This window comes from Lycium barbarum, chromosome 7 (genome assembly GCF_019175385.1).
Source record: "Lycium barbarum isolate Lr01 chromosome 7, ASM1917538v2, whole genome shotgun sequence".
NCBI lineage: Eukaryota > Viridiplantae > Streptophyta > Magnoliopsida > Solanales > Solanaceae > Lycium > Lycium barbarum.
The window spans coordinates 125,047,092-125,119,180 of record NC_083343.1 but is presented as its reverse complement, the minus strand read 5'-3'; the positions used below and the strand labels follow the sequence as shown (position 1 = coordinate 125,119,180).

At 35.5% G+C, this 72,089-nt stretch overlaps 4 protein-coding genes across 4 annotated transcripts; 2 read left to right on the top strand and 2 right to left on the bottom strand.

Moving 5' to 3' along the window:
• The first annotated feature begins 19,570 nt into the window (after positions 1-19,570).
• Positions 19,571-23,570, top strand: LOC132601894 (probable serine/threonine-protein kinase CST). Its single transcript, XM_060314946.1, has 5 exons — positions 19,571-19,643; positions 20,709-21,007; positions 22,903-23,038; positions 23,161-23,300; positions 23,385-23,570. Exons 1-5 carry the CDS (start codon positions 19,571-19,573, stop codon positions 23,568-23,570), a joined length of 834 nt encoding a protein of 277 aa, XP_060170929.1.
• Positions 23,571-25,064: 1,494 nt separating this feature from the next.
• LOC132604188 (catalase-like) lies at positions 25,065-31,054 on the bottom strand. Its single transcript, XM_060317566.1, has 8 exons — positions 30,963-31,054; positions 28,277-28,373; positions 27,294-27,571; positions 26,246-27,022; positions 25,770-25,859; positions 25,598-25,665; positions 25,417-25,510; positions 25,065-25,331 (listed from the first exon to the last, which is right to left on the bottom strand). Exons 1-8 carry the CDS (start codon positions 30,975-30,977, stop codon positions 25,272-25,274), a joined length of 1,479 nt encoding a protein of 492 aa, XP_060173549.1. The 5' UTR covers positions 30,978-31,054; the 3' UTR covers positions 25,065-25,271.
• An 8,400-nt stretch (positions 31,055-39,454) lies between these two features.
• On the bottom strand, positions 39,455-44,994 carry LOC132604187 (catalase). The gene is made up of 8 exons (XM_060317565.1): positions 44,836-44,994; positions 42,604-42,700; positions 41,695-41,972; positions 40,645-41,421; positions 40,182-40,271; positions 40,010-40,077; positions 39,829-39,922; positions 39,455-39,734 (listed from the first exon to the last, which is right to left on the bottom strand). Exons 1-8 carry the CDS (start codon positions 44,848-44,850, stop codon positions 39,675-39,677), a joined length of 1,479 nt encoding a protein of 492 aa, XP_060173548.1. The 5' UTR covers positions 44,851-44,994; the 3' UTR covers positions 39,455-39,674.
• A 1,596-nt stretch (positions 44,995-46,590) lies between these two features.
• Positions 46,591-48,000, top strand: LOC132601893 (uncharacterized). Its single transcript, XM_060314945.1, has one exon. The coding sequence runs from the start codon at positions 46,591-46,593 to the stop codon at positions 47,998-48,000; it is 1,410 nt and encodes a 469-aa protein (XP_060170928.1).
• The last annotated feature ends 24,089 nt before the right edge of the window (positions 48,001-72,089 follow it).

The window sequence follows — 72,089 nt, the reverse complement described above, 5'->3', positions numbered from 1 at the left end:
AATGTGGGAATTGGAATTTTCCTGTTCAGTTGTGAGATAGTGGTTTACGCCCATGAACAGTGGACGTATTTCAATTTACGGGCCGTAAACCAAGTCGTAAACTGAAACCAAGGATTTCTGAACATTCTGGAATTTGGCATTTTGATGTCACATAGTTAAATACGGACTGTATTTTAGTTTACGGCCCGTATTTCAAAACGTATTTGGAATTTGGGAAAACTTCTTTGATGAAAGTTGTAGAGCTTTGAAATACCTTTCCAACGGTATATTATGGGGTCAAACGGACATCTGTGCAAAGAGTTATGGCCATTTTACTGAAGAGATGCAGTGCAGTCCGTATTGCAAAATACGGCCCGTATTGACGTTTAAGACCTGTAAACTAAAAATACGGCCAGCACAGTGCTGGACGTAAACTGCATTTTCCCAGGACAGTATATATTCGTCCATACCAGTTCAAATCATTATTTTTCATTCCTTCAAGCCCTAGAACGACTTCCTACCCTCTCCCATCATCAAGAACACCAAGGTAAGCCTACTCTAATTATTCCAACTCGATTCTAATACCTATCCTTGTAATCTAAACAAGAAATTATCATTCCAAAACTAGGGTTTTCAAGAAAACCTATCTCAAGGTTCAAGAATTCAAGATTTTGGAAATCTTCTTCAAAGCTCAAGTCTTTAATTCAAGTTTTGGAGCAATTAAGATATGTAGAACTTCCATCCACATGTGGGAATCTCTACGTTCTTCCCCATGCTCCGTTTCTTGATATCCATGAAGTTCAAACCCTAGGGCATTAAACCCAACATATTGATAGCCCGTATTTATGTATTTATGTATATGAATTTTGTATCTATATTCGTTATTGTATTCCTAATCTTCCATTACGGTTATTAGGAACCCTAGCTTAATCCATGAATCATGAATTCTTCCTCATGTATTCTCATTATGTTTATATGAAACTTTATGATTTTATGTAGCAACTTACAAGCATGTTTTCAAGTTAATTATATATATATATATATATATATATATAATTATGAACTATTGTTATTACTCATGAATCAAGAACATGTTTGCAAGACTATGACAAATTATCTCATGAAACCATATTACAAGATATTTCATGAAACCAAGTTACAAGTTATTTCGTGAAATCATGATTACAAGTTATTTACAAGTTATTTCACGAAAATCATGGGCTTCTTAGCCAACCTTATTATGTTCATGTTTTGGGAATTGCTTAGTTAACCGTGAAGGCTCAGATAGCCTGAAACTACGTAGCCACCGTAGGATAAGGGTTGTCAGCAAGGAGGCAACACCTTCATTATGCAGTTTGGATCCTTACATGCTTATTATTACTTAAATCTCATAACCTTGGCAAGGTTGTGAGTGTTCTGCTGGTAGGACGCAAGTACCAGACCATGTTGTCGGTTATACTATAGCATTCCCCATGTTACAAGTAGTTTTACATACAAGTATTTCTATTGATTACTGTTTTAAGACTTCACTCACGTTTCATGTTCATGTTCAAGTTACATTCAGTTTCCGTTCATATCCTATATCTATGTTATGCCATGTTCTTCATTTCAGTTTTACATACTAGTACTATTCACTATGTACTAACGTCCCTTTTGCCCGGGGCCTGCACTTCACGGTGCAGATACCGATTTTCAAGAGCATACATCTGCGCAGTAGGATCACTTCAGATATCAGCTTATTAGTGAGCCCCACTTCTCTCGGGGTTCAACATGGAGTCTGCATTAGTATTCAGTTTATGGTAGTCTAGGGCCATGTCCTGGTAGTTAGTATTCAGACATGTTTTAGAGGTTTCATAGACAGGTGTTAGTTCACAGAGTCAGTTATGCTTTTATGTTAGCAAACTATTGTGTTTTTATGATATTTCATGCTATGAGATAATTTTAAGACTTTATTCCGCAAATTACATTTTCATGATTTATTTAAATTGCATCATATAGATTATATTGTTTTGATGCCCATGTTGACAAGCAAGCCATGAGGTTCGCTCGGACACATGCAAGCAAGGCCCGAGTGTCGTGTTACGCCTAGGCCATGGTTCAGGGCGTGACAACTTGTGATTTTGATCTTGTCATGACCCAACCGGAGGGCCATGACGGGCACCTGGAGCTAACCCACCCGGGCACCTCTCATCATACTTTCCCAACCATAACTAGGTGAGCCACATGGCTAACTCGCAATTCCTGTGCATCAATAATAATATCTGATCGGGCAAAAACACTTTTATATCAGCATCAACAATCATGCCTACATACATGTTCATAAGCCAACGAGGCTGACAAAATGATAAACAAAACACGAGCCAATAAGGCTAAGAGACATCTAGCTATACACAACTGTCTACGAGCCTCTAAGAAGAGCATGTAACATCATATAGACGGGTCAGGGCCCTGCCATGCCCATATGTATATACATAAAAGAATAGTAGCAACAACTGCAGCTTCGGATCAAATGGAGCGCCTTTAAGCAGTCTCTGGATAGGCAACCTAAGGATCAAATCTATCTCCCTGTCCACCTGCGAGCATGACGCAGCGCCCACAAACAAAAGAACGTCAGTACAAACAATGTACTAAGTATGTAAGGCATAACCAATAACATAATAGAAGCATGAAGGATAACATAAGATAGACGAGTCATGGGATAGTAGAGCCATTTATACCTCTAGCGACGTTCATCATATTTACTAACCCTTTTTCTAATGGGAACCTTCCATTACATACCCGTACATATATAGTAGTACCATACCCGACCATGTGAGTTTGTTGTCTTACATACCCGACCATAACAAGGCTCGGTGTTATGCATACTCGGCCTTACCAAGGCTCAGTATTATCCGTACCCAACTACAGTGGTGTGTGCGCAATAGATATCATACCCGGGCACATAAGCTCGGTGTTACATACTGGCCATACATATATACATACACATACACCTAAGAGTACCCACATAGCGTTAACATCATCATCGTCAATATATTTTTCTTTAGAGGGTCAACTATCGTAGAATGAGGCGAATGGTATCATGAGGATATCAAGAACTATGAGCTTTTGTGATTCTAGCAATGAAATCATCATGGAAGACATTATGGATTTCACATGAAGGTATACCACAAATGGGATCATGCCTTAAGAAGAAAGGTTAACCTTACATACCTTTATGTCTTCTTAACTACTTAACGTTCACCTCTAAAGCTTGAGAAATCTACATTTAAAAGGATTCATACCAAAGTTAATGTCACGCCCCGAACCATGGCTTGGGCGAAACACGGCACTCGGTGCCTTACTACATGTAACCGAAAGAACCATATGGCTTGTTGAATCATTATGAGACGTATCATAAGCGGAATAAGACATGAATGCATAGTGAGCCTTTGTAAAACATAGTAAGTCATAATATTAAATAGAAATACCTGTTTAAATTATGAATGCGGATAATATCATAAATGAGCCAAAACGGCTAACCGACTCTGAAAGTCTGACATAACATAACTGACTTGTCTAGTCTATGAAACCTCTAACATGAGTCTGGACTACTAATCATAACTGCCGGGAGCCTTGTCCTAGCATACCTTAAATACATAACTGACATAAAAGTAAATAATGACTAAACCCCGAAGGAGATGGGGCTCACCAAAAGCTGATACGTGGATGATCCTATAGAGCAGATGGGCCGTCCTGTAAATCCATACCTGCATCGTGAAATGCAGGCTCCTGGGCAATAGAAAGGGGACGTCAGCACATTGAATGTACTGGTATGTAAAGCAACTGAATGAAATAAACATGGTACATGAAATAACATGATAAGGGCTGAAACTGAAACTGAAACTGAAACCTGGTCATGAACATGAGTATCTGATATGGACATAATACATATACATATATAATATTGGTATAGGACATGAACTGAAACTGAATATAACCTGAACATGAGCATGAAACGTGAGTAAAGTCTGAAAACAGTAAATTAATGGAAATACACGTATATATAACTGCTTGTAACGTGGGGAGTGCTATAATATTACTGACAACATGATCTGGTACTTGCGTCCTACCAGCATAACACTCACACCTTTCCAGGGATATGAGATTTAAATAATAATAATAATAATAATAATAATAATAATAATAATAATAATAATAATAATAATAATAATAATAATAATAATAATAATAATAATAATAAGCATGTAAAGATCCAAACTGCATAATGAAGGTGTTGCCTCCTTGCTGACAACCCTTATCCTACGGTGGCTACGTAGTTTCAGGCTTTACTGAGCCTTCTCGGTTAACTAAGCAACTCCCAAAAACATGAACATGATATAGTTGGCTAAGAAGCCCATGATTTTCGTGAAATAACTTGTAATCATGATTTCATGAAATTAACTTGTAACATGGTTTCATGTAATAACTTGGAACATGATGTCATGAAATAACTTGTAAGCATGTTCTGAAGTGATATAACATAAACACGGTTTCATATCAAATATCTTGTAAAACATGGTTTTGAACAATATAGTTACACAATGTACTTGCATGAAAACGTGTAAATCATGTAGAGTGTTTTCTTGAAAATAACATAATGATTCATAACTTGCATGTAGGAACCCATGGAATGCAAAGTATGGGTTTCCATGGATTTTGGATAGATTCTCAATAATCATAATGAAATATCAAGAACTCAATGAAGAATTAATAATAATACAATACATAATATAATCATGGGACATGGACCTAGAGTTATCATGAACATGGTTAAAAACCCTAGTTTTTGTAAAGATTCATACTTTTATGGAAGAAGAGGCGTGGGGAAGAACAATGATGTTCCCACACGTAGATAGAAACCCTACATACCTTAATTGCTCCAAAAACTTGATGAAAATCTGAATCTTTGAAGAAAAATCCCAAAATCTTGAATCTTGAACCTTTATGTGGGTTTCTTGAAAACCCTAGCTTATGAACAATGATTTCCTAATTAGATTTAATGAATACATGTTCGAGTTAACTTGGAATGCGTAGAGTAGGCTTACCTTGATGTCTTAGAAGGATGAGAGAAGAAAACCTTCATTCTAGGGTTTGGAATTGTGAATAATGAAATAAAAGAACTGAAGGCTTGAATTTATACTAAAGTGAGGCGGAAAATTATATGGACACTTATACGGTCCGAATAAAGTTATACAGTCCATATAACATGACCATATTTTTATCATGGCGCAAAACAGAATGTCGAGTTGAAATTTCATGAAATATGGTCGAATTATACGGTCCGTATAAAATTATATGGACCGTATAACTCGTTCGTATAACATGACCAGTGAGCAGACTGCTCTGCAATCCTTCAGTAAAATGGCCATAACTTTTTGTAAAGTTATCCCCTTGACCTCCATAATATACCGTTGGAAAGGTATTTCAAAGGGCTACAACTTTCATTAAGGAATTTTTTCCAAATCCCTAATTAATAAAGGGGTTATGGTCGCTGGACCTTCTACAAACTCACTTGCAAACATGCCCCATAGAGTGGCTTCCAACTTTGTTTTACCCAAAGACTTGATTAGTTTTAAAAACACTTTCTATAACTCCCATCTGGGTTCCATTATATTATCATCTTATGAGTCAAACCTTAGCCCGAAGGTACGAGGTGTTACAGTTAAGTCGTAATGGCACTCTTAAGTTCAAAGTAGAATAATTCATGAGATATCGAAAATTGAGCAGCATTTCCCCTATTTCATCTACTCCTACCAATTTTCAAAACAACTCCTAAACAACAATGACATTATCAACAATACCATAATCAAGAGGCTTCATTCAAGTTAGGCATCACCCAATCCTCAGAACTCCCCTTCAAAGTTATTCATAACAATAGCTATATTGAGACTTGGCACACTTGGGTTTAGATGCTTCAACCTAGGTGATGATGCGTACTTGGTTCTGACTTGTTTGACTTATACTTGTTGATTTATCTGCTTATCTTACTTTATTGTCCGGATTATGTTAGTTATACTTAGTCGGCCTATGATACCTACCAGTATTGTGATTTTGTACAGACCTGCACTTGTTGCATTCTTTTATGAATGCAAAATTCTAGGTTGGATCTACTTCTGTTCCTCATGGCTGATAGTCGCTATCAGAGTTGCATAGAGTCTACAGGGTGAGCACGAGATGTCCGCTGCCTTGAAGATTCTTCCTTACTTATGTCTTATCTCCTATTCTGAGACATATTCAGACTTGATGTATTATTGATTTTCCAGACTTGCATATTTCTAGTTAGATGCTCTTGTATGGATTAGACCAGACACTGGGGTGTATTTCCTTATTTTCGCACTTTTTCTATATTATTATCGTCAGACTTAAGTGATTTAGTCTCTTTCGCTTATTTAATTATATATTTACGTTTCTACTTTCGTTGGGTTGAGGATTCGCTTACTGATGTGGGAAGGTAAGTGCCGGCACGACTTAGCTAAATTGGGTCATGACATCAAAGCATATACTTTTAGCTTTATCACCATTCTTCTATTCTATCACTATGAAAGTGAGCTAGCTAGCTCCCATAAGGCCAAAACAGACCAGAAAAGTACGTCGAGTAAGTTGAAGAAAAGCTGAAAAAGATCTGTAAAAAACAAAGAGCAACCAAAGTCTTCCTTTACATTCATGATCTTCATCTGTGATCAAATTTGACGATAAAGTCAAGTCAAGATTCTAATCGAGCAACGTCAAATCTTCCGTTTGATAACCAAAACTCAAATCCTGATTCCTGACCATCAACAAACTGTTCGTGACGCACAACAAATTCAATATCAAGTTCTTGAATCATACAAATTTCCTCAAGTGCAAAATCAAACTCTCGAGTCTTTATATCGACGTTAGTGTTTACCCGTAAAACGATTCAATTGAATTTATAGACATGGTCAGGGACACGTGGATCAAAGTGACCAATAAGATTATGATGTTCGTATTGAGATAACGTAAATATGCGTAAGTAAAATAAATAGTAAGGAAAAGCCTGAGCGGCAGGTGACAATTCCAAACTTAGACTCCTCTATTCCGGTCAGGCCGTGGCATTGGAGCTTGATAAAAAAGACAATAAGAATAAATTTTATGCAAATAATAAGTGTAAGAACTGAGTATATTAGCTTGTATCTCGTGTCCTTTACAATGGGAATGATCATCTCTATTTATACTAAGAGCTAGGGGCACATATTCCATGTATTACGCCCCTGTCCATAATGAGCTTTAAATATATGGCAATAATGAGTAATGAAGAGGGCCATTAAGTATAATCACACTGTATCCATAACGTCTGAGTTGACCCATAACGGAAGACCGTTGTGCTCATGTCCGGGGCTGGTCTAATGCCCCACCGGGCCTGGCGCTTTCTCCGCTACCACGACTCTACCACCGGTGGTAATAGTGCTGACTCACCTTATGACTTGTCCTCTGTGCCACGTGTCCTAGCCGCATTGATACAGTTGTATCATTCGTATTTTGCCCAATACAGTTAGTGAGGAGAAGAATTAAAGACTACATCTCTTTAGCTTTGAGATATTCTAGAGAATGCACCTTCAGCATTCTTAAAATCAAACATTATATTTGTTGCACGTATAATTTGTTGTCTTTATTATTATTAGCTCGGCACAAAAATTTGTGTTTACACCACCTTCTCCTTATATTTTCTCATATTCTTGCTCGTAGTTTTCCAGATTAGCAAAACTTCTTTATGTTTGTGTCCTACGTTTGCTAGAAAATCAACACATTTGTTTGGCCTCTCTCCAAATATGCTTAACGGTGTCCTTGCTTGTTAAATGTGGATTATAACTAGGTGGACTTCTTTTTTGGAAATTACCGACATGTCATGTACAAGGAGACAATGATGACACGTGGTTGTCGGAAATTTAATTTTTCGATGATTTATATTTTTTGAGCAACTAACACAGTCTTAGTATTTAATGTTACAAAAAAATAATTTGATAACTTTTCTGTGATCATACGTTATATTCTGAACCCTTAATGCCAAAAGTCTAGTAACTTTAATACTAAAAATTTTGTAGTGTTATAAAATAAGGGCTATAAAGTAAATACAACAGAGACAAATATATAAAAAGAGACTGATATATTATTCAATCTTTAACTTAAGAGATATTTCATTGTCTATAACTTGCTGGCCAAGTAATTACTTTGGTGGCCAAGTAATCTTGGTGACCAAGTTAATTAACTTGCTCTCCAAGTTAATTAATGGACAAACATATTATAATAAATATTTACAACATGCAGAAAATAATTTAATTAGCAAAAAGGAGGAGGGTGGTGTCTCTTCATTTTTCTGCGTGTTACATCGGTCGTTGACTTCTCGCACGTTTTAGTTTCATAAGCATATTTAATCCTCTAATTAACAGCTATTAGCAGGTTGCTTCCTTTCACATTGATCACCTTAATTAATACAAGATTCTTGCATCCACACCAAAATGTGAATATTATACTATTCCTTTTGAGCACCTGCACAATTAACCAATTCACTGACGTTTCTTAATCAGTAAGTTCTTGTGGAAAATAGTGGGTGTTAATTAATTTAAAAAAAGAGCTCTTCTGGAAAGGCTTCAAATTTATATTGTGTTACGATTAACAATTTCTATATAGGTCAATCTCGACATGCCATATAGTTGAACGCGTCACAATGTACATTCTCTAGGATGAGATGCATGTGTATGTCCTGATCAATCGTTAGTGGTGGGCAGTGGCATACGAGGATTTTGTATAAATGGTGTTGACATTTGAAGGAAAAAACGAATAAACAAATTACAGTAGCAGAATCATAACCCGTTGATATACAATGGTTCCGACAGGTTTTCTATACCTGGAGGAGTTCGAAAAATTCCTGGAGGTTTGAACTATCACAATTCAATATTCAGGAATTTTTATGGAGTATAAACCTTTTGTTGAAAAAAATGTTAGATACCAAGAGTGATACGATCCCACAAGTAAAAGAAAGTTAAAGGCATGATTTTAACCATGGCAATACCTCCTCATATAAAGAGTAAAATAGGTACTATGAGTGAATTTGAACTCCAAGACACTTTTCGGAGTTTTAACTTAATTCTACAAGTACAAACAAGGCATGCTACAAAACAATGTTCTTATAAAAGTGAAACATGGAACAGCTCGAGTGTATATATATATATATATATATATGACTCACTCCAGCGTAGTGTGCTGGAATTTAATTTCTGTTGTGGAAGTTCAGAATCCAGCACACTGTGGTGGAGTTTGACATACATGAGTATTGAACTCCTGCACGTCTAGGGGTGTACATGGACTGAGTTGGTTCGAATTTTTTAAACACCAAATCAAATCAATTGCTTCAGGTTTTTAAATTTATACACCAAACCAAACCAATAAAATTCGAGTTTTTCAACCTCGGGTTTTCGCTGGTTTTTCGGGTTTTTTTTTCGGGAATAGTCTTGATACAAAACATATAACTTATATTTCAAATATTTCTTTAGTTCTAGTAAGATACAACTATTTAATTAAGGTGTTTCTTAAGAAAACACACAAAATGTGAGAAGAGTGATGACATTGTATAAAATATTCAACAAAAGCTAATAAAATCGATTAAAATAAATATTGTTAATTAACAAGCCATAAAGAAAATGACCATAATCTAAAAATACTAAGTCATGCTAAAATAAGTACGGCTAATAAGTATTAATTACATGACAGAGAAAAAAACTTAAGTTATGTATTTTCACTCTCTAAATCAATTATGCAAAACTAAAGAATAGATATCCAACATTATTGTCATTCCTAGTGGTAAATTGAATTTCTTTTGTTAGCGTTAGTGTTGAGTTGGTTTTGGTTTGGACTTTATTTGAGTTACTAACATCCATAGGATATAAAACTTATTGACATCCAAAATCTAAGTTCAAGCTTGAATAATATGATAATAGATTAAAAAAAACTACGAAAAAATTAAGAAATATTTATAAATTACATTACAAATAAATATTTTTAAAATATTATAAAAATTGAATACATGTAATGTCGGGTTGGTTTGGTTCGGTTTGACTTTTTTTAGTTAAAACCAAACCAAACCAATTATAGTCAGTTTTTTTTTTTTTCAACAGCAAACCAAATCAAACCAACCCACTAATCGGATTTTTTTTTAGTTTGACTCGATTTATCGGTTTGGTGCGGTTTGTCGGTTTACTTTGTACACCCCTACTGCACGATGTGCTGGAATTTCACATTTGAAACTTTTAATTCCTACACAGTAGACAATGTTCATTCAGAAAAAGTGGAGACGATATGAAAAACCTACTCCTATATTTATGCCTCTTCAAATGAAAAAATAAGGATGAAAATGTCTTTGTAGCTGAAAATGAACTGTTTTTTAATTGCATTTCAAACGGTGGTTAATTATTAAAGAGCGGACCAAAAAGTGACTAGCCCGCTCAAGCAATTGATTATTAATTGCATTTTTAAATTGCATTCCTATTTACTTACTGATTTTTGTAGAAAGACAAAAAATAGAATTGAAGTTAACATATAAAACTTAGATGTGAATAAAGAATTAAAGTATTAAGAAAGAAGTACTTAATTACAAGTGGTTGGTCAATAATGTTTCATTACTGTGAGTGAATGAGGCCAAAATAAGATAAGAACAAGTACTCCTAATGGATAGGAATCAGAATAAACTAATTGTTACTTAATTTAAAATTCACCACTCAATTTAGTAGTTAAGGACCTGTTAGGAAAGTCACCCAGGTAATTGGAATTGGGTGTAATTACACAGTTTGGCCTCTTTGTTTGATCAAGTAATTACAAAGTTAGGTGGGAATTGGATGTAATTGAGAGGGTGTAATTACACTCTCCAATTCTCAAGGAGGGGCTGAGAATTGGGTGTAATTATACCCTGTAATTACCGGGTTACTTTGTAGTTTATTTCTTTTTAATTTTATTTTAATTTCTTTTCTTTTTTGATTTCTTTTTTATTTTTATTATTTAATTTCTTTTTAATTTTATTTTAATTTCTTTTATTTTCTAATTTATTTTTTATTTTAAATTTTTAATTATTTGTATTTTTTAAAATATATTTTTCTTTTTATAGAATTTATATTTCATTTCCTTTCTTCTCATTCTCAACCTTTACTTCCTGTGGTTCCATATAATTGCTCGTATTTTTTTTTAGTTTTTTATTTTATTCATTTAGCATAACCGTGTTAATATTCTAATTTTTGAAACTACATCTCTTAATATTAGAAAAAATGAGTCATTAGCAAACTTGGCATATAAAAAATGACGTTATTAAAGTAGAATTTCGTTGTGAATGAGGTTATAGACTTATATTTTCCCTTTCTTTTGAATTATAGGAGTACTTACTTATGTTACGTTGAAACTTACTTATGTAACGTTAGAATTTAACATAAGAGTATTATGTTAAAAAAATTCATTCGGATTTTGAATTTAGATTATATTTTCGATTTTAAAAATCTTTGCTTTAGTACTGTTGATTTGTTATTTCACATTGCATGTTGTTTACTTTTCACTTACAGTTGATAGAATTATTGTCAAACATTTGAATAGTGTTATGACATTATATTTATAAATATTCTTTTTTTGTCAAACATCCAATCCCATGATGTTCTCACAAAAAAGGGTATGCTTTTAATTTTTATAATCAATTAAAATTAAAATATCATTAATTTGAAATTACATATCAATTATTTTTTACAATATTAGTTACAAATATATGATTATTAATTAACATATTTTCAAGAAAAAATGTATTAAATAACTAATTTAATATCATTTATAAAGGCACATATTTTTTAAATATTAATTTTAAATTTTTTATAATTAAATTTTATTTTTAAATTAAACTAACTGTGTAATTACACTTGTGCAACCAAACAGCATGCTTGTAATTACACTGTAATTATATTATGACAAACAAACAGGTCGTTGTAATTACAATACTGTATAATTACTAGGTTGTGTAATTACTAGGGTAGTAATTACACCAATTCCAATTACTAGGTGGCTTTCCAAACAGGCTCTAAGTGATGTTTCATATAGAAAGTACACCGGCTGTGGACCCATTTGACCTTTAATATAGAGTCCGTATGTAACACCTCGTAACTTCGGACGAAAAGTTTGACTCATAAGATGATAATATAATGGAACCAATATGAGGGTTATAGGAAGTGTTTTGAAAACCAATTAAGTCATAAGAAATGTCTTTGAGCAAAGAAAAGTTGGAAGCCACTCTACGGGGTATGTTTGCAAGTGAGTTTCTGGGAGGTCTTACTTCCAACGACCATAACCCCTCTATTAATTTGGATTTTGGGCAAACGTCCTTGATGAAAGTTGTAGCCCCTTGAAATAGCTTTCCAACGGTATATTATGGGCCTCAAACGGACATCCGTGCAAAGAGTTATGCCCATTATACGACAGACTGTCCGAGCAGAGAATTTTGACGGACCATTTGACGGTCCGTATAACATTTTGACGGTCCGTAAAACATTTATACGGTCCGTCAAATGGTCACAGAGAATGATATTTTGAGGGTCAGTTTTACGGTTCAATTTTACGGTCCGTAAAACAATTATACGGTCCGTAAAATTGACTCAAGCCAGCGTAAAATGGTCACAGAAAACCATATTTTGCTGGGCAATTTTACGGTTCAATTATACGGTCCGTAAAACAATTATACGGTCCGTAAAATTGACTCAGACCACCGTAAAATGAGCACAGAATGTCCAAATCACTGGAATGGTTTTACGGTAAGTTATACGGACCGTAAAACCATTATACGGGACGTAAAACCCACCGTAAAATGAGCACAGAATGTCCAAATCACTGGAATGGTTTTACGGTAAGTTATACGGACCGTAAAACCATTATACGGAACGTAAAAATGGGCGTAGAATTGCCCGATGGGTCAGATTTTAAGATATTAATAAGAGACTCAAACCCATTTTTTTTCATTCCCATTTCTCCTACACGACTCAAGGGTTCTCTAGAGCCATCCAAACACTTCATATGCAAGAATCCAAGTGAAACAAAAGATCCACTTCATCAATCCATAAAACTAAGTGTGAAAAACACATCAAATCCATTCAAGTCAAGAAATTCCATAGAAGGTGGAACTAGGGTTTTGTTCAAGTGAAGCATTTCAACTCAAGGCTTATTACTACAATAACCAAGGTAAGTTTTATGATGTTTCATGATGATTAAAGTGTTGATAAGTTCTTGGGAGAATAGTAAATGGGTTTGATAAAGAGAATTATATGAACTATGCTAGGGTTTTTGGATTGTTGACTTGGGATTGTTGTATTCATATGGGTGATGAAGAATGATGTCAATTACATTTAATTGAGATTGTAGAATCAGCTAGAAGTAATAGAATGGGGATTGGGGGAAGAAAACACCATTAATGAAGGTTGTGGAGCTTCATGCCCACCAAGTGTTTGATAAAATGCTTAGATGAACAAAACATGGATATTGTTGCTAATATAGAGTCCCTATGACCTGTATTGCTATAGATTAAAGTTGAAGGGATTGAAGGACATTGTGATACACTCAAAAGCAGGAAGTCAAGGTATGTAGAACTTCCATCCACATGTGGGAATCTCTACGTTCTTCCCCATGATCCGTTTTCGTAAAATCTATGAAGTTCAAATCCTAGGGCATTAAACCCAACATATTGGTAGCCCGTAATTATGTATGTATGTACATGAATTTTGTATCTATGTTCGTCATTGTATTCCTAATCTTCCATTACGGATATTAGGAATCCTAGCTAAATCCATGAATCATTAATTCTTCCTCATGTGTTCTCATTATGTTTATATGAAACTTTATGATTTCATCCAGCAAGTTACAAGCATGTTTTCAAGACAAGTATATATATATGATTTCGAACTATTGTTATTACTCATGAACCAAAAACATGTTTTGCAAGACTATGACAAGTTATCTTATGAAACTATACAAACAAGTTATGATTCATGAAAACCATGTACAAGCAAGTTATGATTCATGAACACTATGTACAAGCAAGTTATGATTCATGAACACTATGTACAAGCAAGTTATGATTCATGATATACCATGGGCAGAAAGTGCCACTATTTTACATGTTCATGTTTTGGGAGTTGCATTAATTACCGAGGAGGGCTTCAGATAGCCTGAAACTACGTAGCCACCGTAGGATGAGGATCGCTCCACCCATGTCCCGGACGATCTCTCATAATGACTGGATCCTTTCATATTTTAGCAAATCTCATGTTCCCTGGCAAGGACTGAGTGTTCTGCTGGCGGGACGCAAGCACCAGACCATGGATCGGTTATAAGTTATTGCTCTCCCTACTTATCATGTTTTTACTAATGTTATATATATACATATGTACTCATGCTCATGTTCATGTCCAAGTTTTTCAGTTTCAGCTCTTATCATGTTATTCCATGTCCCATGTTGTTTCTTTCGGTTGCTTTACATACCAGTACATTCAATGTGCTGACGTCCCATTTTATTGCTCGGGGGCCTGCATTTCACGATGCAGGTACTGATATACAGGACGACACATCTGCTCAGTAGGACAACATTCGTATCAGCTTATTGGTGAGCCCCATCTCATTCGGGGTTTAGTCAATTTTTGTTTTATGATTAATTATGCATCTAAAGGTATGCTGGGGGCCTTGTCCCAGTAAGTATGTTTTTCAGTCAGACTCATGATAGAGGTTTCATAGACTAGACAAGTCAGTTATGTCATGTCAGACATTTGGAGTCGTATAGCCATTTTGGCTCACTCATGCTTAAACAAGTATTTTATTAAGTATTATGACTTACCATGTTTTATAAAGGCTCATTATGCATTCACGTTATATTCCGCATATGTTATGTATCATGATGATTCAGCAAGCCATGTGGTTCGCTCGGTCACATGCAGTCAGGCACCGAGTGCCGTGTTACGTCCAGGCCATGGTTCGGGGCGTGACACCGTAACCCAAATGACCCAAAAAAAGATGGAATGAATCAAAATACCCCAAGAAAAAAATGTGGTTTCCAAAATACCCTTAACGCAATAATTTACAGCGTTATATAAAAGTGACTTGACGTCCCATGTTAAAATCCGTCACCCGAGTTTTGAGCTTTTTTTTTGTTTTTTAAAACAAATTACATAGCGCAACTTTTTCATGCGCTATGCAAACTCACCCCAACTCCCACGTTTCCCACCCCTTCCTTGCCCCACTCCTTATACTCCTACTGTCCCCACTCCTTGTACTATCTTATCTTTATTTTTAAGAATGTGACTATTTCTATGAAACATACTATATGTCAAATACAATGTAATATTTTTACAATTATTATTTTGTTCACAGTGATAGATTATATTAACAGTATCACGATAATACTTTAAAAAAATTTTAAAAGACAAACTCTCCAATAAAAAGGTAGGAGGGTATTTAAGTTATGGTAATAACTTAATTAAAGTGGAGCAAAAATTAGAGACTTCTACATAAGAATAGAGGAAAAAGAGGAATTAATTGAGATCTAGAAGGCATTGATGGACTATAAAGGTTTAAAAAAAACAATAAAAATGTTAATTTTTATGCCTTCGCCCGAGCAAGAAAATGACTTCATTTTAAACAAAGATCGGAGAGCAACATTAAGAAGATAAAGTGACAAAACAATTAGAGGACATAAAATTAAACTATGATTTTTTTTAAAATGAATTATTAACATATTAAAAATATAAAACAAAAATTAGATTGTTTAACCCTCATATTATGCTGCTACAACTTAGTGTTGGATCTTAGTACATTTTATTATATACCCCATTTTCCTCGAGCATTATATTCATTCTAATATTAACTCATTAATAATAACATAAATTATTTCAAAAAAGAAAGTAAAAAATATATAAAATAACAGTCCAAATAATACCCTTTTTTTTCTTCTTAAGCATGAAATTTAAAAGTGATGTTGACAAACTGTAGGGTTTCTCTATTATATTTTTATAAATAAAAGTTACATGCTTATGTAATTTGTAACCTTTGCAAATTTTATACATTACACAAAAAATCAAGTTATTGGATTTAGTCATGATCTTTATACATTACTCAAAAATTAAAATATACAATAACTTATTCAATTGTTCTCTAAATTTTAATTGTATAAGAATTGTATAAGTTATTAAAATATACGTTATAAAAAATACATGCTTGCTTTTTTTTCCTTTTTGAAATAGTTTATGTTATTATAATGAGTTAAGATTAGAATGAATATAACGCTCGAGGAAAATGGGGTATATAATAAAATGTACTAAGATCCAACATTAAGTTGTAGCAGCATAATATGAGGGTTAAACAATCTAATTTTTGTTTTATATTTTTAATATGATAATAATTCATTTTTAAAAAAATCATAGTTTAATTTTATGTCCTCTAATTGTTTTGTCACTTTATCTTCTTAATGTTGCTCTCCGATCTTTGTTTAAAATGAAGTCATTTTCTTGCTCGGGCTAAGGCATAAAAATTAACATTTTTATTGTTTTTTTTAAACCTTTATAGTCCATCAGTGCCTTCTAGATCTCAATTAATTCCTCCTTTTCCTCTATTCTTATGTAGAAGTCTCTAATTTTTGCTCCACTTTAATTAAGTTATTAGCATAACTTAAATACCCTTCTACCTTTTTATTAGAGAGTTTGTCTTTTAAAAAATTTAAAGTATTATCGTGATACTATTAATATAATCTATCGTTGTGAACAAAATAATAATTGCAAAAATATTACATTGAATTTGGCATATAGTATGTTTTTATAGAAAGTCACATTGTTAAAAATAAAGATAAGATAATACAAGGAGTGGGGACAGTAGGAGTATAAGGAGTGGGGCAAGGAAGGGGTGGGAAACGTGGAAGTTGGGGCTAGGTTACATAGCGTATGAAAAAGTTGCGCTATGTAATTTGTTTTTTTAAAAAAAAAAAAAACAAAAAACTCAAAACTCGGGTGACGGATTTTAACGTGGGACGTTATGTCACTTTTATATAACGCAATAAATTACTGCGTTAAGAATATTTTGATATTACATTTTTATCTTGGGGTAGTTTGGTTCATTCCATCTTTTTTTTGGGTCATTTAGGTTCCGGACTCTTTAATATATATGTACATACAGCTTTAATGATATTGTTTATTTACTAGTGATATCAGGAATGTTATGACAAGTACAGAACTTTTTCATCTTGATTAGCTGGACAAAATTAATAATTTATACTGTAATTCATTAATCATTAGTATTAATTATATGAGGGATTTGTCATTTCTCTTTTTTACTTTGTCGTATCTATGCTAAGATAATCCAATAGATCCAAGCTATGTCATCCAGAGACAGGCTGGCAAAGAGGCATGCATATATGTCGATCTACTAGTTTCTGATATAACAATTGGTCTCTGATCTTTCTATTTGGGAAGTGTGAACTGCGACGTGTCTCATACGTGTACTTTTAATTATTTTTTTTACATTATTCAAAGAATATATAAAGTTAAAAAATTTCGACGTATAATTTGGTCAGGTTGAGAATTAGGAGGCCGCGCCCTATCCCATCGGCTTAAGCCTCGCTATGAAAATTGACGCTACTCCACTCCTACTTCAGCTAAAGCTCGGCTCTGCTCCTTCCCCTCTAAAGCCTCTTGTTCCACCTATTTTTTTAACTTTTAATCGGACCTGGCAACAGTTGGAACTACATAGATAATGTTCGAGAAAAGGACCAAAATCATACATTATGTTTGGGTTTGGATCAAAATCATACATATTCTTTCACATGGAGCACTAACAGTACATTATGTTTGCATAAGTGGTGCACTTTTAGTCAAACTCCCAAATATTTTTTTAGAAATTTAACGGAAAAGAATAAAAATGCCCCTGAACTTTTAGAAAAGGTATAAAAATACCCTTTATTCATCTATTTTGCTAAAACTACCCCTCAATTCAACTTTTTGGCTCATTTATTCCCCTTGACTAACGGACAACACTAATTGTTTTTAAAAATAAAAAAATAAATTGCACATGACATTTTATTACTGAAAAATTAATTTATTCTTTTAAAAAGAAATCTGAAAAATCGTTATTTGTAGAATAAGGAAAAATAATTTTTCAACACCCGTTTCTTTAAAAAACAAATGTAGTAAGCCTTTTATATATATAAAAAAAAACAGAATTGGATTTTCATTAAAACATGTGGAATTTTTTTAAATTTGGAAAACTTTTTTTTAACGAGTAAAACCTTGACTAACGAACAACACTAATTTTTTTTTCTTTTCAAAATGTGAAAAACTAGATTTTTATAAAAATCTGAAAAAATTAAATTTTTTATGGAAAAACTGTGTTTAAAAAAAACCAGAAAACTATCTTTTTTTAAATCTAGAAGAAAATTATGGAGTATTAGTTTTGCACATTTTACTTAAAAAAACAATCAGTTTTTCAGATTTAAAAATTGAATTTTCTAAAAAAATGGGGTTTCCACCCGGTAAAAAAACGTTTTCCAAATTTAAAAAAATTCCACATGTTTTAATGAAAATCCATTTTTTTTTATATATATAAAAGGCTTACTACATTTGTGTTTTAAAGAAACGGATGTTGAAAAATTATTTTTCCTTATTCTACAAATAACGATTTTCATATTTCTTTTTAAAAGAATAAATTAATTTTTCAGTAATAAAATGTCATGTGCAATTTATATTTAAAAAAAAAAATTAGTGTTGTCTGTTAGTCAAGGGGAATAAATGAGCCAAAAAGTTGAATTGAGGGGTAGTTTTAGTAAAATAGATGAATAAAGGGTATTTTTATACCTTTTCTAAAAGTTTAGGGGCATTTTTGTTCTTTTCCGTTAAATTTCTAAAAAAATATTTGGGAGTTTGACTAAAAGTGCACCACTTATGCAAACATAATATACTATTAGTGATCCATGTGAAAGAATATGTATGATTTTGATCCAAACCCAAACATAATGTATGATTTTGATCCTTTTCTCGATAATGTTCATTAGATCTACTAGTCAAAGATTGGTTAGCTACTAACTGCTAAATAGGTAAATGTGACATAACGGTGTATACATAACTTATTTGTCATACTGAAAACAATATCATTTTTACTAATTGTTCCAATATCTTTTAAACTATCAAGTCACCCAAAGAATATATGTCTACATATAAGTCTCCTTAAATTTTATAATTTTAAAAATAAGAAAGATTATCCGTCATAACAAATAAAGATCACTTAATAATATAGAAATTACTTACACTTACATATAATCTTCCAAAAAATAAGGGATACGCGCTTTCTTCGGATCCTTCTTCTCTTCTTCCCAGAAAATTGGAACCTCAAATATGATGGAATATTATACTATATATAAGCTGTTACCACAAGCTAGCTAACATTCTTATTACTACTGTAGTACCCAGTGACACAGTACTACTATAATTCACTCAAAATAGCATACTCATATCATCTATAGTCATTTTGCAGAAAAGGGAAAAGAGGAGAAATGGGAAACTGCTGTGTAAAGCCTGTGGATAATCTTTCTACCACTATTAAGCTGTCTAACGTCGCTCCAGCAGGTATGTATTGTACTATTAATTTGCTAGTAGTAATTAATTTGGTTGGTCATTTTAACCCTTAATTTGTGTTCGGAATGGAGGAAAATATTTTTCTGAAAGTGAAATAAGTTCCTTAAAAATCAAGATAAAAAATGACTTATGTGGTGAAAGTATGATGTATGAATAGGAAAACAAGTTTTATGAAATGGAATATCATGCTGATCGATTGTCTTCCCTAACCCCCAACACTCCGTCTACTCTCTTGAACCAATATTTTCAGTTTAGTTACTAAATACTACCAAATAATAAGTACCCAAAATCACTTATTTTGCGGAAAACATTTTTCCTACGTACCAAACACACCCTTAATGTCTATATATGCATTTAATGCGGCCTCTGTCCATTTTTTACTTGTCATGTATTGGCTTGTCACGTCTATAAAGGAGCCAGAAATAGAATGACAATTTTAGTATATCACTCATAATTATTGCTAAGTAACCTAATGATTGAAACCAATTAAAGCTTACTAGAAAAATTGTGCAACCAACTAATTGAATATCGTGAAACTCACGTATTCCCCATAAAAAAATAGTAATAAAGGAATTGGAAAATCTTACTTATTAATACTAAGGGTAAATTATCTCTTGGGTTTCAAAACTGGACAAGTAAAAATGGACAAATACTTTTAGTATACAAGACAAGTAAAAAATTGACAGAGGGAGTAAGTAGAAGGCCGTTAGTTTGCCTTTATTATTTTTCAGCTCATATATAAATTATTATTACCTACTAGTGTAACACTGATTATAGAGTTTAAGTTATAAGTATATCGTGAATGTAATTTTTTTTTTATACTATACCATCAGGTCATCTTTACTTTTTTATAACGTGTCTTATTTTCAAGATTACAGATCCACAATTTAATTAAGGAGACTTACCTGTAAATGTCGTTTAGATGATTTGATAGTGTAAATAGTAGTAATTTTATGACGATGTATATAACTAAAACTCTAGTTATGTAGTACATGGATATATAGCTTATATTTAATAGTTCTTGATTTTGTTATATTTTTTATATAATGGTGGCAGCATCCAAAGTGGTTCATGCACAGCCTTGTAGTGGTGGAGGAAAAGAGGAAGTGGCGGCTACAGCAAGTAGTACTGGGAAAATAGTAAGACCAAATTTGAAATTGTACAGTTTAGTGGAATTGAAAAGAGCAACGAGAAATTTTAGACCAGATACATTATTAGGGGAAGGAGGTTTTGGTAGTGTTTATAAAGGCTGGGTTGATGAGCATACCTTAGCTCCTTCTAAAGCTGGCTTTGGAATGGCCGTCGCTGTAAAAAAATCTAACGCAGATAGCCAGCAAGGTCTCAACGAATGGCAGGTAAATTAAATTGGGAAAAGGGTAAAAAATGCCCCTCTATTTTGGAAAAAGGGCCAAAAATATCCTTCATTACAATTTTGGGTCAAAAATACCCTCCGGTCATTAAAGTTTTCAAATATAACCCTGTCTTAACGGAAATCCCCAACATAACTCAATTTCATTTTTAAACCCAGCTCAACTAACTTCTATGTCAAGTAGCTCCAGATGTTGGTCGGGAACAAGTTGATCGCATATGTGTTTTTTATGTAGTTGAGTCGGATTTAAATGGAGCGGGTTTAAAAATGAAATCGGGTTATGTTGGGGATTTCCGTTAAGACAGGGATATATTTGAAAACTTTAATGACGGGAGGGGTATTTTTGACCCAAATTTATAATGGAAGATATTTTTAGCTCTTTTTCAAAAGTAGAGGGGCATTTTTGACCCTTTTCCCAATTAAATATGAGTTTAAGTTAGCATTCCCTTGATTCGGTAAAAACATCGCATCGGATGTTTACACCAAACTATACTAATTTACCATGCACTACAAGAAAGTACATAAATGGCACAACTCTTTGGCAACAAATATAATATTGTTGGCAAAATTCAATATTTGACTACAACTTAGTTATATTGGTGGCATATATGATGAAACTTTTAAAAATGAACTTTTTTTGTTGCCAAACAATTCAATTTTGTTGTCATATATTGACTATTGTTGCAAAAAGTATTTTTGGCAACAACAAAAAATTTGTTGCCCGTCGTTGCAATAACAACCGATGGGAAAAGTTTATGCAACAACAAAAAAAATGTTGTTGCCAAAAGTGTTTTTTGCAACAATAGTTAATACTATGACAATGAAATTTTTTATTGGCAAATGTATCCTTTCTTGTACTGATGGTTAAGTGATTTAATAAGGAGTAATAATTTCTATTAGTTGATAAGTTATTAAATATTAATAAAGTGTATGTGCAAACATATGACATGCATCTATTGTAAACACATGGTTCACTTTTACTTATCTAGTTTGCATTTTGCATTCGATTTAAGAAAAGATTAATTAGTTACTTTTTTCTTTAAATTATCCTTATTATTAATGGTACTAGATGATTAATTAAGTGTTTATTTATGACATGATCCTTATTAATGGTACTTTAGAGATCTAATTTGACAATTTAGCTTGACAATTAATGGCTACTTAATGACGAGGGTAAAATTGAAAGAAAATAATTAATGTTGTCTTAATTTACTAAAGTGGAGTAGATAAACAAAAGAGAACGAAGGGAATAGTATTGTAAAAATATTTTCTACACTGTCAGCTTAGTTTATAAATTTAATTTGGCTATCACTTACTACAACAACAACAACAACAACATACCCAGTGAAATCCCACAATGTGAGGTCTGGGGAGGGTAAAGTGTACGCAGACCATACCCCTATCTCGGAAGACAGGGAGGCTGTTTCCGAAAGACCCTCGGCTCAAGAGAAATCACAACGAGAAAGGTTAGGTAAGCACAAGCAGTTCAAAGCAGAATACAAATGAAACTAAAGAAAGCGAATAAGTCAGAATAAAGCAGTCTGAAAAAAAGGAAACAGTAGCTACCACAGATAAATAAGATAATCGAAGTACAAGAAACCACATATAGTAGCAAGAAACAAAGGGCAATAGACTATAGATCGAAACAACGACTACCTACTAGCCTTCTACCCTAATCTGAGTCCTCCAAAACCTCCTATCTAGGGTCGTGTCCTCCGTAAGCTGAACCTGCGCCATGTCCTGTCTCTTACTCATAATCTTATTTTATCATAGAATTTAATTATATATTTTTTACTTGATCAATACATAAAATGTTTTGCAAATCGAACATATACACGTTTCTATATGAATTCTTACAAAAATATATAATTGTGTGGGCAGGCAGAAGTAGAGTTTCTGGGAAAATTTAGTCATCCAAATCTAGTCAAATTAATCGGATATTGCTGGGAGCAGAAGCAATTCCTGCTTGTATATGAATACATGCAGAAAGGGAGTTTAGATAATCACCTTTTCAGAAGTAAGAGCCTCATTATTTTTTTTTTCCTGTTCAAATTAATTGCTTTTTAGTTATGAGTCCAAGTATACACTATCAAGAAAAAAAATTGACACTATTATTATTGTTGGAAAATTAATTACTAGAAGAGGGTGCAGACACACTTTCCTGGGACAAACGAATTAAGATATTAATAGGAGCAGCTCGAGGTCTTGTTTTTTTGCACACAACAAAGAAGCAAGTCATTTACCGTGATTTTAAAGCTGCCAACATTTTACTGGATGGGGTAATTGCTCTAATATAACTTAATGAATTTTTTGTTTTATTATCAACTAATTATTAACAAGGAGATTATTTGTTCCAAATTTAGGACGACAATGCCAAGCTTTCTGATTTTGGACTTGCTAAGCTAGGTCCTGCAAATGGCGAATCACATGTGACAACCGGAGTTATGGGTACTTATGGCTATGCAGCTCCAGAGTACATGGCCTCTGGTAATTTTTACCTTCCTATTTTCTTCTATATATCCTCTTTGCTAAATAATTACTGGACATAAATGACAAGAGGGGTTGCTCAAGTGATAAGTATCCTCCACCTCTAACTCTAAGGTTGTGGGTTCGAGTCATACAGGGAGCAAAAAGGATGAGAGTCCTAGGAAGGGGTAAAACTACTAGGCATAAATTATTATTTTTCATCAATATGATTAATTTCTAAAATGTCTCTTGACAGTTATAAATTATTATTAATTTCATCAATATGATTAATTTCAAAACTTAAACGACATTTAAATTGGAGGATGGGGTGAAAAACCTACCCAACTTGTTTCAAATTGCCAAGTATTTGGAACAATTACTAATTTACCATAAGTACTTCAAATTGTGTCTCATGTGTATATGTCTAGTGATACATTGGGCATACAAATAACATAAACCCAAGGACATACATCCGACAAACAATTATTCCACCGCCAGATTAGCCATCATACCCCTCACCAAAAATCACCGTAACCATAATTTCTTTCACCATAACAATGCAAAAAGCATTTATCTACCAAAAAAAAAAAAAAAGAGGAAATTCCATTGAAGAAATTGGAGTAAAATGTTAATACGTGATTCAAAGAAATTTACAAGAAGGAAATATGGAGCTGCTTGTTTCCTTGTTTTGTGAGGTGGAGATTTTGGATTAAAATATAAAATTGAAATCCAAGTTGGGGAGAGAAGCGTGAGAGAGAGAAAATACGGAAGATTGGAGTCCATAATCCGTTAAGTTGCTATGTTTTGTAAATCTTATTATATTAAATAATTAAGTACAAATGGGTTAGAAGTGGTAAACAAGAATGATTCAATTGGAATTATTGGGCCAAGTAAAATGTTATAGAGTTTGAAAGAATGGGTTATGCGAAATATTACGAAGTGTCTATATGCCCTCATCCCCTTTCTGTGAGTTTTGCTTCTCATCCCGTTCTTCTATCTGTCTTCTTCCTTCTGTGTTCGTTCTTAGCAATTTCCCTTTCAGTTCATGAATTCCTTTGTAATTCCAGTCACAAGTTAGTGAAATTCGTCGGGAAATTTGCAGAATTGGCCCTCGCTGGGGTGGTCTTTAATTTTTAATTTTTGCCATACGTGGTTTCGGGTTAGAACTCCACTCAAAAAAACATTTGTCTTGCGAAAATTCCTTCTTTTTGAATCCGGAACCTCAGAGTATTAGATGAAGGATAACAATTAAAGATCACCAGAAGGGAAAAAATTAAAGACCACCCCAAATGAAGGGAAATCCGCGCGAAAAAAAGAAGAAGAAGAAGAAATTCATCGCTTATTTGAGCTTGAATTGTGTTGGTCTGAATATTGACTTTCTTACATAGGTTCACTGGTAACTATAGTTTGAACAACATTCATTCAATATATATTAGTCTAAATTGTTCAATATAATCTAGCTGACATACTAAATGGAAGTTGTATTATTGAACTCAAGAGTACTGTACTTGAAGCACCAAGGTGAGAAAGTGGCCGCCTGGACTTAAAAAAGTGAAACAAGGTAGAAAGAAAGAAGATGATCATAATACTTGAACATATATACAACTGCAAAACTTATTCAGGGTTCCAACATCATCATAGTAAAACACAAGACATCAAAGCTCGGTACAATACAACATTATCGTACAAAAAAAAAAAGAAAGTACAATTTATAGCACAACACGAGTTTTCTTGTACTAGTCCTTAGGCATTGCAACTTGAAACGTTTCCAACTGTTTTCATCTTCACATTGCAGCCTTCATAGAGAGACGAGAAGCTACCTTCTGACCACAAGACTTGTCAGCCTGCAATGTATCCACGCGAAAATATTGGTTTTATTTACCGCTCTCAATTAGGATAAAGAATCATGCGAAAGAAGAAAACTCAAACCTGAGACAAGTAGGATATCCATATACTGCGTATCTCATGAGTGACACGGGGATCAGATAAAGATTGCACCCATTTGGCGATATATCTGTCTTGCCTGAAATAACAAGGATACTAACTTATCCCCATGTGTTTACCAGGGCGGAAAATTGGCGATATTAATATGATAGAAGAACCAAATTACCTGTCGGGTGCCCAGGATCTGTATCTCTCTCCTGGCTGCTTGAAGTTGTTCTCTTTCGGAATAACGCACTAAAAAACCAATAATATATGTAAGTGAAAATTAAACTCATTCATAGATTAATAAAACACAATTTATTTATTCAGACGAACAAGAAGAAAAAGTTTGGCCTCACCATTTCACGCCTTCCTTGCAAGACACAAGAAGGAATTGGATACTGCTCGGCAGGACGAACAGAATCAAACCTTGAGGGCCAATAATCCACCTGGCACATTTAATTATACATCAGGAAAAGTACTAATAGGAACTTGCAACAGTTAATTATTTTCAAAAACTCCTGGGGATCCTTACACAAAATAGCGGGGCAGATTCACAGTTTATTTTTCCTAACTAGTATACATAGATTATACATAGTTATCCACATATTATACATGGATTATATATCTTATAGATCCACAACTATTTTAAGCGGTTGGGTAGGAGGCTATTTAGGTTAATTCTTCAAACTGTCGTAACCACATATTTCACCAAAGCAAGTAATATTGCAAATTATTAGCTAAAATGCACCCTTATGGTTGTGAGGAGAACGAAAATATATGTTTGAACAGAGGCAACACAAGGAAAAACAAGATAGTACGAATTGACGGGTACCTCTTCATCACGATGCATGAAGTTCATCGCACCATCACGGTGATTACTGTGATGAGCACACTTGGGAGCATTAACTGGAAGCAGCATATAGTTTGGTCCGATGCGGTGTCTCTGAGTATCAGCATACGCGAATATCCGAGTCTGGAGAAGCTTATCCTCTGAATAGTAAATACCAGGGACAATATGGCCAGGGTTAAACGCGAGCTGCTCGTTCTCAGCAAAGAAGTTATCGATGTTCCTATTCAATACCAATCGACCAACTGGCATCAATGGCAAGATATCCTCGGGCCAGGTCTTGGTAACATCAAGAGGGTCAAAATCGAATTTGTCTACATCCTCAGGATCCATAATTTGGATAAAAAGTTTCCACTCGGGATAGTTTCCAGCAGCAATCGAATCGTAGAGATCCTTGGTGGCGTGGCTATGATTGGTACCTCCAACCCTAATAGCTTCTTCCTCTGTCATATACTTCACACCACAAGTTGGCTTCCAGTGAAACTTCACATAATGTGCTTTCCCATCTTTGTTGATCAATTGATAGGCGTGAACACCGAAACCTTCCATGTGTCTGTAATCTATCGGGAGACAAGCATCATCGTAGAAGAAGGCGAACGTATGCAAACTCTCCGGAAGGAAAGAGAAGAAATCAAGGATCCTCCAGTTTTCCTGAATGTGTGACTTTGGATTCGGTTTCAGTGCACGAATAGTGTCTGGGAAGGACTTTGCATCACGATTAAAGAAGACGGGGACGCTGTTTCCAACCAGATCAAAGTTACCCTGATTTATTAAAACAAGTAAGATACAGAACTAAGTTAAGAGGCATTAATTCAAGACAATACAATTGAACAAACACAATCCAAGAAAGCAGTAAGTATAAATATACATATTGTAGAGATATAATATACATTAAATATACATAAATATACATATAAAATAGTGTATAGGTTCGGTATATTTTGGCTAGCGGTTGTAATTAATTCTGTCCTATGGGCCAAAAATGAAAAAAGCCCTTCATTTTTCAGGTAACACAGTTTGATGAGCTAAATACCTCTCTGGTGTAAAATTTGACAGCAAAACCGCGAATGTCCCTGATGGACTCGGGGCTTCCACGCTCATGGACGACAGTAGAGAAGCGGCAAATAACAGATGTTTGAACACCAGGAGCTCGGAGAAAATCAGCACAGGTAAGATGAGAAATATCATGAGTGACTTCAAAGAAACCTTTGGCACTAGCACCTCTAGCATGAACAACACGCTCAGGAATCCGCTCACGATCAAAAGTCGCAAGCTTCTCTATTAAGTGATAATCCTCAAGGAGGACAGGCCCTGCCAAAAATATAATAGTTGAGATATTGATCACTTGACTAAGATTGGATAATGTTCAAAATCTTATGTTAGAAAGTCTTTAGAACATCTAGATAGCGAAACCTATTTTGTTTTTAGCTCATAAATTCATTAAAACAGAGGATTCCTCCTGAATGGGAAATATGAAGATTTAATTCAAGGTTCATTACAACTGAACTAAACAAGATTATTTAAGAAGACAGAATATGAAAATTAGAAGTGATTTATTACTTTCCGTCAAGAATAATTGCCATCTATCATCTACCAAACATATATTCCTATAATTCTAAAACTTTATATGCTGACCATTGTTATTGAGGAACATGTAGGAACATGTATAAACTATGATTATACTCCAATTCATATCAGGTAAAATAACTGTCAGAAAGATAGAAAGAAGGAAGCAAAAGTCTGATTAATGAACAAAACACCTAACACGTCAATCCCTAACCAATAATGGAACTATAATGAAAAATTTTACAAGATTATAATTTTAAAGAAACTGTTGATGACATAAGATTAATCAATTTGTACAAAAAAAAAAAAAAAAACCTTTAGAAGCAGAACTATTAAATAAAGTGATTACAACAAAATGGTTGTGTATGTGGGATCTCTAAAAAACTGCATATCACATAATTAACTAGAGAATAAATAGTTTACAAATGACAGTGATTTAAAAAAAAATACCTCTAGGTCCAACAGTTAAGGAAGATACGTCGTTGTAAACAGGACCACCAGCATTTGTTGTCAAGAAAGGGGAATCATATGCACTTGATGGGCGATACTGCATCACAACATTAATTAATTAATTAATTAACTCCCAAATCAAATCCAACAAAATCCACTATACTTCTCAGAGTTCAAACCATTAATATACTAATAAATCTATAATTTAAATCTATAAACAATTTCAAATTAATATCTATGTTGCTCGGACCCTTTAAAAATATTGTTGCATCCGTGCCATATTCTTCAAACATGCCTAACTTTTGGAGGATCCAGCACACATAATTTTTAAAGAGTCCGAGCAACATAGATTAATAAACAATTGTAATAACTAAGTTAAAAAATAAAATATGTATAGATATTTAATAAATTTTCAATACAAATACATAATTCAAGCAAAAACTAATAGGATCACGTGAATCCATAGCTTTAAGGCTAGATCCGCCTCTATATTAACAACACAATATGCAAGAGAGTACTTTAATTTAGCTTTGTCAATTTCCAAAACCTTCAAATAACAAAATCAATAGTACAAACAAACAATTCCTTCTATGTGTATCCTAAATTGATGCATCTAACAGCCTTCTTATATATCCCAAACAATTACTTATAAGCAAAGGTAAACAAGAACTTTATCTTCCACGTGAGGAAAAGCTAAAAATTAACCATTATCGTTCCCTTTTATATACATAGAGCCCGTTTGGATTGGCTTATAAGTTGCTTATAAGCTGTTTTCAGCTTTTTTGAGTGTTTGACTGACTAGCTTAAAGTCATTTTGTGCTTAAAATAAGCTCAAAAAAATAATTGGGCCCATTTGACTTAGCTTATCTAAAGCAGCTTATAAGTTGAAAACAACTTATAAGCCAAAAAAAAAAAAATTAGACTACCCCAACTTTTTTTTTTTAGCTTATAAGCTGCAAACAGCTTATAGGCATAAGCTCATCCAAACAAGCTCATAGTGTGTATATGTATATATTATGGAACATTTATAGGCCGAATTTGTTGTTATTTTGACAGAAATATAATTTACTTGTATGGAAATGGAGACTTCAGCACAGTACAGACAGTTTGTTTAGTACGTTGTTTTGAGAAAAATATATTTTCTCTTTTTAATGAGGCGTAAGAGCACGTGACAAAATTTTCCTTTGAGAAATTAATTTTTCACATGTGTCGGTGATGTTTGTTTAATTTATGTATAAGGGTTTTTAAAATTTTCTGAAAATTTTAAAGGAATTTGAGTATTTTGCCATTTAAAATCTATTTTTGCACTCATGATATATACATAATTTTCTTTTAAAAATTACAAATTTCCATATAATAATTTTTAAAACTATTTGTTTCTCAAAGTATTATTTGAGTGTTTGACTGACTAGCTTAAAGTCATTTTGTGCTTAAAATAAGCTCAAAAAAATAATTGGGCCCATTTGACTTAGCTTATCTAAAGCAGCTTATAAGTTGAAAACAACTTATAAGCCAAAAAAAAAAAAAAAATTAGACTACCCCAACTTTTTTTTTTTAGCTTATAAGCTGCAAACAGCTTATAGGCATAAGCTCATCCAAACAAGCTCATAGTGTGTATATGTATATATTATGGAACATTTATAGGCCGAATTTGTTGTTATTTTGACAGAAATATAATTTACTTGTATGGAAATGGAGACTTCAGCACAGTACAGACAGTTTGTTTAGTACGTTGTTTTGAGAAAAATATATTTTCTCTTTTTAATGAGGCGTAAGAGCACGTGACAAAATTTTCCTTTGAGAAATTAATTTTTCACATGTGTCGGTGATGTTTGTTTAATTTATGTATAAGGGTTTTTAAAATTTTCTGAAAATTTTAAAGGAATTTGAGTATTTTGCCATTTAAAATCTATTTTTGCACTCATGATATATACATAATTTTCTTTTAAAAATTACAAATTTCCATATAATAATTTTTAAAACTATTTGTTTCTCAAAGTATTATTTTAAGAATTTAAGATTTATACACTGACAGTATAAGAATATATTATATAATTAGATCACTTACTTGGTAATTATAAGTAAATTTTGTGATAAACATTAGTTGATAATTTGGTGAAAATAATAACAAACGTGTTATATACACTAAAATACACGCATAGTGTAGAAAGAAATTTATTTCATCAATATATATAACTTAAATCAATATATATATATATATATATATATATATATATATATATATATATATATATAACTTAAATCGTTAGTTTAAATGACTTTTCATAAGTTGACCACTTGCTAATACAGAAGTTATTATTTTCAATTTTGAGTTTAATTTTCACTCACAGAACTTGCAACTTTTTCCAAAATACAAACTAGTGCTCCACTTCTTTTCCTTAAAGTTGAAGAATCGTTAGTACTGTAATTCATGTTATGAATAAGAGACTTTTAAACGTATCATCTCAACAAAGATAAAAGACACCTTAGATTAAACCTTCAAAGAAGTAAACTATAACTGCACCAAGAAGTATGATGGAAATGATAGGATCTCACTATCTTTGAACGTGAAAAAAAATTAATACCTTAGATACTACCAAATCAAATATTGCACAAGAACTAATTAAGAAAACAAAGGATCAATAAAAAGTGATTAACAAAGGTTCTGTATTCAAAATATTGATACCTTAGAAAGATCCATAATGATCCTAACGAGAAGAGAATTGAAGAGAGAGCCTTTATGGTTGGAGTGTGCTGAGAGTGACAAAGAGCAACTTATTTATAACCTGTGGAGGGCACTAAAGTAAATTGATGATACACGTAAAAATCTCATAATGCTGATGAAATTCGATCTATTTTTATTATTATTTTAAGTTATATATATTGTGGGTGTAAGAATTTTTTTTATACTAACATGTTACCTAAAATAATGTCAGAAACCAAAACTTTCACTAAGGGAATTTAAATATAAATAAGTAAACACATGAAGAAGTCACGAGTCTTCAACATTTACTACGTATATATAAAAATTAATTTAATCCTATATACATATATGTTTTTGGCGAAAGATGTTCGGATGAAACCCCCGCGCCCCTTAATTAACTTCCTCACTGAGCCAATTATTATAGGTAAGCTTTCTTAAAATCTAAAATTAAAAATAAAACAGATTTTAAAAAAATAGAATATAATAAATTAATAGAAATGATACCGTTCAAATGGATAAGATTTAGTGCGTAAAAGCTGTAAGATGATAAAAACGAAAGCACACTCATAGACATAGTATGTTTACATTTTTCCATATTCATTGTGTTTCCTGATCCAATCAAATGAAAAGATACATAATACGTGTACTTAGTGAGTTATATAGATCCCGAAACCCAGAAATAAAAAAAAAGAAGAGAAACTTAGTCAATTTTGGCGACAAGCATCAACATCTATATTTTGATGACGGTAATTTCTTTTTGGAGCTTAGGTTAAAACTTTATAGTCCTGTCACATTGTACACTTCTAAGTTCTACCAAAATACCAAGCGTTTATGTTATCATGTACTACTGTGTATATATATGTTTTTTGTTTTTTCAAATTAAGTACTACTGTGTATATGTATTCTTTGAGAATATGTGTATTTTAAGCTGAAGTTTTAGAAAAAGAATAGTGCAATGTGCACATTTCGCCATAGAATAATTAGTACTTTTTTAGTATTTCAAAATATGAAGTTTACAGATGGTGGGTTGATCAGAAAGTTTTAAGTTTAGTGAAATATTATTTGAACTTCAAGTGAAATACGTATTGAAATAGTGGAATGTGTATTTAAAGTGAAGTTTTTCAAAGGCATAATACATAAACAAATACTTAAACTTAGACTCAGCTGACAAATATGCCCTCCAACTTTGAGTGTGCACAACTATGCGTCTCAACTTGTATAAAGTTGAACACATAAACACAAATGCTGATGTGGCGCTGACGTGACACATAAATTTTGAAGGTGACACATTAGTACCACGTCAACATTTGTGTTTACATGTTTAACTTTATACAAGTTGAGGTGTATATCTCTACACATCTAAAGTTGGATGACATACTTGCCAGCTGAGTTAAGTTTGAAGGCTTGTTTATGTATTATGACTTTTTCAAAACATTAGTTTCCGCTCACAAATTTTCAACTTTCATATTTTTTTTTTCAAGTGAAAAAAACTTCCACTATATTTTTTCCGATTTCAACTTTAAATAGTAATTTCTTTTTAACTTTTATTCAAATATTTTTCATACGCATCCTGAAAATATACTTTTTAAAGACTTCGAAAATTGTCCATAAATGAACACCGTGTTTGATTCTTTCACACAAATTTGGTTGTCACTTTCTTCTAGAGAAGTAAATATATAGTCTGAGTTTTACGACCCTAACTTGAATTAAATTCTTGCCCAGAAAGCATATAACATATAGTAAGTATGTTATCATGTCTAAAAGATGTTTTCATAGGTATCACTATATAGATTATTATTGTTAAATTATATTCTTCTTGCTAAGCATGCGTAGATCCCTAGAGATGCAGGTCTTTCGAGAAACTTCGTTCCTTGCGATTCTAGGTCTATTTCATCCTCTTTTAACACTTTTATTCACCACGGTTCTACACCTGCTGACTAAACCATCTCAAATGACATTCTCGCACTTTATCCTCTATTTATATATACTACTTGAACTTTCTTGCAAATATGATTATTTCTAATCTTCTCTAATTATCTCACATCTATTTTAACATTCTATGTCTGTGCGACATTCATTTTGTGGATGTGTTGAACTTGAATATCGGATGATCAATTTCTGTTTTTTTAATGTGAAAAAAAAAGGGAATGTTCAGGATTTTTACGAATTTTCCGAACTATTGAGTGCCATGGTCAGCTGCTAGCTAGCATATGTGATAATATATTGTATATAATATATTGTATTGTATGTATTATTGCAACGAATAATAATAATGGGAGAGAACCCACATTGAACCTTATCGCTGTGTTGGAGAAAATATCTGAACCAGAGTGTGATCTAATTAAGGGGCCTTCGCCCTTTTGTATTGGCCTTTCTTATTTTATATATATTTTTCTTTAGAAATTGAAACTTCACTGATTCAATTACCAAAAAGACGTCAAAAACCAACTACTGTTCAACTTTATTTGGCAGTACTGTTTTGCTGGCTCCCCAATACCTATCAGCGAAGAGAAAAATACATAAATTGTACAGTATAATTTTTCAAAAAAATCATTTACATATTGATACTTTATGAGCGATCTAACTCACTATTCTTGTTCAAAGTGAAATTAATGCCTCCCTAAAGGATGATGTATCGGATTTGATTAAGTATATAAGATATCAGTGTATAACTGACATTTTGTTTGGGCAATTACAAATTGCAACGTATATATTCCACCTAATTAGATTAATTATGTTTTTTGTTTCATATATTTAGGCTTCTAATATCGTGTCCATGTCATTAAGTAGTTGCTGGAAGTACATTTTCTAGCTAGGATTATATTTGTGTCATCTAGTAATAATAAAACAATTTTTTCTTTTATAAATAATGAAAAGCAATTTTGTCGCATTATTTATAATAGTTAAATGAATTTTCTGTTATGAAATAAAAACTAATATTTTTTTAACACATTCTTCAATAATAGAGTGATTATATAAGCAATCAACCATATTTTCCTTCCTCACTTATGCAAGGGGTTGGGTTTAAGGTCATTTGTCTACTCTGCTTTATGCCTTTACCGTTGACATAATTATTAGAGTAATAGGAAAAGAGGCAGAGAGAAAAAAATAACTCTCAAAGAAAGGTAAAACAGAAAAATCTGTGGTTCTATTATTAATATATAGTAATGCTATGATAACTCTCTAAGAAAATAGAGGAGAGAAAAAAATTAATTTATGTTGTGATAACTTTCGAAGACCCAATTTTTTTTAAAAATAAAAAAACTTTCGAAGACACGATGGTTTGAATTGTGCTTTGAGAAAGAAGCTAAACAGTTTGTCCAATTACAATAATCACAGAATATATACCCCAGACCATGCAAAACATCAAAGGTAACTCGTTAGTAGTTACCAAAGGTTAAACAGAACTTGATATATTATTATATTCTTTTTTTCGTTTAAGTACTTTTGCTTTTCCAATTTTTATCACACATAAAAGCAATTGCAATGTACCCGCTCACTACAACAACTAACATATACCCGATGTAATCCCACAAAAGTCTGAGAGATGGTGTGTACATAGCGTTACTTTATCTTATAAAGGTAGAAAAGCTATTTTCGATAGATCATCGGCTCAAGTAATTAAGGTATATCAAATCAGGTATGAAAAGAAAATACAATAGACATGAAGTCATGTAAATTGTATATATATATATATATATATATATATATATATATATATATATAGGCCCGGTGATGTGGCACTCTAAAAACTCAATATTAATATTTATTTTTTTCTGTTTTTTAGGATTTTTATCCTATTTTCTCTCATTAAATAACTATTTTCTATTTTAAAACCTAGAACCCGACACGGCACCATCAAAGAAACGATGCAGTTAAGGTAACATACGTTACTCTGTATTATAATTCCAAAAGTCACGTACTTGGGAACGAATACAATTATTTACATTAAAATTTCTTTGGTTCTCCTGTTGTCACATTACCCCTATTCTATCCGCTTCCCCAATCAACACCTGTCTATGCATTTAATTCAGTGAACGAAGCATAGTATTTGTATTGCTCAAGTCACTTTTTTTTTTTGTCACTATTTGTTTTGTCTTATACCTTCGGGCAAAGAAATTTACAAAAACAGTGGGAAGAAAAGTCTAAATCGGATCTATACTATGGCTCCAAACTCACTTTTGCCTTGAGTTTGTATTTATTCCCAAGTTCATCTATTATGTTTCTCAACTTGACATTTTATCTTTGAAAAAATATAGGGTAAGACTGCGTAGAATAAACGCTTGTATTCGGTTCTTCTCCTGATCCTGCGCATAGCTGGAGCTTAGTGCACCGGATTACCCTTTATCACTTCCATTAAGCACAGTTAGAGAATTCTGATACAAATTTGTCCTTTTCTTCTTGCTTTTCCCTTCATTTTATTTTGAGAAGTCCAAAAGTCATATTGGTTAGTGAGCGACCAATATCACTTCCATAACCCTTACTTAAACGTAATAGACAACACAACCCTTAAGACCCCTTTGAAGCAACCAATGGTTCCAATTTTAAGGCCAGTATTGTGTTTATTATTCTGGGAGTCTTTCTGCAAAGCGTCAGTAGAATATATTACACTTTCATTTTGGCCGCAAATATTGATATTGAATAGGCTCACAGGGTCTCACGCTGACAATTGAGTATGGCATTTCATGCAATGAATATATCATTCAATAACGTCTTTATTGCCAAGGTAGACCTTTTACTTTGTCGTTCAAGATATTACATATAAAGAGAAAAATAGTAAGTCCTCTTGGGGCGGGCAAGAGTGTTATATAAAAAGGACTAGGAAAAATAAGTAGCGAAAAAGGAATTTTAAAAAAAAAAAAAAAAGCAAACAAATCAGAGATGTTATAGTCTTTTTGAAAAGGTTTTCTTTTTAGAAACTCATGTTTCCTACTACTTTTTTTTTCTTCTATTCGGGGACTTGTACAATAATTGAGAATCAAGAAGATTTTCAGAGAAGTATATTTTGTACAGGCATGTACCCGAATGAATTTTATGACTTTCTCCTTTTCCTTTTTGGACTCTTTGCATCTCCATACTTAATTTCCTTTTTTTTTTTTTTTTTTTTTTTCTCCTGTGTGTTTTTAAAAGTTCTTTATTAGATATTCAATTTATGCTCTGAGGAATAGAATACTGAAATAGCCAAAAACAAACTTTGGGAAAATTGGAGCAAATTCTAAGAAGAAAATTAGAGTGGATTTGTACTTTTGTAGGCATGAGAAGGAGTAAAGTTTCTGCTTTTTGAAAAGGCAATAACAGAGAAATATGAAAAAGGGGAAGAAAGAAAAGAGGGTGAGGGAAATATCAGATTTTCTAGAAATGCTAGACAAGCATACCAAAAAATAAAAAAGAACAAGAAAAGCAATGGAAAAAACAATAAGAAAAAGGCTTTTAATTTTGTGATTTGGTCAATATTAAAGTACTTTGTTTATAATATGAAAATATTTTTATCTTCCAATTTTGATTAAATTTGTAAAAGGAATTATACCTAAATTCACTATTCTCGCGAAATTATTGCTTCAAAATATATATAATTATATTGGATACAATTGTAATTTAAAACTTACCTTAATATTAACTTACACAAAATTCTAATCTCAATCAAATTTCAACTTCTCATGTCCCAGCTATACCTGGCAACCGGTTTAACCGGTAACCGGTTAGGGAACCGGCCGGTTTCTGGATAAAAAACCGGAACCATTTAACCGGTTCCGGTTTAACCGGTTTGAAATCGCAAACCGGAACCGGTCCGGTTCCAAGTGCCCAAAACATGTTTTTTTTTTTTTTTTTTTTTGTATTATATATATATATATATATAATACAAAAAACAAAAAAAAAAACATGTTTTATAAGTATATTTAGGTATATTTACATAAATATACAAGAAAAACATATATATATATCATAGTATTTATTAGTATATTGTAGGTATATTTACATATGTTATACAAGTTTATAAGTAAAGTTTAAATATTTACTGACTAACAGGCTAACAGCAAGTCAGCAATACAGAATATACGTATATATATATATATATATATATATATATATATATATATATATATCAATATATGTATCAATATACTTCGGTTATATAACTTAATATATATAAATATGTTTAAGTTATATATAGCTTATATATATGTATAACTTAATATATATATATACCTAAAATATAGTAAGAATATACTTATATATATATATATATATATATATATATATATATATATATATATATATATCAATATATGTATCAATATACTTAGGTTATATAACTTAATATATATAAATATGTTTAAGTTATATATAGCTTATATATATGTATAACTTAATATATATATATACACACCTAAAATGTAGTAAGAATATACTTATATATATATATATATCAATATATGTATCAATATACTTAGGTTATATAACTTAATATATATATATATATATATATATATATATATATATATATATATATATATATATATATATATATATATATGTTTAATTTATATATAACATTATATATGTATAACTTACACACACACACACACACATATATATATATATATAACTAAAATACACACACACACACACACACACATATATATATATATATACCTAAAATGTAGTAAGAATATACTTATATATATATCAATATAGGTATCAATATACTTAGGTTATATAACTTAATATGTTTAAGTTATATATAGCTTATATATATGTATAACTTAATATATATATATATATATGTTTAAGTTATATATAACATTATATATGTATAAATTACATATATATATATATATATATATATATATATATATACTAAAAATATACTTATAATATATAGTATACTTATATGTATCAATATACTTAGGTTATATAACTTAATATATATAAATATGTTTAAGTTATATATAGCTTATATATATGTATAACTTAATATATATATATATATATATAATTTTTTTTTTTTTTAATTTCACCGGTTTTAACCGGTCCGGTTCCGGTTTAACCGGTTCCAATTTCAAAAAAATGGGAACCGAACCGGTAAAGAATTAACGGTTAACCGGAACCGGTTCCGGTTTTTACCGATCCGGTTACCGGTTTTAACCGGTTCAACCGAACCGGTTGACGGGTTTAGTCCCAGCTATCCTTAATATTTCGGAATCTCAGTGAAGTAAAATTTGAGAAAGCTAATCCTATTTTCTTCTTTAATATACTTCTTAAACCTAAAAAGCTAAAAGAACGTTAGGTATTCTTTTGGGACGACCTACTAATTAATCCTATTACTACTAAACTTAACTCATTTTAGTAGCATCCTACTTCTTATACCTACAAATAAAAGAACGTCCGAAATTAGGTCATACTTAATCTCATTATTATTAGGAACTTAACTCTATTTCTTCCCCTTTTTTAACATATCACTTTTAGGAATTGGGAATACTTAACCTATTTAATTACTACTTAGAACTTAATCCTATTTCTTTTTAGATTTTTGAATCATACCAATGATTTCTTTCCATTAATATACTTTTTAAATCCACAATGTAAGGAGTATCTATTATTAAAAGACATGAATGTCAAACGCAAAGTGTCAGACTATTATGTGAAGTGAGGAAAGCTGACTGAAATTGAAGGGCACAAGTTTTCAAAAAAACATATTTTAGTTTTTATGATTAAGTTTATTTCTTTAGAAAATAAAGACACGCCAAAACTAAACTAAGTTATCTAATATCTTTTGTTATGATTGTCTGGGATAACATGCGAAGCATGTTCATAGAGATTATGTAATAATAAAATCGAAAAATAAGATAATAGGATAATAATACATATTTAATTAATATATGTATTAGTCTAAACCGTTCAAATATAATCGAGCTGAGATAATAAAATGAAAGTGGTAGTATTGAATTGAGAATGTGCACTTCAAGCACCAAAGTGAACAAGTACACGCCGGGACATAACAAAAGTGAAACAAGGTAGAAAGAAAGAAGATGTTCATAATACTTGTGAACATACAACTTAAAAACTTATTCAGGGTTCCAACATCATCATAGTAAAACACAAGACATCAACGCTTGGTACAAATACAACATTATCGGGGGAAAAAACATATTTTAGTTTTTATGATTTAAGTTTATTTCTTTAGAAAATAAAGACGCGCCAAAACTTAACTAAATTATCTAATATCTTTTGTTATGATTGTCTAGGATAACATGTGAAGCATGTTCACAGAGATTATGTAATAATAAAATCGAAAAATAAGATAATAGGATAATAATACACATTTAATTAATATATGTATTAGTCTAAACCGTTCAAATATAATCGAGCTGAGATAATAAAATGAAAGTGGTAGTATTGAATTGAGAATGTGCACTTCAAGCGCCAAAGTGAACAACAAGTACCCGCCAGGACATAACAAAAGTGAAACGAGGTAGAAAGAAAGATGTTCATAATAGTTGTGAACATACAACTTTACAACTTATTCAGGGTTCCAACATCATCATAGTAAAACACAAGACATCAACGCTTGGTACAAATACAACATTATCGGGGGAAAAAAGAAAAAGAGTACAGTTTATAGCACGACACAAACGTTTTCTTGTACTAGTCCTTAGGCATTGCAACTTGAAACGTTTCCAACTGTTTTCATCTTCACATTGTAGGCTTCACAGTGAGACGAGAAGCTACCTTCTGACCGCAAGACTTGTCAGCCTGCAATGTATCCACACAAAAAGATTGGTTTTGTTGAATTACCGCCCTTAATTAGTATAAAAGAATTCACACGAAAGAAGAAAAAAAATCAAACCTGAGACAAGTAGGATATCCATATACTGCGTATCTCATGAGTGACACGGGGATCAGATAAAGACTCCACCCATTTGGCGATATATCTGTCTTGCCTGAAATAACAAGGATACTAAGTTATCCCCATGTGTTTAACGGGGCGGAAAATTGGCGATATTAATATGATAGAAGAACCAAATTACCTGTCAGGTGCCCAGGATCTGTACCTCTCCCCTGCCTGCTTGAAGTTGTTCTCTTTCGGAATGACACACTAAAAAACCAATAATATTTGTAAGTGAAAACTAAACTCATTCATAGATTAATAAAACACAATTCATTTATTCAGACGAACAAAAAGAAAAAGCTTGGCCTCACGTTTTCACGCCTTCCTTGCAAGACACAAGAAGGAATTGGGTACTGCTCGGCAGGACGAACAGGATCAAACCTTGAGGGCAAATAATCCACCTGGAACATTTAGTTATACATCAGAAGAGTACTAATAGAAACAGGAAAATTTCCTTGTCCGATTAATGATTTTCAAAAACTCCTTAGGTTCTTAAAAACAATAGCCAGCATGACTCATTGTTTACTTTCCTAGCAGGTATATGTATGTTATACACCGAATATACACAGTTATATACATGGATTATACATATATTATCCATCTGCCTGCTGTTACAGTTTAAGCGGTTGGGTGGGCGACTATTTAGGTTAATTCTCGTAGCCAAGTTATCAGCTCACGGGCACCCTTATAGTGGTGAGGAGAATGAAGATATATGTTTGAACAAAGGCAACGTAAAGAAAAACAAAGTAGCACAAATTGATGGATGCATAGTACCTCTTCATCGCGATGCATGAAGTTCATGGCACCATCACGATGATTATTGTGATGAGCACACTTGGGAGCATTAACTGGGAGCTGCATATAGTTTGGCCCAATACGGTGTCTCTGAGTATCAGCATATGCGAATATCCGAGTCTGGAGAAGCTTATCCTCTGAATAGTAAATACCAGGGACAATATGGCCAGGGTTAAACGCGAGCTGCTCGTTCTCAGCAAAGAAGTTATCGATGTTCCTATTCAATACCAATCGACCAACTGGCATCAATGGCAAGATATCCTCGGGCCAGGTCTTGGTAACATCAAGAGGGTCAAAATCGAATTTGTCTACATCCTCAGGGTCCATAATTTGGATAAAAAGTTTCCACTCGGGATAGTTTCCAGCAGCAATCGAATCGTAGAGATCCTTGGTGGCGTGGCTATGATTGGTACCTCCAACCCTAATAGCTTCTTCCTCTGTCATACTCTTCACACCACAAGTTGGCTTCCAGTGAAACTTCACATAATGTGCTTTCCCAGCTTTGTTGATTAATTGATAGGCGTGAACACCAAAACCTTCCATGTGTCTGTAATCTGTCGGGAGACAAACATCATCGTAGAAGAAGGCGAACGTATGCAAACTCTCTGGGAGGAAAGAGAAGAAATCAAGGATCCTCCAGTTTTCCTGAATGTGTGACTTTGGATTCGGTTTCAGTGCACGAATAGTGTCTGGGAAGGACTTTGCATCACGATTAAAGAAGACGGGGACGTTGTTTCCAACCAGATCAAAGTTACCCTGATTTATAAAAACAAGATACACAAGTAAATTAAGAGGCACTAATTCAGGACAATACAACTGAACAAACACATTTTTTCATTTTTTTTGGCCTGTCGGCTGAAATTAGTTACGGGCACTAGCCAAAATATACAAAACCTATACACTGGTTATATATACACTTAATTTGCTAGTTATACATTTGCTTGTTATTATTCTTTTGAGCGGTCCAAATATGTAATTATAAAGCAATAAGTTCATGTTCAGGTGACACAATTTGATGAGGTAAATTACCTCTCTGGTGTAAAATTTGACAGCAAAACCGCGAATGTCCCTGATGGACTCGGGGCTTCCACGTTCATGGACGACAGTAGAGAAACGGCAAATAACAGGTGTTTGAGCACCAGGAGCTCGGAGAAAATCAGCACATGTAAGATGAGAAATATCATGAGTGACTTCAAAGAAACCTTTGGCACTGGCCCCTCTAGCATGAACAACACGCTCAGGTATCCGCTCACGATCAAAGGTCGCGAGCTTCTCTATTAAGTGATAATCCTCAAGGAGGACAGGCCCTGCCAAAAATATAATAGTTGAGATATTGATCACTTGACTAAGATTGGATAATGTTCAAAATCTTATACTAGCAAGTCTTTAGAACATCTAGATAGCGAAAACCAACTTTGTGCTGATCTCATAAAGTCAACAATTGTTAAAACAGAGGATTCCTCCTGAATGGGAAATATGAATATTTAATTCAAGGTTTATTACAACTGAACTGATCAAGATTATTTAAGAAGACAGAATATGAAAATTAGAAGTGATCCATCAAGTATGTTTGCCATCTATCATCTACCAAACATATATTCGTATAATTCTTGCATTTTTTATGCTGACAACTGTTATGGAGGAACAAGTATGAACTAACCACGTCTTAATATTGTAATTATATAAGAAAGAAGGAACTAAAATCCGATTAACGAACCAGACACCTAAGACATGATTCCCTAACCAAAAATGGAATTATAATGAAATATTTTGAAATTATTGATGAAATGAGACTAATGAACAAATTTTCCCCTCTAAAAGCATAATTATTCAATAAGATGATTACACAAGATGGTTGTGTCTGGGGGATCTCTAAAAAAGCTGTCCATCACATAAGTAGAAATAAATAGTTTACATAAGAGAATGATTAAAAAATACCTCTAGGTCCAACAGTCAAGGAAGACACATTGTTGTACACAGGACCACCAGCATTTGTTGTCAAGAAAGGCGAATCATATGCGCTTGATGGGCGATACTGCATAACAACATTAATTATTTAATTCCCAAATCAACTCCAACAAAATCCACTATACTTCTCATAGTTCAAACCATTAATATACTAACAAATCTAGGATTTAAAGTTTATAGTTCCTACAACAATCTTAAATAACTATTTAAGTTGCTCGAATTCTTCAAAAATAATTTTACACCCGTATCGGATCCTTCAAAAATGCATAACTTTTGGAGGGTCCGGCATACATAATTTTTTAAGGGCCTGAGCAATATAGATTAATAAACAATAGTAATAACTAAGTTCAAAAATAAAATATTTATGGATATTTAGTACTCCCTTTGTCCCAATTTATGTGATACAATTTAGATTTCGAGAGTCAAACAAGAAAATCTTTAATTGTGATTTATTCGTATGCCTTTTATATATTCTAAATTGTTAATTGTTGTGACTTTTATACTTTTTATATAGTTCCTAAATATTTAAATCATTTTACAAGAAAATTTAATATTGTATGTCCGAATTCACTGTCAAAATAAAGAAGTTTAACTCTCGAATTTCGAATTGTATAACACATAGTGGAACATAGGAGTAGTTTTTCAATATCAAAAACTAATGGGATCACGTGAATCCATAGCTTTAAGGCTAGATTCCCTCTATATAAACAACCAAATATGCAAAAAGGAGTGCTCACAACTTTAGCTTTGTCAATTTCCAAAACCTTCAAACAACACAATTTATAGTACAAACAAGGCTGAAGTGGTCAAAACACTTCTAAACTTGACACGTTTGTGTACTTTAATCCCTGAGCTATTGACCCTCTTAAAAACACTCCTAATCTTGGCCAACTCAATTTAAATTCACCTCGTGTTAGGACACCTCAGCAACGTGAATCCACGCGTTGTCCACTTGGCATTTTCTTACTGTGTCATGTGACAACATGGGGCGAATTTAAATTCAATTTGCCAAAATTAGAAGTGTTTTTAAGTATGGCAATAATTTGAGGACTAAAATAATAATTTAGAAATATTTTCACCACTTCAGCCTACAAACAAATGATTCCTTCTATGTGAGGAAAAGCTCAAAATTATCCATTATCGTTCCCTTTAATTATATCTATAATATAGAGTATTGGTAGAGCGAAATTGTTGTTATTTTGACAGAAATATAATTTACTTGTACGGAAAATGGAGACTTCAGCACAGTACAGACAGTTTGTTTGGTACGTTGTTTTAAGAAAAAAATATTTTCTCTTTTTAATGAGGCGTGAGAGCACGTGACAAAAATTTCCTTTGAGAAATTATTTTTTCACATGTGTCGTGATGTTTGTTTATGTATATAAGGGTGTTTAGATTTTTTCTGAAATTTTAAAGGAATTTGAGGGGTTTTTTTTTCAATTTAAAATCCTTTTTTGCACTCATAATATGCATAATTACGAATTTTCATGTAGTAATTTTTCGAAATCTTTTTTCTCAAAGTATTATGTTAATAATTTAAGATCTATACAGTTAGATCACTTATTATTTATTATAAGTAAATTTTGTGATAACCATTAATTGATACTTTGATAAAAATAATAACTAACCTGCTATCATACACTAAAATACATGCAAAGGAAATTTATAGTGTCAATATATATAACCTAAATTGTTAGTTTAAATGACTTTTTCCGAAGTTGTCCACTTGCAAATACAAAAGTTATTATTTGCAAGTTGAGTTTGATTTTCACTCACAGAACTTAAACTTTTTCTCCATATAAAGTTTATGTCCAAATACAAACTGGTGTTCCACCTTTTTTTCCTTAAATTTGAAGGATCGTTAGTACTGTAATTCATGTTATGCATAAGAGATTATTTTAAACGTATCATCTCAACAAAGATAAGTAAACTATAAATGCCCCAAGAATTATGGTGAAAATGATAGGATCCCACTATCTTTGATGAGAGGTCTCGTGTTCGCCGTGATCGAGCTCTGAGTACCAAAAAAAAAAAATTTAATAAAAAATAATTTTTCTCTTTAACGAGTCTTACGCGATGCGAATCTAAATTAATCGAACCCCAATAATACTACCAAATCAAATATTGCACAAGAACTAATTAAGAAAACAAAGGATCAATAAACAGTGATTAACAAAGCTATTGTGTTCAAAATATTGATACCTTAGAAAGATCCATAATGATTGAAACGAGAAGAGAATTGTTTGAAGAGAGAGAGCCTTTTGATCGATATACAGTGTTATGGTTGGAGTGTGCTAAGAGTGAGAAAGGGCAACTTATTTATAACCTGTAGAGGGCACTAAAGTAAATTGAGATACACGTAAAAATCTCATAATGTTGATGAAATGTGATATATTCTTTTTTTTAAAAACTAAATTATTTTAGAATAAATAAATTTTAAAAATGGTACTGTTCAAGTGGATACGATTTAGTGCATGATAGCTGTAAGATGATAAAGCGAATGATCAATCCTAGTATGTTTACATTTTTCCATATTCATGGCATTTCTTGATCCAATAAAAATGAAAAGATACATAATACGTGAACTTAGTGAGTTGGATCACGAAACCCCAATAAAAAAAGAGAAACTTAGTCAATTTTGGCGACAAGCATCAACATCTAGCTACATATTTTGATGATGGTAATTTCTTTTTGGAGCTTAGGCTAAAACTTATAGTCTTGTCACGTTGTACACTTCTACCAAAATACCAAGCGTTTATGTTATAATGTACTACTGTGTATATGTATTCTTTGAGAATATGTGTATTTTAAGTTGAAGTTTTTAGAAAAAACATATTGCAACTTTTTAGAAGGAGAAATGTACACATTTCGCCATAGAATAATTAGTCGTACTACTTTTTTTTTTTTTTAGTATTTCAAGATATGAAGTTTACAGACAGTGGGTTGATCATAAAGTTTTATGTTTAGTGAAATATTATTTGAACTTCAAGTGAAATACGTATTGAAATAATGGAATGTGTATTTCAAGTGAAGTTTTTTCAAAACATTAGCTTCCGCTCACAAATTTTCAACCTTCATAATTGTTTTTTTCAAGTGAAACACAGAACCTTGGATAACTTCCACTATATTTTTTTGCAATTTCAACTTTAACAGTAATTTCTTTTAACTTCTATTCAAATATTTTCCAAACGCATCCTGAAAAACATATTTTTCAAAGACTTCGAAAATTGTCAATAAATGAACGCCATGTTTGATTCTTTCACACAAATTTGATTCTGTCACTTCTTCTCGAGAAGTAAATATAGTCGGGTTTTACAACCTTAACTTGATTTTTTTTTTTTTAACTTCTTGCCTAGAAAGCATATAACATATAGTAAGTGTGTTAAGATGTCAGCAGCGGGAAACACAGCTGCAAGTCAAGCAAGTTGAGATGCTCTGTTCTCTCTCCTCTTAAACCAGAACTTTATATTACCGTTCAGGAACGTCTCATCCACGCGCGGCCCAATGGAGCCTCCCGGCGGCCCCCAAGTGGCGCGTCCGGTGGGGGAACAGACCCCTACCATGGGGACGACAATACCTCGTGAAGATTCTACAAAAAAACCAACCTATGCGACCACAATATCAACACCTAAACCACCACCATCGGTGAACAAGTTCGGATGCTCTTCGGTGAAAGCCAGAAGAACCCAACACAACGGGGTAGCTGCTGTCATCTTCAAATCCAAAGACTACTACGGAGTCATGGCTAATGAGTGTAAATTCACTTTGATTGGAAAATTTTTAAAGGGGCGACCACAGATCGATGTAGTTCGGTCCATGTTTTTGGAAAAAATTACTTTGAAGGAAGCAGCTGTAATTGGGGCATATGACCACAACTCAGTGTTCATAGACTTCACCAACGAGGAAGATTGTCAAAGAACGTAATTCAAGAGATCAATTGAAATCAATGGAGCACAGATGTGGCTCCAAATGTGGCATCCAGATTTCAAGCCGGAAGAAGACTCACCAATGGCTCCAATTTGGGTACTCCTTCCTAAACTTCCTTTTCATTGCCACGCATGGAATTATGTGAGACAAATATTAGAGCCGATAGGAACCCCTCTGATTATGGATGCTGCTACAAGCAGTAGAACTCGACCTAGCATGGCTAAAGTCCGGGTTGAAGTAGATTTAACGAAACCACAAATTGACAAAATATGGGTGGGTTTGGAGGATGAATCACACCCTCTCAAAGGTTTTTACCAAAAAATTGAGTATGAAAGTGTTCCAAAATTCTGCACACATTGCAGGAAAATAGGACACTCTCTAGTGCAATGTAGGTTTGCCAAAAAGAAAAACGATGAGAATAAGGATGAAGAGAATCGGGAAATAGTAGATCAGGCTGAGACAAGCAAAAATAGAGACAATAAGGGAAAAGGCAATTTTGAAGTAGAGATAGAAAATAGACAGATAGAAGAAATTGTAGTGGAAACCCAAGCAGCTAAGACCAAAGGGGGAAAACACAGGGAAAAGAGAAAGCAAAGAAGAAGAAGGAATGCTCTAAAAGTAGTAAGAAATAAAGGCAAAGGGAATCATAAAAATGAGGATAAGAATCAGAGGGAGGAAAAGGAAAAAGTGGAGAAAGACCAAGAAAAGGGAAATAGCAATGAGCAGGACAGTAACCAATTTATTAGTAAGGAACAACAACTTACTGATGAAGTAGAGGGTCAGAAGAAGCATACTAATGTAGAAAAGAGTGGAAAGTTCAAGGGAACAGGAACACCAGAGGAACAGCAAGACAATACAAAGGAAAATCAGACTCCTAAAACTGTGGTAGTTATCACCACCAGTGAAAAGGAGGAAAACAGTACTCATGAAATAACTGTTCCTATCAATCCTCCAGTCAAAATTCAGAATGCATTTCAGAGCATAGCTGATGATACTAGACAACCTATAGAGGAGGAAGAACAAGAGCAAAGCAGTGAGAACACTCTATCTGAAATTATGGTCCCAGGAACTAACCAGAAGAAGAAGATACATGAGAAGCATGTTGGCACTGATGCAAACGAGGAACTTCCTGAGAAATCAGAAACTGGCTCTAGTTATGACAAGAAAGAAGAGGCTGATAACTGCGAGTTCAATAAAGACATGAAAAGTGAACAAGAAAATGTTGATAGCCTATCAGATGAAGAAGTGGCTGATAGCCTGATCAATGCCTTTGCACCAGAACCGAATATGGAGTGTGAGGTGCAAAATCAGATCAAGGAGGCTGTGGATAAAGGGAATCTATCCCCCAGAGGAACTGAGATTCCTGGAAAAAAGAAACAAAAACAAAAACCAAGTACTTCAACCCCTGCAATGGTCACCAGAGGCAAGGGAAGAGGATAAAAAAAAAACACTTTTGAGCAGTTCCTATGATTAATACGATCATATGGAATATAAGAGGGATAGGCTCCAGAGGAGCTTTTGATAGACTCAAAAAAATCACTCAGATACACAAGACAACTTTTGTGGCCCTACCAGAACCTTTTGTACACAATGCTGTCATCAACAAGGACAACATTCATAAATACAAAAGAAAACTCGGTTTTGCTAATGCTGTTACAAACAAAAATGGCAAGATATGGTGCTTATGGGAAGATGATTTCAGATGTAAAGTGATCAGTGATCGCAATCAACAGCTTACTCTGGAAATTCAGCATAGCAGTAACACTGAAGGATTTTTTGTAACAATAGTATATGCTAAAACTTCTTCTAGGAAGAGAAAAAAACTGTGGGAGGACTTGAGCACCCTAAATAGTCACATAAACAAACCATGGGCTATAATGGGAGATTTCAATAACATCATGGAAGCTGAGGAGAAGCAAGGGGGAAGATAGCATAGACTTAGCAGAAGTTTGGAGTTTGTAGGTTGTATGGAAGATTGCAACATGATGGATGATGGTTATTCTGGGGATAAATTCACTTGGACTAATGCTAGAAGATTGAGAGGGAGGATCCTGATGAGGCTGGACAGAGTCATGTATAATGATCAATGGTCACAGCAATTCCCTAGTGTAAATATCAGACATCTCCCAAGAACAGGATCAGATCACAGGGTTCTTCTTATGAAATGTGGCAGTAAAGAGCCTCTAAGGATTAAGTACTTTAAATTTTTAAACTTTTGGACTGACCAAGATGATTTCATGGATATTGTGAAAAATTCATGGCAGTCTGATATTAGGGGTAATTCCATGTGGATTATGCAACAAAAATTAAAAAGACTGAGCAGCTGCCTAAGCAATTGGTCAAAAAACAGCATTGGTAATGTGTTTGAGAAAGTGAAGGAGCTGGAAGAACAAGTGGAAAAAGCTGAAGCATTGTATACTACTCACAACACTGATATAAACAGAAGTCTGCTTCACTCTAAGTATGCCGAGAAAATTTATTGGGTTAATAAGGAGACTTCTATGCTGAGACAAAAAGCCAGAATCAAATGGCAAGATGAGGGAGACAACAACACTAGATACTTCCACAGTATCATTAGACAAAAAAGGAAAAAAACACAGCTATACAGGATCAAAAATGAACAGGATCAATGGATTCAAGGGGATGATAAAATTGCAGATGCTGCCATTAGACACTTTAGCAGATTGTTCTCTCAGCCTGTACAGCAATCTGAATTCAGAATAGTGGATAACATTGAGAGAAGTGTAACCAATGAAGGCAATGAGAGGCTAACTAATATACCTAGTATGGAGGAAAATCATCATGCTATTATGTCCCTAAACCCGGATAGTGCCCCTGGGCCTGATGGGTATAGCGGAAAGTTCTACCAAGTCACTTGGGAGATTATCAAGGAAGATGTACACAATATGGTCACAGATTTCTTCAGAGGGGCCAAACTCACAAAGTTTTATACTCACACTTGTTTAATATTGCTCCCAAAGGTGGAATCTCCAAACAATTTCTCTCAGATGAGGCCAATCAGTTTGAGCAACTTCTCAAACAAGATGCTATCCAAGATTATCTCCAACAGACTTACTAACATCTTGCCTAAAATGATCTCTCAGAATCAAACGGGTTTTATCAAAGGAAGGCTGATTACTGAGAATGTTTTACTCACACAAGAGTTGGTGCAGGACATCAAAAAGAACAACAAACATGGGAACATTGTAATGAAGTTGGATATGGCCAAAGCATATGACAAGGTATCCTGGATATTCCTCAAGAATGTTATCAGGAAAATGGGATTTTCTGAGATATTTATTGATCTCATACATAGAATTATAGCTGAAGTTTGGTATTCAGTTATGATCAATGGCATGAGGCATGGTTTCTTTCACTCTACCAGAGGTCTTAAGCAGGGTGATCCTCTATCACCTGCTTTATTTGTTTTGGCTGCTGAAACTCTGTCTAAGGCTCTGAACCATCTTCACAACAATGAGAGATATATTGGTTACACCATGCATCAGAAGGGCCCTCTTATTAATCATTTATGCTATGCGGATGATATTGTTATATTCTCCTCAGGAAACAAAAGAACTATTAAAATGATCACCAAGGTTTTGAAGCAATATGAAAAGGAGGCTGGTCAAGAGATCAACATTGAGAAAAGTGTCTTTTTGACTGCTACTCACTCACCTGAAGATAGGAGAAGGATGATTAGTAGGATTACTGGGTACAAACACCAATTCTTTCCTATGAAGTATCTAGGCTGTCCTATATTTCCTGGAAAGAAAAGACTGTCTTATTTTGCTGATATTGCAAAGAGTGTCATGAACAAAGCTCAAGGATGGCATGGCAACATTCTATCATCTGGGGGCAGAGCAATCATCATTAAGCATGTACTCCAGTCTCAAACCCTACATACTCTTGCAGCAATGTCCCCTCCTAGGGGCATTATAAAACAGCTGGAAAGCTATTTTGCAGATTTCTTCTGGGGGCAGACTGAGAATAAAAAGAGGTACCATTGGAGTTCTTGGACAAATATGTGCTACCCTCAACAGGAGGGGGGTACAGGTTTCAAAAGCATTGAGGATATATGTAAAGTGTTTGCAGCTAAAAGATGGTGGAGAATAAGAGTTGAAGATAATTTATGGTCTCAGTTTATGATGGCTAAGTACTGTCAAAGAAGTCATGTAGTTGCCAGGAAAATTCAAGGCTATCACTCTTTTATCTGGAAGGAATTATTGAGAATCAAAGCTGATGTAGAACCTCATATAATATGGAGGATAAATGAAGCTAAACTATCCTTTTGGTGGGATAATTAGACAGGCATTGGTCCCCTAGCTCTGTATCACCACTCTAAAAATAACCCTGGTACTCTCATGGTGTCAGATTGCCTAGAAGGAGACAACTGGGATATGGAGTACATCTCAAAACTGCTGCCACCTGAAATTTGTTACATCATTCAGGGGGTAGACATTGGGCAGAGAAACAAGAAGGATCAGGCCATTTGGACTGCTAATTCTTCTGGGAATTTCACCTGTGTCAGTGCATTTCAAATTCTAAGGAAGAGATTGCCGGAAGCTCTTATATGGAAGTGCATATGGAATAAAGGAATTCCTTTCAAAATGGCCTTTATCAGTTGGAGAATTATCAAGAACAAGCTGCCTATGTATGATAGAATCAAGAATTACGATGATAATGTTGACCCTATGTGCATATGTTGTGCTCATCCTAAGGAGGAAACCATCCAACATGTCTTCATTGAAGGGGAACTAGCCATAAAAATCTGGAAATACTTTGGTGATTCTCTGGGAATAACTACACAAAATCAGAGTATTCAGGCCAGGTTTATAACATGGTGGAATTTCAACACAAAAAACTCAATGCTAAGGGTGGCATACCAATGCATTCCTATCTTTATTTGCTGGGAAGTGTGGAAAGCCTGGAGCTCCTGGAAATATGGAAACAAGAAGTACTCGGTGACCAAAATCTACTATGAGGTGGCTCAACATGTAAGGTGTATCATTAAAAAAAAAGGGGTACAAATTTGACTTGAGCCACAGTTGGAACAAAATGTGCAAGACCATGGAAGCACATAGAGCTGTTTTAACGAGCATGCCTATTATTTGGAGTAAACCTTCAGAAAATGTCATCAAGATCAACACGGATGGAAGTAGCATGGCACATAGCAACAAAACAGGAATTGGAGGAATTGCCAGAGACTCTAGAGGAGACATCATCATGGCCTTTTCAAAAACTTTACAATTCTGTTCCAACAACAGCGCAGAAATACAGGCTGCAAGTTTTGGTATCAACTGGATTGATCATAACGATATCAACAATAGTATTATTGAAGTGGATTCAATGCTGGTGGTGAAATGGCTAGATGGAACGTATGATATCCCTTGGGAACTTATGAAGGAAGTGGTAGCTATGAGAAGGATCATCGATAAAAGAAACATCAAAGTCCAACACTGTTTTAGGGAAGCAAACACAGCAGCTGACTCTTTGGCTAAATTGGGAAGCAATGCACAGTATACTTTGATTGCTAACCTATATTTTTCAATGCAGGAAATCCCAAGACAAGCAAGAGGAGCAGTGAGAATGGACAAGGCCCAAATGGCAAACTTCAGAATAAGGAAGGCACAAAGAAGATGAAGGACAAATACAAGAGGAGACTAGCAGGGTGCAAGCAGGAAAAGAAGGAAGGAAGCAACATATAAGCAAAGAAAGCCTCAAAGATTTGAAAGAAATTTTTTTGGTGTTTCTGATCCGGGGTGAAAACACCCTGAACCGAGGGCATATTAAGAAAGAGAATAAACTGCTCTTGAATGCCCATAAAACAATTGAAATGCACAGACTTCAGATTGAGGAAGAAATATTGATGCGCATGTCCTATGAGCTTATGCCTGATCATGCTAAAGAATGAAGTTGGCTACACAGTGGTGTAGGAAACAGTATATTGACTAAGTTGCAGGGTGTGGTATTAGCAATTATTGCTCAATCTGCTGCAATTGTGACAATACATGGAAAGGCTTTGGTCTTTTATATTATTTGGTCTCTTGTATAGGATGGGATTATGCAATACATGGAAACTGCATAAAGGACTTGGATACTGTAAAGGAGAAGTCTCAGGACTGTTTTCATACTCAAGTCCATGTGGAGGAGGATATGGAGACGATTTTATACTCAAATCCATGTGGAGGAGGATATGGGATAGACTGAGGTGTTCTATTTTGCAGGTTTCTTTTAAGTGACAGCAAAATTAGAAAGCTGCAGCAGGACCAACTGGATGGTCATTTAGCAGCAACAAATATTCAGAGATGGACTGGTATGTGCACCTAGGAAATCAGACTAGGGACACATTTTTTGATACACAACAAGGCACAAGGAAGATGACAAGAATCAGTACTGGTGATGCAGCACCTGTGTCTGTCTACTGGCATATCTGTGTGCATGGTTTTATTGACAATGGACCATGCATGATGAACTTTTACTTAGCTTTTGTACTGCCAATTTAGGATACCCTATGAATCCTAGATTGGTCATTAGATTACTAATCAGTCATTCCATTCCCATGTAAGTTTTAACAATCTTGCAATAAAATCAATGTTTCTGGCCAAAAAAAAAAAAAAAAAGTGTGTTAAGATGTCTAAATGATATTCTCGTAGGTATCGCTCTATAGATTATTATTTTTCAATTATATTCTTCTCGCTAAACATGCATAGATTCCTAGAGATACATATCTTTCAAGATAACTTCCTTCTTTGTGATTCTAAGTCTATTTCATCCTCTTTTAACACTTTTATTCATCATGGTTCTACACCAGGGCATAACTAAACCGTCTCAAACGACATTCTCGCATTTTATCCTCGGTTTATGCTACTTGAACTTTCTTGCAAATATGATTATTTCCAATCTTCTCCAATTATCTTTTATGACCTCATATCTATTTAACATTTTATATCTATGCGATATTCATCTTGTGGATGCGTTGAACTTGAATATCGGATATCAATTTCTTTTTTAAAATGTGAATTTATCCGAAAAAAGAAAAAGAAAGGACGAAGTGTTCATGATTTTTACGGATTTTTCGAACTATTGAATGCCATGGTCAGCTGCTAGCTAGCATATGTGATAATATATTGTATTGTATGTATTATTGCAACGACCATACTATATATAGTACTAATAATAACAATGGGAGAGAACCCACATTGAACCTTATCGCTGTGTCGGAGAAAATATCTGAACAAGAGTCTGATCTATTAAGGGGACTTTGCCCTTTGGCATTGGCATCTCTTATGTTATTATTAGTCTTTAGAAATTGAAACTTCACTGATTCAATTACCAAAAAGACGTCAAAAACCCACTACTGTCAACTTTATTTGGCAGTACGGTTCTGCTGGCTCCCCAATGCCTATGAGTGAAGAGAAAAATACATAAATTGTACAGTATAATTTTCAAAAAAATCATTTACATATTGATACTTTACGAGCAACCTAATACCTTTCGTATTCTTGTTAAAAGTGAAATTAATGTCTCTTTGAAGGATGATGTATCGGATTTGAATAAGGATATAAAATATCAGCTTATAAATGACTTTTTTTGGGCAATTACAAAATGCAACTTGTGTATTCCACCTAATTAGATTCATTATGTTTTTTGTTTCATATATTTAAGGCTTCAAATGTCGTGTCCATGTCACTAGGTAGTTGTTGAACATACATTTTCTAGCTAGTCATCTAGTAATAGTACAACAACAACAACAACCCAGTGAAATCCCACATCGTAGGGTCTGGAGAGGGTAGAGTGTACGCAGACCTGACTCCTACCAAGGTAGGACGGCTGTTTCCGAAAGACTCCCGGCTCAATAAAAGCATAAAACGAAGTCAGATACGGTTAGATAAGGTTAAGAGATTCGGATAAGAGATTTAAAGCGATATGGAAATGAAATAATGCAAGCGACACAGATAATACAGGATAATCAGAGCACAGAAAATAACCGATAATAGCAGAAATCAGAGCAGATGACACAGGATAACCAAAGCACAGGAAATAACACATAATAACAGATAATAGCAGAAATCGGAGCACAAGAAATTATATTGCAATAATGCGACTACTAATAAGAACGGATAACGAGACTATCTACTAGCCTTCTACCCTAATTTGGGTCCTCCAAACCCTCCTATCTAAGGTCATGTCCTCGGTAAGCTGTAATTGCGTCATGTCGTGTCTAATTACCTCTCTCCAATACTTCTTCGGTCTACCCCTACCTCGTCTGAAACCATCCATGGCCAACCTCTCACACTTCCGCACTGGGGCATCTGTATCTCTCCTCTTCACATGCCCAAACCATCTCAATCTCGCTTCTCGCATCTTGTCTTCCACCGAGGCCACCCCCACCTTATCCCGAATATCCTCATTCCTAATCCTGTCACTCCTGGTGTGGCCACACATCCATCTCAACATTCTCATCTCGGCAACTTTCATCTTTTGAACGTGAGAGATCTTAACTGGCCAACACTCCGCCCCATACAACATAGTCGGTCTAACCACCACTTTGTAGAACTTGCCCTTAAGTTTTGGTGGCACCTTTTTGTCACATAGCACTCCGGAAGCAAGCCTCCATTTCATCTAGTAATAGTAAAATAATTTATTTCTTTTATAAATAATGAAAAGCAACTTTGTTACATTATTTATAATAGTTAAATAAATTTTCTGTTATGAAATAAACACTAATAATTTTTTAACACATTTTTCATTAATTAAGTGACTATATAAGCAATCAATCATATTTTCCTCCCCCGCTTATGCAAGAGGTTTGGGTTTAAGGTCATTTGTCTACTCTGCTTTATGCCTTTATCCTTGACATAATTATTAAAGTAATAGGAAAAGTGAAAGAAAAAAACTATTTTTCTTTTTCTTTAACCATCAAAAGCATCACCTACACTTTCTTTACTCTCCTATCCTATGTTATGAAATACTAGTAAAAAATAGAGAATCCTTAAAGATAACTGCAACAGAATATAAAGAACTCATTTTTCTTTACTTGAAGTCTTCAACCTTTAAGTCTTCCTTAGACAAAGGCGTGGCAGCTTAATCCTAGCTATGACAAGTAAAACGCTTGCTATAGGCAACAAAAATTATAGAATTACTGTAATTTTTTTTTTTTTAATTATCTTTATCGTTAATTCGTATAATATATTCTTTTTCCAAGTTTAATCCCATTACATTAAATTCAATTAGAAATACATAATTTAAAGTTGAACTTTTGAGGAATATTCTAAGTGAAATTCATGTTCAAATATAATTTCTTTTAATTTCAACTTCAAAATTTCATTATTTCAACTTCAAACGAATACTGTCAAAATAACTTTAAATAATTTAAAGTACACATTATCTTGTATTCTTCTCACGTTTCTCTTCAGACTTTCACGTTGCATGAAAAAAAAAAAAAATATATATATATATATGGTAACTCCTAATATATAAAGCCTCTTAAATTATGATTTTGTTTGATACCACCGATTATATCGAGTCGTGCTCGAGAAAGAACTTGAAAGCGATAATTCGACACAATTCTTTTGAAACAATATATCTTATTATACATACAAATATTCATACATACACGTATAAATAATGAAGGAGCTTAAGTGTAGTGAATTTGATACAACCCACTACATTTATATCAGGTCCGCCCTGACGGCGAATTATCAGATTGTATAAAATACAAAAACCTTTATATCTTTTTCCTATAGAACAATGCATTTTATATATCTATCTTTGAATTTGCTTAATATTTTATTTTATTTTATTTTAGCTTGCCTAGCAACCGTTTGCGACTGGATAAATTGATGACCCACCAAAAGAAACATGGCGTGTGGTAATAGCAAGTTCTTGATGCCCTAGCAAGCTGTATTTGTCCAATATTAAAGAGTCCTAATTGGAAAACGACAAAGAATCATTATATTTTTCCATATTAAATTAATTATTGTAACTCTCAAAGAAAGGTGGAACAGAAAAATCTATCGTTCTATTATTAATATAATAATAATGTTATGATAACTCTCAAAGAAAATGGAGGAGGGAAAAATCTTTTCATTCTTTAATTTATGTTGTAATAACTTTCGAAGATAATGGTTTGAATTTTGTTTTGAGAAAGAAGCTAAACAGTTTGTCCAATTACAATAATCACGCAATATACGCCACAGATCATGCAAAAACATCAAAGGTAACTCGTTACTCGTTAGTATTTACCAAAGGTTAAACAGAACTTGATATATTATTATACTTTTGTTTAATCTTAAAATGGATAACAATTGAATTTGTACGCGGTGCTAAGGATATGTGGCTTAATTTAACACGACGTTAGATTATACGACAGACAAAGAAGTAGAATGAAATATATAGATCTGACCGCGATGGGTGTTGATCGGCCTCGGGTATTAAGAACCGAGGTCAGTCCACCGTGATCTGACATTGGCAATGTACAGCGATGAAAGAGTTAAAAAGATGAATCTTGATAATTATGTGATCTGCTCAATACATAAATTTGCGTGTATCCGAAAAGAATCCACCAAAAAGTAAAGGGGGCCTCCTCTTTATATAGTAGAGGAGTCCTAACCCTAGTACAATTTTAAATAAGGCATAGAATCTCCCAAATAACTGATGGCGCGATCGGTGCCGAAATATCCGGCTGGCGGCGGATATTTCGGTCTTCTCGTCATGGTGCCTAACCGCCTCTTCATTTCGCTTCAATGCCTCGTTCCAAGTCGAGCGTGGATCTCGGGTCCTAGTAGGATCAGTCTTATACCGACCGAGCATAGCTTTCATATCGGGAAGTTGAGGATATCTATTGCCTCGGTTTTACTCGTATACAGATAGTCCCCCATTTCCCGAGGTAAAATATTGACCACGGGAAATGGATCCAGATAAAGCTAAATGAGTTGTCCCTACCTGCCTAGGACAAGACATTCTTTCAAACTTTTTTCACTCTGCCCGATGTCGGCTCATCATTACTTCAGCCGCCAAATCTTTCTTGGGAAGCCACCCCTTGTCAGAGTCCTTGATCCGCAACAAAACCCTTTGGACTCTCCCCTATATAAAGCTCATGTACCTTTCCTTTGCCATTCACCTTCATTCTCTAAACCTAAACTCTGTTTCTCCAAAAACCTTGCTGTGATTTCACACCAAGTTTATATCTTTTCTCGAGCTTTGAATCTTCTTCCACTAGGACGTGATTCCCCATTGTTTGACTTTATACATCTATCACGGTTATGGCTTCTCTTCCTTTATTAACCCAAGGTGGAGACCAGTCTTCATCCCCTCTCAATTCTCCGCCTTTGTTGTCAATGGAGGCCATCGGTCCTGACGAGGAGTTAGATTTTCTCGCTGTGAATATTCTTTCATCGGGATTCAAATATGCAAATGACTGCAAAATCTCTCATCATCTTGATTTGGTGGAAAAATTTAAATCCTGTATCGACAATGTTACCATTCCCGTAGTCAGGGAGGACTGCAACTTTGGCGCTCATATCGATGTTTGCCCTGTTGAGAACGGGGTAAAGATGAATCACCACGTCGTTGGTTACTCGCTAGTCTACACCTATCCTTTTTCCATCGGGTTCCCTCTCCCTGTACCTCGAGTAATCAAGGATTTACTGCCGCCGGTATCGAGTGTGTATCGGTCAGATCGCTCCACAGATTTGGAGACTTGTGTACTGCATCGAGAGGTTGGCTAATGTAGCCAGGATTCCCTTCACCTTTGATCACTTGCTACACATTTACATACCTCGAGTAATCCGAGGTGGAATTGTTCACCTGCTTCCTCGGGGAAACCGAAGCCTGATCGACCCCGAAGATGACTATGACTGGGGGTGGCTGCATCGGTTTGTGATGATACGTACAGCTCAACTTCATCGCCCATCATCCACCGATTTTCCAGAGATATGGAATCCATCTCCAAATCCGATTGAACCTGAGCTCATCATCACTATCTTTGAATGGGTGGTCGCACTGTTAGGAGCTTCCTGTAACTTAGGTCATTCCTGGAGGAGAATGGCACCCGAAGGGTGGAAAGGCAAAAGCCACGGTAATTCTTAATTCGATCGTTCGACTTTCATTTCTCCATACCGTATTTTAACCTAATGTATTTGATCCTCAGGACTTCCAACGAGAAAACCTTCGAAGGGAAAAACCATTGAAGAGGATGCGATTCGGGGAAGAAAGACATCGATGTCGGCGAGGACACCTAGTCGTCGAGTAACTGGAGGCACCTGGGTTAGCCATTCGGGGATTGGCTCTCGGGTCCGAACGTGCCATTTTATGGAAACCCGACGGAAATGCCTCTTGGTGGACCTCCGCCGACAATAGTTCTCGATGAGGAAGATTTGCTGGAATCGAGTATCCTGGTTCATCTGCTTCGGATGAGAATCCCCGGGTCGTCTAGACGGTGTCGTGTACCGTCGTAGTATCCCACAGCATAGGCCGAAGTTCTCAACCTTTGGCTTACTATGCCGGTTTAGGGTGTTATTATTATTTTTCTTTCTCTCTTTTTTAGTTTACGGCCGTAGAGTCGGGGCCTTGTAAAGTGGAACAAACTTAATAGAATTTTGATGATCGGTTTTATACCGGGTTTCATTGAGCGTATTAAACTTGCTTCTCTTATTTGAACTTGCTTTCTTGTTTATGCTTCGGAAATGTTCGATCTATTGTTATCCCGATTTATCGTACATAAAAACTTAAAACGTCTCGCTATCGACCGCCATGTTCGTCTACTCTTCACTTCGTATTCGAGATTGGTCGGTTCGGACCCGCATCCTTTGTGGTCGAATGAGAGCCTTATCCGATCATAGTTATGTTAATGCCAATGCCCAATTTTGTCAGCGTCGAAGTCCCAGCTGCGGGGCTTTCGGTCCATAAAAGAGTTTCAACAACTTATCCGGGAACCGAAGCTAGTTGTGGCCTGGGCCGTTTATGTACGCCTCGATGTCCTGGAGGGATGGTCCGGTTCTTTCTCCTGTACGCTTCCTATGGATGGATAGAATCAAAGTCCCATCCGTCGCGTCGCTCTAACATCAGCCACGCGTCAAGACCCGGTTGGACGAGAAGATGATTACGGAATGCAAACCGTTTCGACCCCACTCTATAAAAGCAGACTTTTTCCTTTCACTCTTTCACCTTTCATATTTTCACCAAGAGAATTTTTACCCTTGTGCCCTTGAATACGCAAATCTTCTTACCTATACATTCATAACTTCATATCTTCATTACTTGTTCTTCATCAAATCTTCAAACCTTTATACAAACCTTCATACCTTGCTATTCCCATAACAATGACTAAATCCTCCAAAATAAAAATCGATGAGACTTCCTCAGCTCCAAAATCGGAGCCGGTATTGTCGGATTTTATCCATCAAGATTACGTGACCATCCGGGATTTCAAAGTTGAGAAACCTTCTCAACAAGGGGATCGAGGTGCTGACATATCAGATTATTTATGCACGATACCACCGAGCAAACTTGAACGGGTCAAGGATGACTGTGGTTGGAAGGATATGGAGGTCGTTACTCCCGACCAAACCGAAACTATAACAACCCATGTGGAGGGGTATTTGAGCATTTATACCTACCTCTTTACATTTAGTCTACTCGATCTTGTGATCGTGGAATTTTGTAAACGGTATGAGATCTACCTTGGACAGATCCATCATTCATTTTGGAGGATCATTGTCCTCCTTCATTACTTTGCAACGAACGCGGATATTCCTCTCACGGTAAACCATCTCCTCCGACTAAACAGTCCCCGGGTATTTCGGGGAGGTATGATTAAGCTCATCAAAAGAGCCAGAAAAGCTCCCTTCTCCAGCCTCGATGAAGATAGGAACCGAGGCTGGCAGGGAAAATTTGTCCGAGTCAGAATCGAGGATCTAATTCCTGTTGAAAAGTTGCCATTTCCTGAGAAATGGAACCCGACCCGTAAGTACCTTTTACTTCAGTACAGCTTGGTCGTATTCCTGAACTCTAATTTATACTAACTCTTGACTTTGTTTACATGTTCATAACAATTACTCGAACCCTTAATGTGGTTCCCACTATTGATGAATGGATCGGGAAGATCTGTTCCCAGCTCACCTACGCCGACCGCAACTGGCAAATGTTGTCTCGGTTCCGATGGGAGGCCGAGAATCACGGTATATTCTTTATGCTATGACTGGTAGGTTTAACCCGTTCTTCTTCCCTTACAGGTCTTTCAAAGGTTACCCGAATTCGAGGACAAGACGATGAAGAGGCCTTGGCCGATAAAGCTGGCCATGAGGCCTCCGGTCAGGGACATCCCTCTGAACCACCCACCCGGGGAGAGGCCGCCGAGGGAGATAAGGCCGACAGGAGGAAAAGGCGGTCGTCCGAATCTTCAGGTGCTCCTTCGGATACCAGAAAAAGAACGAGACTTACCATTAGGGAGCCTTCTAAAGAAGATGTCCGGGCAAGGGTTCTGGATGTCGACGCTATTGACTCGCTCAAAAATCATTCTGATGATGAGGATTAGGTGTTGACCAGGCATCGGTCTTCCAAAGAAAAGATCAGCCAAGAGCTGAAAATCACTACTGAAACCGCTCCACCCTTGGTGGATAGTTCAAACCAAGAGCCAGTGGGCTCGGATATTGATACCCTGAGACCGACGGGCGCGGAAACCTTTGGGTCAGAAAGCGGGGGGTTCGGAGATACTGTTGTCGATCCCCTACCCCAAAGGGGTTAGGAGAGCCATACCGCCGTAGCCACTAGGTCGAGGGCAACATCCTCCGCACCGCGCTCGAAGGTACCTTATATTCCGCCCTTATATGGTAAAAGTTCTATTCTTCCTATTCAAGCTGTGGCCTCGGCTGAGACCGTTATCTGCCTACTAGTGAATATTCCATCTGACAGTCCCAGGGGTAAAGGCAAGATGGCCGAGGGGTCGCTGGGACCGGAGGAGAAGGATGATATCCGGTTGTAGGGTGTTCGGGATTCGAGCATTTACCTATTCCCGTCGCTAATTGTTTCAGGGTCAACTCCGATTCAAGACTGGAGAAAACTTTTTCGACCCCCAGTGCAGACCCGAATCGAAAAAGGTTGGTGACTTTTATGGTGCCGGCCGATATGAATATGTTATCGGGGCCGGTCGGGGTGTCTAGTTATTTGTACCCTCTGGTGACCAAAGATGATCGGAAGAAGATAAGGGAGGTCAGCGAGTCTTGTCTTTTCAATGAGGCTTAACATGCTTTGAACCGGGTACGCATAGTTCCTTTGATTTGTTTTTATTTTTTATACTTAGCCTTAGCTATGTGTCCCATCTTAACTATCACTTTCTCTTTTCTTTCAGGCTTCCGTGCTTCACCAAGTGAGTTTCTACCGAATGAGGGTGGGGGCGGACCCCTTGAGGAGCAGCTCGAGAAAAAAACTCAGGAAGCGGACGAGCTCGGAGATCTCTACCGGTAAAAGCTGGAGTACATTTTGAGCCTGCCCGACTCCACGATCCTTCAGTCAGACCTGGCAGCGGCCCGGAATGAAGTCGCTGAGACCAGACGGGAACACGATCGATTAGTAGAGAAGGTAAGGGCTTTTGAAATTTGTAATAAGCTACTAGCAGCTGATGCTAATACCATTCCTTCTCAGGCGCGGGACTATGTGACCCAGATTCACCGACTTCGGGCAGAGCTCGACGAGATGAAACCCGAACTCGAGGTCTATAAAGGAAAGATAACCCATGCTGCTGCCGAGCGAGTGACTCTCGAAGAGCAACTCCGTGTGATGACGGGTTAAGCTGACGAACGGCGTTGGAAACTCGCTTTGCCGAATCGAAACGTAATAGTCTCAATCGTGATATTGCCAATCTGAGGGTTAAACATAATGAGGCCCTGGGCCAAATCTCAAGCTTTGATGGTATGTTGGTTCAGTATAAAGTTGATATGACCGCTGCCGAGAGGGTTAGCGATCTTCGAGCCCAGTACATGCGGCGTTTATCCCGAAGAGAGACCCTCGAAGAGATTCAGGCCATCGAAGTGGATTTATCAGATCTAATCGAGGAGGCTAAGAGGCTCGAGGCAGAGGCGAAGGCCGTGTTCGATCCTGAAGAGTCGGACAGCGACCTCGAATCAGCTGAGGGTGATGCCGAGGGCTCAGGCGAAGATTAGGCTTAGGAGCCCTAGATTTCTTTTTTGTCTTTTTGGACTCAAGGCCGTCTGTCTGAGCCTTTTTAAATCCTTGACTTATATATATATATAAAAGAAGATTTTTGCTCGGCTTATTCATCGTTGTTCATTGCCATGTATCTTGTGTTTAAGAATTAAAATATTTATTGGCTCGGTTTGATGTTTGTCCAATATGCGTGATTGCCTTAGCATTTATCATTGCTTTTAGCAAAGGTAAAGTTTAGAGTGACAGTGACTCGTTCCCGAGTGTGTGTGGCATGCAAAAGGGCTTGTTTGTGAACTTCGACGTCTCTGAGTCGCACAACGTAACGGGTCGCAATCCATAACGATTTTGGTCATTGGTTTCGTTCGTGACTGGCCAAATAAGCTGAGTTGTCATTTTTTTGGGTTTTTTATACCATAGTTTTTAACTGTTTAGACCGTTGTCTTTAAGTTTACACATTTCATACTTATAGTGTAGTTTTCAACTGTTTGGACCGTAGTCTTTAAGTTTACACATTTTGTCTATTTGGGGGTCCGGTCCGGTGACATGCAATATTAGATATTTTGAGGAATTTCCTCGTTTTCCTTGAAGGAACCGGAAACAAAATTACAATAATTGCCATGGCGTTTTATTGATGGAACCAGAGACAAAATTACAATCATTGCCGTGGCAAGAACAAACTAATCGAAGGCGATTCAATTGATCATTTGGTCCTTACATCAAGTCCTATCGTTCAAGGCTTGGCTTTCTATAGGTATCAATTAGCCCCGGGTATATTAGTCCTCTAGTACTTAAGTTCGAAGTATGAGAGCTTGGGTACTATTGATCCGATATAGACAGTCTCCAGTCCCCGGTTCTTGACCGGTCTTCTATTTTAGTAGCACGCTGTACGGCACTGCCTCATTAAAAACCTTGCCAGAAAATCCACTTCGGGACAAAACCGATCGAAAGAAAAAAAGAGTGCAGCACGTGCTTTCCGTCCTAAGTCTATGACTTCTCAGCTTTTATTGTGCTGCTTCCGATGTCCACTTCGATGTATGCCTGCATGTTTAGACCAAAGGGAACAGAAAAAAATAAAAGGTTACTCGTACCTTTAACAATAGTATCGTTTTAGGTGTGCAACGCTCCAGTTGTTTGGAAGTTGTTTTCCATTTTCGTTCTCGAGCTAATAGGAACCTTTTCCTGTTATGCCGGTGATTCTATATAGCCCTTCCCAGTTCGAGCCGAATTTTCCTTTGACGGGGTTCTTGGTGTGAATTGTGACCTTCCTCAAAACCAAGTCCCTGATCTGAAAGTGCCTAAGGTTAGCCCTTCGGTTGTAATATCTTTACTTCCTTTGCTTTTGAGCCGCTAACCGGATGTAGGCAGCTTTTCTTTTTTCGTCCACTAGATTAAAACTAGCAGTCATTGCTTCATGGTTCGATTTTTCAGTGGCGTGTTGAAATCTTAAACTTGGCTCGCCTACCTTAACAGGTATTAGAGCCTCAGAACCATATACCAAGGAGAATGGGGTCTCCCTAGTGCTCGACCTTACCGTTGTGCGGTAGGCCAATAAAACCTCGGGTAGAATCTCCTTCCATTGATGTTTAGAGCTGGTCAGTCTTTTCTTTAAGTTCTACAGTATAATCTTGTTTGTCAATTTGGCTTGGCCATTTGCACTCAGATGATACGGGGTTGATAAGATCTTTTTGATCTTGTATTCTTCGAAGAACTTGGTGACTTTGCTGCCTATGAATTGCTTCCTGTTGTCACATGCAATTTCCGCGGGTACCCCGAACCGACATATTATATGGTCGTAGATAAAGTCAATGAGCTCTCTTTCCCGGACCTTCTTGAGTGCCTGTGCTTCAACTCATTTAGAGAAACAATTGGTCATGAGTAAAATAAAACGCGTCTTACCTGGAGCCCAGGGTAATGGCCCCACTATGTCCATGCCCTATTTCATGAATGGCCATGGAGAAAGCACCGAATGAAGCTCCTCCCCCGGCTGATATATCGATGGAGCGTGCCTTTGGCATTCGTTGCATTTTCGAACGAAGGATTTGTCGTCGTTCTCCATCTCGTTCCAGTAGTAATCGGCTCTGATCAGTTTGCAGACTAACAAATCGGCGCCAGAGTGATTTCCACAGGTCCCCTCGTATATTTCTCTCATAGCATAGTCGACTTCCCCCGGCCCCAGACATCTTACCAATGGGCCGTAGAACGACCTTCGGTACAACTGGCCATCGACCAAACAAAATCTAGCTGCTTTGGTCCGAAAGGCCCTTGATTCCTTGGCATCGAACGGAAGCTTCCCTGTTTTAAGGTAGTCTATGTATTTGTTCCTCCAATCCCAAGTAAAGCTGGTTGAATTTACCTCTGCGTGGCCGGTCTCGATGATTGAACTCATAAGCTGTACCACAGCGTCGGATTTAAATCCTTCTGATTCTACCGATGATCCCAGATTCGCCAGAGCGTCGACCTCGTTATTCTGATCCTGAGGCACGTGCTCCAGTGTCCATTCCTTGAATCTATGAAGGACCACCTGCAGTTTTTCTAAATATCTCTGTATCCTGTCGTCCTTGACCTCGAATATGTCGTTCACTTGATTGACCACCGGGAGAGAATCGCATTTGGCCTCCATGATTTCGGCTCCCAAGCTCTTGCTAGTTTTAAACCTACAATCACAGCCTCATACTTGGCTTCATTGTTAGTCAAATCAATAGATCTAATAGACTGTCTTATTATATCACCAGCTGGGGGTTTGAGAACTATTCCCAACCCGGACCCTTTCCCATTGGAAGCATCGTCCGTGTATAAGGTCCAGACACCTGAACTAGTCCTCGAGGCAAGGAGAAATTCTTTATCGACTTCGGGGATTATGGCTGGTGGGAAGTCTACCGGTATTTGGGATTTAATAGCGGTCCGGGGTCTGAATTTAATATCATACTCGCTAATCTCGACAACCCATTTTGCAAACCGTCCTGAGAGTTCGGGTTTATGCATGACGTTCCTTAATGGGTATAATGTTACGACACATATGGGATGACATTGAAAGTAAGGCTTTAACTTACTAGATGCACTCAATAAAGCCAATGCAAGTTTTTCTAAGTGTGGGTACCGGGTTTCAACATCACCTAGGGTTCTGCTCACATAATAAACAGGGTATTGCGTACCTTCTTCCTCTCAAACTAGGATATCACTTACCGCAATCTCGGACATCGCCAAGTGAAGATACAACTGCACATTCGCCTTTGGTGTGTGAAGCAAATGAGGGCTCGATAGATACTTCTTGAGTTCTGCAACCAATGATTGATAGGCCATTCCCTCCCTATCTGTCTCTTGATCCCTCATTCCTGACACTTGGAGGTCCAGGCAAAGTCGGTCTTTTTCTTTAGTAATGAGAAAAACCGATAACTTTTGTCCGAGCTGGAGATGAATCGGCTCAGTGCAGCTATCCGCCCGGTCAACCTTTGTACCCCTTTGATGTCATTTATCACGGTCATATCTTCGATTGCCTTGATATTGTCCGGGTTGATCTCGATCCCCCGATTCGATACCATGAATCTGAGAAACTTTTCTGATCCGACACCGAAGGGGCACTTTTCCGGGTTCAGCTTCATGTTGTACTTCCTTAGTATGTTGAAAGTTTCCTGCAAATACTTTAAATGGTCCTCTGCTCACAGGAACTTAACGACCATGTCATTTATATAAACTTCCACTGATTTTTGTATTTGGTGTTCGAACATACGATTAACTAGCCGTTGGTAAGTGGCACCGGTATTTCTCAAACCAAAAGGCATTACATGATAACAATATGTGCCAAACTTAGTTATAAAAGAAGTGTTTTCTCGGTCCTCTGGGTCCATCTGTATTTGATTGTACCTTAAGTAGGCATCGAGAAAACTCAGTGTCTCGTGTCCCGCCGCGGCGTCGATCATGCGATCGATGCTAGGCAATGGAAACGAATCCTTCGGGCAAGCCTTATTTAAATCTTTATAGTCTATGCACATTCTAAATTTCTTTCCTTTTTTAGGCACTACTACAACATTAGCTAACCAGTTAGGGTATTTAACCTCTCGAATGGATCCTATTTTAAGGAGTTTAGATACCTCATCTTTGACGAATGCATGCTTAACCTAAGGCTGCGGCCTCCGTTTTTGTTTGACTGGAGGGAAACTTGGATCCAGACTCAACTTGTGTGTTGTCACATCCGGTGGGATACCTGTCGTGTCTAAATGGGACCAGTCAAAGCAATCGGAATTATTTTTAAGAAATTTAATAAACTTTTTCCTGAGCTCGGGGGTTAACCCCGTGCCCAGGTATACCTTCATGTCTAGTAGATGAACGAATAATATGACTTGTTCGAGCTCTTCGCCCGTGGATTTAGTAGCATCTAAATCATCGGGTATCACGAAGGACCTCGGGACCCGAAAATCGATCTCCTCATCTGGCGTGTTCCTATCCTGGTCTTCTGAGGACCTTGGGATCGAAATCTGTGATTGCTATTTAGCGTCTTCCCCTTTGTTCGGCCTTCCGTCCTTCAGCATTGGCACCTTGGCCGCCACAATCGCTTCTTCGACCGCGAACATTTCCTTGGCTGCTTGTTGCTCACCGTGAACGGTTTGGTTTCCCTCTGCAGTTGGGAACTTCAAAGCCTGGTGCAGGGTTGAGGGAACTGCTCTCATGTTGTGAATCCACGGTCTTCCTAACAATGTGTTGTATCCCATGTCTCCTTCTATCACATAAAATTTTGTCTGCTGTGTGGTACCGGCAGTGATGATCGGTAAGGTGATCTTACCCTTCATCGTTTCATAGTCCATATTGAATCAGTGAAGGACTCGAACTGCCAGTATGATCTGGTCTAATAGTCCCAACTGCTCTATGACTCTCCATCGGATGATATTAGCCGAGCTACTTGGATCTATTAGCATACGTTTAACTCTAAATTTATTAATAAGAACAACTATTAGCAGTGCATCGTTGTGAGGCTGAACGATGCCTTCCATGTCCTCGTCATTAAACGAGATAGGACCGTCGGGGTTGTAACTCCCAATACGTTTCTCTCTTGTTATGGAAACTTTGGTGCACTTCATTACCAGCCATTGGGGAATGTCCACTCCCCTCATGATCATGTGGATCACCTGTTGAGGCTCTTCCGGTCTATCTTGCTTGTTGGCATCCACGTTCTTGAAGTGAGTCTTGGCTCATTCACTTAGAAATTCTCGAAGGTCACCTAAATTGAATAGACGAGCAACCTCCTCTCTCAAATGTCGACAATCTTCGGTTCGATGACTGTGGGTGTGATGGTATTTGCAAATCAGGCTGCTATCCTGTTTTTCTGGATCAGATTGAATTGGCCTTGGGTGTCTTGTTTCTATATTGCGGATAACGATTGTTGCTATGCTCGCTACATTGACGTAGAAATTATACTCGGATAATCTTGGGACTTCTTTATTCCCCGAGGGTCTATCGACAACATTTCTGTTCATCAGTCCACGATTATTTGAGCCTCAATCGCTCCTCCTATCATTCTTGCCTGGTTCGCTGTTGCGCCCGTTACCTCTCCGATCAGGCGGATAAGGCTGATACCTGTCATATGATGGTCTCAGTTCTCGATCTGTCGTTCTCCTCGATTGATCATGCCCTTTACTGGGACGCCACGATACCGATGCGGCTCTCAAAATCTTATCATCCTCGACCCTGATCTTCGATTGATACCTGTTGTGCACATCAGCCCAAGCGATTGCCGGGTATTCTACCAGATTTTGTTTCAGCTCCATAGATGTGATCGAGCTTCTTGAGTTGAGCCCCTGCGTAAAAGCCTGAATGGCCCAATCGTCAGTGACCGGAGGTAAGTCCATACGCTCCATTTGAAATCGGGCCACAAACTCACGGAGGGTTTCATCATCTCGCTTTTTAACGTTGAATAAGTCCAATTTTCGGGTTTCGACCTTAATGGCTCTGGCATGAGCTTTGACAAAATCTTCCGCGAGCATAGCAAATGAGTCAATCGAATGCTCAAGTAGGTTGTGATACTCTATCATCGCTCCCTTAGACAGGGTTTCCCCGAACTTCTTAAGCAACACCGACTCCCTCTCATTTTCGATAAGATCATTGCCCTTAATAACACATGTGTATACAGTCACGTGTTCTTTTGGGTCGGTAGTCCCGTTATATTTTGGGATATCGGGCATACGAAACCTCTTCGGGATCGACTTCGGTGCAGCACTTGGCGGGAAAGGCATTTGAACGAACTTTTTCGAATCCGATCCTTTCAATACCGGAGGTGACCCAGGAATTTGGTCGACCCTTGCGTTATAGTTCTCCACCTTCTTTTCGTTCGCCTCTATCTTCTTTTCCCCGGATTCTACTCGTTTTGTCAGTTCTTCGAGCTTCCTTATCAGCTCGACATTTTGTCCGAGATTGTTCCCGTTGTTTCCAGCAATGTGCCTTTCTTCGGTTTCCTCGGTCTGTTAAGATGGAGCAGCATCGGGTGCTCGATTTTGATTTTGCAATTGTGCTATAACCTCCTGCTGGGCTTGCAACTGTGCCATAACCATGTCTAATTGGTTCCGGAGCTGTTGCAATGTGGCTCCATTATCCCCACCGACGGGCACGTCGCCTATTGATGATCTGATCTGGTTAGGATCGACTAGGGGCGCGTTGTTATTAAGTACCCCATTGTCGTTTCCCTCGTGGAGGCTTGATTCAGCGTGAAAGTTGACAGAATGAGAGTCAGACATGTCGGGTAAACCTAAAATCAAACTTGAAAGAACAAGCGTAAAAATATCGAGTGCTACCAGAATTCGTATTAAACCAACACTATTATTCTAGGCCCCACGGTGGGCGTCAAACTGTTTACCCTTAAAATGGATAATAATTGAATTAGTACGCGGTGCTAAGGATATGTGGTTTAATTTAACACGACGTTAGATTATATGACAGACAAAGAAGTAGAATGAAATATATAGATCTGACCGCGATGGGTGCTGATCGGCCTCGGGTATTAAGAACTGAGGTCAGTCCACCGTGATCTGATATTGGCAATGAACAACGATGAAAGAGTTAAAAAGATAAATCTTGATAATTATGTGATCTGCTCAATACATAAATGTGCGTGTATCCGAAAAGAACCCACCAAAAAGTAAAGGGGGTCTCCTCTTTATATAGTAGAGGAGTCCTAACCCTAGTACAATTCTAAATAAGGCATGGAATCTCCCAAATAACTGATGGCGCGATCGGTGCCAAAATATCCGGCTGGTGGTGGATACTTCGGTCTTCTCGTCATGGTGCCTAACCGCCTCTTCATCTCGCTTCAACGCCTCGTTCCAAGTCGAGCGTGGATCCCGGGTCCTAGTAGGATCGGTCTCATACCGACCGAGCATAACTCTCATATCGGGAAATCGATGATATCTGTTGCCTCGGTTTTACCCGTATACAACTTTCTTTTTTTTCCTTTAAGTGCTTTTGCTTTTCCAGTTTTTATCACATAGAAATAATTGCAATTTACCTGATCGCTACAATAGCAACAACATACCCAATGTAATCTCACAAGTGGAGTCTGGGGAGGATGGTGTGTACTCAGCGTTACCTTAGCTTGTAAAGGTAGAGATGCAGTTTCCGATAGACCCTCGGCTCAAGTAATTAAGACATATCAAATCAGGTACGAAAAGGAAATACAGTAGAGAGGAAGTCACGTAGAAAGTAATTATATATGGATAAAAGAGCAGTGGCAACAACAAATAATACGCAGTGGCAGAGCCACATGCCTCCAAGGGGTGTCAACCAACACTCTATCGACGAAAAATTACATTGTGTAACTACGTAAAAAAATAAATACTTTTTTATGTGTATATATTATGTGTTGAACCCCCTTAATTTCGTCGTATATTTACTTTTTTATATTTTGACACCCCTTAGTAAATATCCTAGTTCCGTCACTAATAATATGATAACTGAAGCAAAGGAAACATATAATAATAAAATCGAAAAATAAGATAATAGGAGAGTGATAATATTAAATAATAATACTGATAAGAAAAACTATATAGACAACTACTACTTACTAACCTTCTATCCTACAAGTCATTAAACATGGATTATTCACTGTTACACAAAATATATTCATTAAGGTGATTTTATTATTATAGTGAGCAATTAGTGACTTTACTGTTATAATAGATACAGTTCATTTACTTAATTTCAATAAGTTAATTTCGAGACTAAAACATTTATAAGGAATAAGATTCATTTGATATAAACACCAGGTGGATACAATTTTTATCATTAGCCAGTCTCACTAACAATAAAGTTCCACAACTACACGAATTCATCGGAAGTAACCCACTTAATAATAATAATACAGAATTAAATTTTGAACGACCATAATAATAAGATTTAAAGGAATTAATTTTATTTTTTTCTGTTTTTCTTTATTTTATTCTATGACTCATTCTTTCAGTCGCAGTTATGAAAGAAACGACGCAAACACAATCTTTTTCTAAAGTTGCAGCTTATGCTCAACAACCACATAAACAGATGCGTATAAGATTAAAATACAACAGTTTATTTCGTATCAAAATCTCTTCATTCCGTTCTCCATATATACCTTTTTGGTTTAACCATCATTATCTAAAATCCACTTGCCTAATTATTAATTAATCTAAGTTTGTTTTATGTAGCGCCTATTTAAGAGGTAAGTGCATCTTATTAAGAATTTTTTTCATAAAATTTTAAAACTTTAACCTGAAATCTCTTATTAAAAATAAAAAATTCTCATTTTCCTGTGTCTTCATCAAACTGAGAAGGATATCCCTTGGATCCCTTTTAATAATTGAAGGTGCAAAGATTAAAAGCATATGTAGACTGCCACCAATGTCCATATCTTGAACCAAAACAATAAAACAAAAGACAAAACTGACAAACGAAAGTGGAAGGTAACTTTAATAGAGGGTAAAACTTCACCACGAAAACTAAAAATAAATACTCTCTCTATCTCAATTTATGTGAACCTATTTCCTTATTAATTTATGTAAAAAAGAATGATCTCTTTCTATATTTGGAAACACTTTATTTTATGCAATGATTTATAGCCACACAAAATATATGTGACTCATTTAGGACCACAAATTTAAAAGTTTTCTCTTCTTTTTTAAATTTCGTGTCCAGTTAAATAGGTTCACATACTTTGAAACGGAGTATTATATTGATGTAGAAGACGACAGGTGTCCATTAAGTCAAGTTCTTGATCACGTGAAGCTGACTACTCAAACGGTGGACCTTTAGCCCGCAAATTATTGTCATCAATCTTGTACTTATCTTATCTTTGTTTTTTGATTAATAATGCAGCTGGTGCAATGAGTCAATAGGCTGGTTTGATTTCCGCA

What these genes read in the sequence shown, in the direction of transcription:
- LOC132601894 (XM_060314946.1), top strand. Translation starts at nt 19,571, where the DNA reads ATGGGAAACTGCTGTGTAAAGCCTGTGGATAATCTTTCTACCACTATT. An exon ending in GTCTAACGTCGCTCCAGCAG is followed by an intron (nt 19,644 to 20,708) that starts GTATGTATTGTA and finishes TAATGGTGGCAG; the next exon opens with CATCCAAAGTGGTTCATGCA. An exon ending in AAGGTCTCAACGAATGGCAG is followed by an intron (nt 21,008 to 22,902) that starts GTAAATTAAATT and finishes TTGTGTGGGCAG; the next exon opens with GCAGAAGTAGAGTTTCTGGG.
- LOC132604188 (XM_060317566.1), bottom strand. An exon ending in TCAAATTTTACACCAGAGAG is followed by an intron (nt 27,023 to 27,293) that starts GTATTTAGCTCA and finishes TTAATAAATCAG; the next exon opens with GGTAACTTTGATCTGGTTGG. An exon ending in AGATCCTGGGCACCCGACAG is followed by an intron (nt 25,511 to 25,597) that starts GTAATTTGGTTC and finishes TTGTTATTTCAG; the next exon opens with GCAAGACAGATATATCGCCA.
- LOC132604187 (XM_060317565.1), bottom strand. An exon ending in TCAAATTTTACACCAGAGAG is followed by an intron (nt 41,422 to 41,694) that starts GTAATTTACCTC and finishes TTTATAAATCAG; the next exon opens with GGTAACTTTGATCTGGTTGG. An exon ending in GGATATCCTACTTGTCTCAG is followed by an intron (nt 39,735 to 39,828) that starts GTTTGATTTTTT and finishes GATACATTGCAG; the next exon opens with GCTGACAAGTCTTGCGGTCA.
- LOC132601893 (XM_060314945.1), top strand. Translation starts at nt 46,591, where the DNA reads ATGTGGCTCCAAATGTGGCATCCAGATTTCAAGCCGGAAGAAGACTCA.